Source organism: Malus sylvestris, chromosome 14 (genome assembly GCF_916048215.2).
Source record: "Malus sylvestris chromosome 14, drMalSylv7.2, whole genome shotgun sequence".
In the NCBI taxonomy this organism is placed as follows: Eukaryota; Viridiplantae; Streptophyta; class Magnoliopsida; order Rosales; family Rosaceae; genus Malus; species Malus sylvestris.
Window position 1 is genome coordinate 5406088 of NC_062273.1, and position 71829 is coordinate 5477916.

Here is a 71829-nt window from a genome sequence, read left to right on the forward strand (position 1 = left end):
GGAATCTCGACACCTGATTAATTCGAATATTGGTCTTGATCCTTTGGTTTCTCAACAACAAATGTTCTGGAAACATCTATGAAAGCTCAAATTACCACCAAAGATTCTTCATTTCATTTGGAGGCTCGGTAATGAAATAATCCCTACTAGAGAAAGGTTGTAGTTTCGACGAGTGACCAACAATGCTGGGTGTTGGTGTTGTCAAAGGGAATTGAAACTACCATTCATGCCGTGAGGGATTGTCCGCTTAGCAAACATGTTCTTTCTTCTCTAGGTTTCCCGATGTCGGTGACGGAGATTAGCTATGATTCAACTTTGCAATGGCTTATGTTTGCATTTGAAAATCTTTCTGGACTAGTATTAGAACTATTTTTCATCTGTTCATGGACACTTCGAAATGCTTTGAAACTTTTTCTACTTTGAAAATGTAAATTCTGATGCAGAAAGTTTAAAAAATTTAGTGAGGAACTATACGACAGAGGTGATGAACGTTGCACATAGGAGAACTTCCTCATTTGAACATCAAATCAATTCCTAGGTCCCCCCGTCGGTGGGGTTTTTCAAGTTAAATGTTGATGGCGGTGTGGATACGACAGATGGATGTCATGGAATTGGAGAGATTGTTCGTGGGTCTAATGATGATTTCGTAGGTGTGATGTTTATACCAGCTCCTTCTCTGATTGCAGTTCTTGTTTTAGAGCTTCATGCCATTAAGAAAGGATTGAAATTGGCAATGGAGTTGGGATGTGTTCGGTTGATAGTGGAATCAGATTCATTGAGGTATGTCCAATTGATTAACCAATATTAGGAGTGCTTGGCTGCTTATGGTGTTTATGTCGATAACATTCGAGCTTTTTGAGTGTCAACCAGGTGGTTATGAACCATGTTTCAAGGGATGCTAAAGGGACTGCACATTGTCTAGCCCAATTCAGCCTACAATGTCGTGAGTTGTCAATGTGGGTGGATACTGGTCCTTTGTGGCTTATGGACCTTGTTCATGTCGAATCTGTGATGGAAGTCTAAGTGTCATGTGCATGCGAGGCCTCTTCCTTTGTCGAGCTTTTTCCCACTAGGTTTTGTTAGTCAAGGTTCTTCAGAGGTCTTTCGAATTTGTTTTCATATGAGTTACGTTGTATGACTTGGTTATTTATGAATGAAATTCTATTTTACCCTAAAAAAAAAGTGTGTTGACTCACTAGCGAGAGAAATCTTAAGAAAAATGCTAGGGAAACCATATTTCGTAACTACATCTAAATTATTTTTCTAATAAAAAATGAGACCTACTAAATGTGGTTACAAATGTGATCTTCCTAGCATAACCCAAACCTTAATCATTTAGTTGCAATATTCTGTATTCATTTTTGTTCTAAATTTTGCAATGAGATGATAAGAGGTGGACTACTTGAGATTTAAGTGAAGATATTTTAAGCATCCAGTAGCAACAACCTTGATATAAGTGAAGAAGAAGAAGAACAACCAAGGAACGACACCAGCAAGATAAGATTTCTCCCCTTCTCATACCACTCTACCTGTCACCCATATCTTTTACTTTTATATTATGTAAAGGCTTCAAGCCAATTTTTTTATTGTATAGGTTAAGTCTATCACATATAGTAAAACACAAATGGAAGCAAACTATAGCGATTTAGTGAAAATAGAAGGTGATAACAGAGAGAAAGAGAGGAGGAGGAGGAGGAGGAGGAGGGGCACCTATTAGGTTATGGTGTTGTACGGATGTTTGGGGCTCAAGAGAGTGGTAAGGTGATATTTTTTTCATTTATATTGTTGATAGTACGATTCACTTTGATGTCTAATAACTTGATCCGTATTGAAATTTGTATGATTATTAGATAGCATGTGACTATTGAAACTATGTTGTATTGCATATGCATAAGCCACTCGTGCAATCAAGAAAACAATGGTGCATGAGTGGTGTTAAGATGAATTGTGAATATATATTCAGAAGACGGAGAAGGCTTTGGATATATAATTTGAAATTTGTATATATATTCACCAGACGTTGGAGGAAAGACTTGAATATATATTTGGGCATCGATAGAAGGGCCTATATAACAATTGAAAATTGAGAATTAAATTTTAAAATTTGTGTAAGGGATAGACAGGAGCTAATTTATATTCTATAGTATTCAAAGTCAAGTGATATAAGCATAGCATGGAACGTGTAGACTTGGATGCCCTAGGTATGTGTTAGCAGGATTAGAAGGGAGTAAAAGTGCATTCAAGCATCTAATTTGTATATTATAATCCTTGTTTTGTGCAATGAATTTGCAAAATATTATATATTATAATTCTTATTAGGCGAATGCCTACTTCGTCGGTGAACTAGCTAGTCAGCGGACTAGTATTCGTTGTACAATGTTATTCTGTTGTGTATTTCATAAACACTACTGTTGGGTAGATTAACTTTTAGATTAAATTTGCAAACCATATATGACTTGTCACTAATAATAATCCAATCATCAATAACCACGTCATATGATTTACAAAATTTGGTCTAAATAATTGCTCTCCTTAGCATTACCCTTCCATAAATCTTATATACAAGTTATAATGAACACAACCGTTTATTGTATACTACGATTTGTTACAAATAATAATTTTAATTTTTTCTAATCATGTCTAGGTTATAGATCCTTTTTCTATAGCGAAGATATGACGAACACCCTAGCTCGTCGGGTCATGACATTGCCGTAATTATATAAAAACCTATTTATGGAAAAAATGTATACATCCGTATCCTACTAGTAGACAGTTTTCTTATCAAAAACTGAATCCAGTTAGTAGTACTACTCATTCTGCTATCCATTTATGAAGCAATAAACATTACCATTTCCTACTACTATTAGTAAGTGAAAATTGGAAACCTATTCCGAACCACACTAGGAGAAAGCACATTCTATATATATGCAAGGTCACGTAGATTCTTTCACTCAAACAAATTTCAGTCAATCATTCCTTTCCTTCACTCTCGATTTGTCTTTCCTCCACTATTTCTTTAGCCATGTCTCTGCGAAACACTTCTACACTAATTTTCTTCGTGATGATGGTGCTTTCTGGTGTTTGTTTTGGTGATGTTTATAGAGTTGGCGATTCTGATGGGTGGACATCTCGAGGTCTCGTCAATTACAACAAGTGGGCTTCAACGAAAGAGTTTCATGTCGGTGATACTCTCATATTTGCTTACAATAGTCAGTTCCACAACTTGATGCAAGTTACCAAGCAAGATTTTGAATCCTGCAATACTACCGCTACGATTGCAGTTTATACCTCTGGTTCTGATACCATCACCCTTAAAAGGCCCGACCACTATTACTTCCTTTGTGGTGCTCCCGGCCATTGTCAAGCGGGACAAAAGATTGATGTCAAGGTCACCCTACCGATACCACAAAGTTCACTAGCAAGTCCAAACCCGGCGCCTCAGGGATCATTGTCCTCAGACTCTCATCCAAGCTCAACTCCAAGCAGTGCTCAGACAATTTATTTTTCGAAGCTTGGGTTGGCCGTTACCACTCTTGTGTTATGTCTTTTGAGTGTTGTATTTTAGAGAAATTTTGTAGTTCTTATATTTATTAACTTTTTATGACTAAGTTTGCTTGTGTTCTTAATGGTTTTGGTGGATAAACTTCGTAACTTTTGTTTAAAAGAATTTTTTGTTGAAGATTGAATAAATGTGTTGTTATGGATGAATTTACTCTTGTTTTCGAGTAGTTTATGAAGAAATTAAGTCACTTGATTTGAGTTATGTTTTATTAATACTGTTCGCAACTTACACAGTTTGTGAATTCCGATGATGATCATATAGAAAGAAAAATATCATACACATTTCACCTTCTTTAGTGAGCTTAAATAATTATCTCAGAGGTGTCTCATGCCAGTCTAATCCTTATCTCTCAATACCACTACTTAAAATTTTATGTTTTTATGTTACATTCATTTTGTCTCTTAACTTAATTACCTCTAATCTAAATGTTTAGATGTGAGATTTTGAGGATCTCGGTGTGACTCAAGACAACTACTTGTTTGTGTAGGGACTTTAATACGTTTTTTGCTGGACAACTACTTAACCCCAAGGTTCTAGGTTCAATTCCCCCATCCCACACGTCATTACTAAAGTTGATTTGAAACATGAGCAAGCCATCATTTAGCGGATGATATCAACTTGACAAAGGAAGATTTGCTAGGGGCGTAAAAATGCTAAAATTGAAACCTCCTTACCCGTTTTAAAAATCAATTAATGTTTAACTCCTCATTTTTATTTATTTATTTATTGTACGTCATTGAAGTGATATAGGATAAAAGAGTTTTTTTTTTTTTTTTTTTTTTTTTTTTTTTTTAAATTTGTTTCAAAGGAAATGTCATCATTTTTTACAGTAATCGTTTGTGGTGACATTTTTTGGGATATTTTACAGTTATTGTTATCAATTTTCATGTATTATTTACCAAAATAATCAAACTTTTTGTTAAGTAATTATGTTGTGAACAATCTTATCACTCAAAGATGCTTAAAATGCCACTACATTGAACTGCATTATTTTTTTCTGAATTATTTTGGATTTTGCAATGCCATACGATCTCTTCCTAGCCAACACCTTCTTTAAGAAGAGAGAAGAACATGTGACTACTTACAAGAGCGGGTCATAAAAAAAACAAATAGATTTTCTTCTAATGAAGAAGGGGGATCGTATAACTTGTAAGGATTGCAAAGTTATACCGGGAGAGAGCTTGGCTAATCAACATCGTTTGTTGGTGATGGATGTACATATCAAAAGAGAGAGAGAGAGAGAGAGAGAGAGAGAGAGAGAGAAGAACAAGACCTTGAAGTGCCCAAGGACTAGATGGTGGAATCTAAAATGAGAAAAACAAGCCATTTTTAAAGAGAAAGTAATCACCCAATTCGTTTGTGATAGAGAGGGGGAAGCTAGCCACATGTGGGATTCCATGGTTAGTTGTATCTGAAAAGTAGCAAAAGGGGTATTAGGACAGTCGAAGGGCTTTGCTCCACACCAAAAGGAATCTTGTTGGTTGAAGGAGGAGGTACAGACAAAGGTTAAGGCTAAGAAGGAATCTTAGTGTTGGAATCTAAAGGTCTTTGCCTAAGTCGGTCAAAGACAGAGTATATGGAGTGCAAGTTCAGGGCAAATAGAGGCTCAAATGAGTTAGGGGTGGGGATTGGAGATCAGGAAGTGCCAAAGAACGACCGTTTTCGCAACCTAGGATTTATCTTGCAAAAGAACGGATAGTTGGATGAAGACCGCAACCATAGAACAAAAACTGGATGGATGAAGTGGAAGAGTGCATGAGGAGTTTTGTGTGACCGTCGTATGCCACTGAAGCTCAAGGGAAAATTCTATAGAATGGCAATAAGGCCAGCAATGTTTTATAGCATGGAATGTTGGGTGGTGAAACATCAACATGTACATAAAATGGGTGTAGCGGAGATGAGAATGCTTCGTTGGATGTGTGGGCACACGAGAAAGGATAATATAAGGAATGAGGATATCCGAGGTAAAGTAAGAGTAACCGAAATTGAAGGAAAGATGAGATAAAATCGGTTACGGTGGTTTGGACATGTGAAAAGAAGGCCTACTGACGCTCCGGTTAGAAGGTTCAGGGCCGAAGGGGTAGAGGAAGACCTAGGAAGACTTTGGAAGAGACTCTAAGAAAAGACTTAGAGTACTTGGATGTAACGGATGAAGCGACACAGAACTAAGCATAATGGTGTTCTAAGATTCATATAGCCGACCCCACTTAGTGGGAAAAGGCTTTGTTGTTGTTGTTATGTGGCAATGGTTATGAGTAAATTAAACTAAGTAATGGCAATGGTTTAATCATGTCAAAGTTGCAGTAATGACGGTGTTCGTGCTTTCATTGGCTATCAGTAGACATAGATGTTGTTGTTAGTAGCAATTGTTTTCGAGTTTGCAGTTTCCATGGGTTGTTGTATGAGATTTATGAACTTTCATTAAATGAAAGAATGTTTACAATTAAGTATATATACATTCTGTCAATAGTGATTAGCACCTAATCAAGTGTAACTAATTACATTAAGACAAAATTAGTTACACAAAACAAACAGAAAAATATTACGTTAAGCTGGAATGTGTGTTAATACTCCCCCGCAAGCTGATAGAGGAAACCCGAGTGAAAGCTTGGATTGCAAAAGCTGGAACCGAGCTTTAAAGAGAGCTTTTGTGTGAATATCAGCAATTTGGTGTTGAGTAGACACATAGTTAACATGAAGAAGATAAGACATAACTAACTCTCAAATATAGTGATAATTTATTTCTACATGTTTGGTACGAGCATGAAAAATTGGATTCGAAGAGATGGAGATGGCAAAGACATTATCACACCACAAAACAGGAACTTTGCATAAGGGAAAGCCAATGTTTCTGAAAATCTTACAAACCTAGGTAATCTCTGCTACAGTATGTGCTAAGGACCGATACTAAGTTCTATGGAAGATCGAGCAACAGTGCTTTGCTTTTTAGCACTCTAACTGATAAGGTTGCCAACCAAATACACATAATATCCACTAGTTAAGCGCCTGTCATAAACACATCCAACCTAATTAACATCAGAAAATGCAGTGAGATGTAATGGACCTTTTCGAAACCATAAACCTTGATCAACAGATCCTTTGGGAAAACGGAGGATTCTTTTCACAACTTGATAATGTGTATCTCTTGGACAATGAAGGAATTGGCAAACTTGATTAACGGCAAAGGATAAGTTAGGGCGTGTCCATGTCAAATATTGGAGAGCACCCACAATGGACCTATACTCATGAGAATTAGATAACAGAAAACCAACATAATCAAATTTTTGACTGCCAAGAGGTGTGGAACATGGTTTGCAGCCTTCCATCTTGGTCTTAAGGAGTAAACTAAGTGCATATTTCCCTTGGGAAAGGAAAATGCCCTCTGAAGACATGTGAACTTCCAGTCCTAAGAAATAATGAAGAGGACCTAAGTCCTTGATTGCAAAATAGTTTGCCAAGTTTAGTAATAAAATCCTTGTAGATAAATGAATTGGGACCAGTAACCAAGATATCATCTACATACACCAAGAAAATCACTAGTGATGGAGAAAATGTGACAAACAAGGAGCAATCTGACTGTGAATTTGAGAATCCAAAAGATAATAAAGCTTGAAACAATTTGTCATACCAAGCTCTAGGAGCTTGTTTAAGGCCATATAGTGATTTTTGTAACTTGCGAACATGAAAAGGCTTAGAATAGTTAATAAAACCTGAAGGTTGCTACATGAATACCTCCTCTTTGAGAGAACCATGAAGAAAAGCATTACTTATGTCTCTAGTTGGTTTAAAAACCAGTCAAACTGAACAACCAATGTTAATAAGATCCGAATAGGCACTGGCTTTGCAACAAGGCTAAAAGTTTCCTTAAAGTCCACACCTTTTTGTTGATGAAAGCCTTTGGCTACTAAACAAGCCTTGTATCTGTCAACAGAGCCATCAGGTTTTCTCTTTATCCGAAACACCCATTTACAACCAATTAAATTCTGATTAGGAGAAGAGGGAACAAAAGTCCATGTACCAGTGGACTGTAAGGCCTGAAATTCCTCTAACATAACTTGTTTCCAGTGGTTATGCTTAGCAGCTTGTAAATATGTGGTAGGAACAAATTGAAGAGGATCAATATGATGTTTGGTTGTTGTTAAGGCCTTAGGTTTGAAAGTCCCATCTTTGGAATGAGTTATCATTAGGTGAGTATTGGTAGGAGGTGGAGGGGGAATGGGAGAAACAGAAGATTGAATGGATGGAGAATCGAGATGAGAGGTAAGAGGTGAATATATAGTACTAGCATTTTGTAATGGTGAAATTGATATAGTAGAAAGTGCAGTGGTGAGAGATGGGAAGTAGTTGGAAATGGTAAAACAAATAAGGAATCTGAAGTGAAAAAGGAAGATTGAGGGGGGGTTGAAGTTGCACCTGATGAAAAGGAAAATGACTCTCATTAAACAATACATGACTGGATATGTATATTCGAGATGTTTTCATATCTAAACATCGATAACCCTTGTGCTGCAAACTGTAGCCAAGGAAGGCACATGGTTTACTTTTACCATCAAACTTAGATAAGACATAAGGTTTTAGCCAGGGATAGCAACTACACCTAAAAACCTTTAACCTCGAATAATCTGGAGGTTTATTAAATAGAAGTTCCCATGGAGATTTATCTAAACCAGAAATAGGTAATTTGTTGACTAGATAAACTACAGTGGAGAAAGCCTCAACCCAAAATTTATGAGGAACTTTAGAGGCAACAAGCAATGTTCTAGTGGTCTCAGTTAAGTGCCTATATTTCCTTTCAACACACCCATTTTGCTCGGGTGTATGAGGGCAGCTAAATTGATGTAGAATACCATGTTGAAGAGTAAATGAATTAAACTGAGAACTTGTGAACTCTCCCCCGGAATTAGAACGTAGAATTTTTATTTGATTTCCAGTCAACTTCTCAACATAGGATTTAAAGTATACAAATATGGAGAAGACCTCAGACTTTGACTTCAAAGGAAAAAACCAATTCTATTTTGTAAACTCATCAACAAACAAGACATAGAATCGATATCCACTAACAGAAGAGATGGGAGCAGGGCCCCAAACATCACAATGGACAAGTTTGAGACTATGAATAGTACTACTAGTGCTTACAGAGAATGGCAATTTGTGATTTTTTCCAATTGCAAAATCCTGACAAAAGAACTTTACAAATTGTTTACCAGTATAAGCAAGTTTATTTCTACATAAGATCTTCCTGAAAATTGCAGAAAAGGGATGACCAAGTCTTTTATGCCAAAGTTGTAAGTTTATTTCTACATAAGATCTTCCTGAAAATTGCAGAAGAGGGATGACCAAGTCTTTTATGCCAAAGTTGTAATGATGCTGGAGTACCAACATTAGCATAGGAAGATGTAGATACTGGATCACTGATAGTAACATGGGAAGTGCCTTGTACTAGATAAAAACCAGAGCTATCTGGCCCCTGAAAATGCATATTCCCCGTAGAACGATCCTTGATTGTGGAACCATCAGAATTAAGGATTAATTTGCAGTAATTATCCTTTAAAAATTGATAGGAAGAAAGAAGATTAAACTTCATTTGAGGAACATGAAAAACATTATTCAACTTAAATGCAGCAGCTGGAGTTTTAAGAACAGAAGTACCAGTGTGGTGAATGGGCATACCTTGACCATCACAGATATAAACCTTATCTTCACCATTATAAGCCATAGGAGAATGAATGGCAGAGATATCATTCGTGATATGGGAGGTAGCGCTAGAGTCCAAAATCCAAGTGGGAGAAGAAGACTTAGCAGTGGTATGAGCACACATTGCTGCCAATTTTACCGGTGGAGTTTTTCCAGCAAATGCATGATTCATGCGATCAAAGCAATCAATAACTTCATGGTCCAGAGAGTGATAGATTTGACAGGGAACTCAACCACCAGAATGTTGGTGATAACCTCCTGAAGAACGGTTTTGATTGTAAGAGTTGCCTCGATAATTGCCAAAACCACGATAATTGTTGAAATTGCGATTGTTGCCACGATTGTTGCTGCGGTAATTTTTGAAGATAGAGTACGGTGTAGCAAAGGCTTGTGGAAAAGCATTGAATTGTGGCGTTGGAAGAAGAGGAGCCTGAGAGCGCTGAGACTGAGCAGCAAAGGCTTGAAAAGGTTCTATAACTGCTGCAACAACAGATTTCTTCTTTCGATTCATAAAAAGTTCTTTGTTGATCAACAAGCCATGAAGTTCATCAAGAGATGTGGAGGAAATTGCAGCATGATAGAGTCAATAAATGACTCGTACTTGTCAGAGACACCATTGAGTGTAACTACAATGATATCATGATCGGAAACTGGCGCGCCAGCAACCATTATAGCGTCTGAGATACTCTTAATTTGCTGAAGGTATTCAAAGATTGCAAGATCTCCTTTCTTAACCGAGCGAAGACGAGTGCGGAGCTGGTGAATGTGTGCAACTCAAACTCCACCAAACGTTGTTCAAGATTCAACCAAAGTTTTCAAGAAAATGAGACTCCAACGATGAAAGGTATGATTTCTTCAGAAATAGTCGAATTCAATCAGATGAGGATGTTTTGATCCTTCTCATACCAAGCTTCAAAAGCTGGATTCGGAACACCAGTGCTTTGGCCAGGGATATCAAGCACATATGGCGGTGGACATGCTTCAGTGCCATCAAGAATTCCAATGAGCTTGTACCAGTGAAAAATTGGAGCAAAAAGCATCTTCTAGATGAGATAATTATCTCGTTTAAGCTTTGTTGGAACCATAAAACTGATATTTTAGACTGTAATAGAAGAATTGATGAAATTGGGGGATTAGGGTTAGGGTTCATCGGAGAAAAATTGGGGGCGAGAATGTCAAGATTCATCAAAGACGAAGTTGAAGACGTCATCGGAGAAGCAGAGATCAAAGATCAAGAAGAACAGAGATCAGAAAGCAAGAATCGAAGGAAAATCGATCAAGATTCGTAGGTCGGTGAAGTTACGAATCACAGGATGTTGGTGAGGATCGCGAAGAGGCGGTTGATACCATATGACATTTATGAACTGTTATGTTTTCATTGAATTAAAGAATGTTTACAATTGAGTATATATACATCTGTCAATAATGATTAGCACCCAATCAAGTGTAACTAATTACATTAAGACAAAATTAGTTACACAAAACAAACAGAAAAATATTATACTGAGCTGGAATGTGTGTTAATATGTTGCACGTGTCTGTTTAATCCCTGAAAAAGAGTTGATTTTAGCTTTCCGGAGTTGAATAATTAAGCACTGTATCAGTTTAAGAATTGAGGATAATGCTTTCTTCTTGTTCTTGTTGTTATATGCAGGGCTTCTTGAATTGTTCATTTCTGTTTATCACTAAAAGAGAGTGGCAAAGACACCTGCTTGAGAAATGATGTCGTCTGATAGGGAAGATAGAAGGTTCAATTCAGAGTGTAAAAGAGCGGATTCTGTAAAAGAGAAGTCGATATTGGAAGTTACGGAGAAGCTCTCACTCTCAGATGCAAAAATGGAGCCACTGCATCCAAACATTGATTTCCAGATTACACATGCCGATGGAAGATTATGCTTTAGGAACAATGGCGAAGTGTTATTGATGCTTATTGGAGGAGACCTTCACTGTTTCGGTAGTATCATCAAAATATCAAAGCATGAACTAGTTTCCCTAGAACTTGTAAACAAAGAATTGAAAAATCTTGGGATTTCTCGATATCAATATTGCTCTGTCGATTCTTATGACGAGAGCCTCTTCTTACTCAACGAGACCAAGGCAGTTTCTTGCTAAGAAAAAGAGCAGGTACTTACTCTTTGCCTACGAATAGGACTTCATGTCGAATTCCAGTGCGTTCTTCATGTTTTTTCTGTTTTCCTGTTTTGTTTACGTGATTGTCTACCTGCTTTTGTTTTCTTTTGTTGCACATCATTCAAGAGCTGATGTAATTTTTGAATTTTGCATGCAAATTTTAATCAGAAATTCTGGTGTATTTTGTTGAGTAGTTCTATGACTGCCGTAAATTTTGAATGAAACTATGCGTGAATCTGGTTACAAATTTCGATTGCCGGTGGCGCTTGAAAGTTGCACCTGTTTCTGTGAAATTATCTACCAAGTGCCCGTCATTTTCTTGTTTATTTTCATAGTAAATTTCCGTGAGGTCAACGATTAGCAGTATTGCAGATTGGCAAAGTTTGGTATTTATAGGTGATTTGCGTCCGAAACCTAAATCAATGTACTAAATTTCTGTTGGTCAATAGTCAGTACGATTATCACTTTGATATCTATAGCTAGATCCATATTGAAATTTGTACGATTATTAGATAGTTTGTGACTGTTGACATAATGTTGGATTGCATAAGCATAAACACTCGCGCAGTCAAGAAAAACATGATGCATGAGTTGTGTGAAGTGTTGAGTTGTGAATATATTCAGAAGACATAGAAGGCTTTGGATATATAATCTGAAAATTTGTATATGTTCGCTAGACGTTGGAGGAAAGACTTGAATAAATTTGGGTGTTGAGAAAAGGCCTATATGACAAGTGAAAATTGAGAATTAAATTGAAATTTGTGATCAAGGGATAGATGGGTGCTAACTCATATCCTATAGTATTCGAAGTTAAGTGGTATAAGTATGGTATAAGACGTGCAAGCCAACTTGGGTGCCCTAGGTAAGTGTTAGCGAAATTAGAAGGGAGTAAGAATACATTCATGCATCTCATTTGTATAATTATAATGAATTTGTGAGATTATATATTTTAATTCTTATTAGGTGAATGCCTACTTCATCGGTGGACTCAAGCGTTTATTATATACTACGATTTGTAACAAATAAATCCATTTAATTTTTTATAATCTTGTCTTGGTTGTAGATCCATTTTCTATAGCGAAGCCCTTGACTCGTTAATAGTAATTATTTGCGAGCCGGGCTTAATTAACATTGCCGCAATTATATAAAAACCTATTTTATGAGAAAAATGTATACTTCCGTATCCTACTAGTAGATTGTTTTATTATCAAAAACTGAATCCGGTTAGTAGTACTACTCATTTTATGAAACAATGTGTATATATTATTTCCTACTACTAATACTAAGTGGAATTTGGAAACCCATTCCGAACCGGACTAGGAGAAAGCAAGTTGATCTATATATATGCAAGGTCGCGAGTCTTTCACTCAAACAAATTTCAGTCAATCACTCTCGATTTGTCCTTCCTTTTCTATTTCTTTAGCCATGGCTCTGCGAAATACTGCTGCACTAATTTTCTTCGTGATGATGGTGCTTTCTGGTGTTTGTTTAGGTGATGTTTATAGAGTTGGCGATTCTGATGGGTGGACATCTCGAGGTCTCGTTGATTACAACAAGTGGGCTTCAACAAAAGAGTTTCATGTCGGCGATACTCTTATATTCGCTTACAATAGTCAATACCACAACTTGATGCAAGTTACCAAGCAAGATTTTGAATCTTGCAATACTACCGCTGCGATCACAGTTTATACCTCTGGTTCCGATACCATCACCCTTAGAAGGCCCGACCACTATTACTTTCTTTGTGGTGCTCCAGGCCACTGTCAAGCGGGACAAAAGGTTGATATCAAGGTTACACTTCCTATACCGCAGAGTTCGCTGGCAAGTCCTAACCCGGCACCTCAGGGATCTTTGCCTTCAGATTCTCATCCAAACTCAAATCCAAGCAGTGCCCCGACTATTTATTTTTCGAAGCTTGGGTTGGCCGTTACCACTCTTGTGCTATGTCTTTTGAGTGTTGTATTTTAGAGACATTTTGTTGTTCTTTTATTTTTTATAACGAAGATTGCTTTGTTGTTTATGATTTGGGTGGATAAACATTGTAAATTTTTTTTTTTTTTAAGATTAAATAAATGTGTTGTTATGGATGAATAATTACTCTTGTTTCCGAGTAATTATATTATGAAAGGTTTGTCTTGTGCTTTCCGAAAATCGTGTCGATCCATGGCATAAGGCTTGTGAAGATTATATGACACTCCATATATGATATATGAATTTGCTCTTTAGATGGAATAGAAGTCTCAAAGTTTTAATATTTTATATGATAAGAAGAAATTAAGTAGCGTGATTTTAGTTATATTGTATAGATATTGTTCTCAACTTATACAATTTGTGAAATTCAATTATGATCATTTAGAAAGAAAAAATTTATACACATTTGACCTTGTTTTAGTGAGCTTACATAATGATTTCTAACAATCGTGTCGATCCACAGCATAAGGCTTGTCATTGTCAATATTATGTATGACAATCCATATATGAATTTGCTCTTTAGGAGGAATAGAAGTCTCAAAGTTTTAATATTTTATGTGATAAGAAGAAATTAAGTAGCGTGATTTTAATTATGTTTTATTGATATTGTTCGTAACTTTTACATAGTTCGTGTAATTCAATTATTAACGTTTAGAAAGAAAAAATTATACACATCTAAACCGTAGACTTATTAGGCACTACGATAGGAAAGGGTTGTTCAGTGTGAAAAGCGCATATCATAATGCCAGGGACTGGGTTCAATCTCGCAGGGATGCGCCATCTTCGTTCGCTGTCTCCAATCCTTTTGGGGCGTTGTGGAAAAAACTATGGGCTGCTTGTGCTCCACCTAAGGTAAAGATCGGGCTGTGGAAAATTGCCCTTGACATCATTCCTACTCATGATAACCTTAGGAGAGGCGAGTCGAGAGTCGAGACCGAACCGTACTGTGTTTTGTGCGGTTCTTACGGTGAGCAACGACAAGAAAAGCCTATAAAATCATGAGGCACACCTCGAATGTATGGGAATTGAGGTTCGCAGCCCAACTCGCCAGGCAATCTAGGATAGATGGGGATCGAGAAGGGGTGGGTGGGTAACCCATTGGAGATGCGGGCCACATGCATTTTGCGAAAGAACTCCTCTCATAAGGAGAAAGCTTATTTCTGTCAGATATTTGCAAAAAATCTAACAGAAATTCATGTAGTGACAGATAAAATAACCGACAACATTGCTTGCGTCATGAAAAGTTTTTTGATGTCGGACATCCCATTTTAGAAATTAATTAAGATGTAAATCCTAAATTTTTTATTTTTTATTTTTTGATACTTCAATGAAGTGAGGTAGGATAAAAGGAATGAGGATTCTCTTCGTATCCTTCTTGTGAGGATTTGGAAATCCTCTAATCGTATCCATTTATTATACATCATAGATCAAAAATTATTTTAAATATTTTTACTTTAAATTAAATATAAATAATATCTTATGAAAATTGGTCGTACAATATACGATGAACGGACACGATTAAGATCCTTAAAAGAGTTATCTTTCAATTGTGCCAAAGGAAACATAATCATATTTTACAGTAATCGTTTCTGGTGACTTTTTCTGAGGATAAAGTAGCGGCGGAAGTTGAACCCCAAAAAGAGTTCAAAATTAGGGTTTAAAGAGATAGGAGTCGAACTATCAGGACTAGAGCTTTGCAGTGATACCCATTGGGAGGAGGCTCTGAGTTCTGCATTCGCCATCGAGGTTCAATTTCCAAAGCAGGACTCTGGGTAAGTAAATTTTGATCTAACCATCACCCAAAAGAAACAAATTCGAATTTGAAATTCTGTCGAAATTTCCTTTTACTCCCTTTCGTTTTCCCTTTATGCTTTCAAATTTCCTCTTCTGGGTCGTCGTTTCTATGATTTGTGCATAGAAGAAATCAGTTATTTTGGGTTTGTTTGTTTGTTTGTTTGGTTTACCAATTTAGTTCTGTGTTTGGTTACTTGGAAAATGGAGGGAAAATCGAGAGAAAGATGATGACTTTTGGAACTTTGGGTTGGGTTTTATAATCTTGTCTTCTTTCAGGTTCTGAAATGTGAAACAAACGAACATTTGTTGTTGGGTATATTTGTTTGAAGAAAGTTAATTATTGTTGCAAGAGAATTCCGATTCGATAAGAGATAATCTCCGTCGGATACCGGTATAGGGGTTTGAGGCTGTGTGGAAATTGATAACAGTGGTAATGCTACTGTAGGATCACCTTTTTCGAGTCTGCGGTTTTCGTGTGGTGTTGTACCTTTCTGTTTAATTGAAAGAGAGTTGATGTTATCTTTTTGAAGTTGAATAATAAGCATTGTAGATGTCAGTTTAAGGACTGTGAGTAATGCTTTCTTCTTGTTCTTATATGCAGGGGTTTTGATCGAAGAGATAAGTGTAAGGGTGGCAATAACAAGTTGAACTGAGCTACTTTCGAAATATTAACAGAAACCATTTTGGTCCATCTCTGTTTATCAATAATTAAGCTTCTGAAGTTGTTTGTTTTACACCAGAAACATCCAAATAGGAAATTCGGTAGTTCTTTGCAATGAATTCTGTTTTCTCATCTCACTCTCTTTTCGTTTCCTTGCCTAGATGCCAGTTCCTACCTTGTATTCAAACACAACCTCAACATATGGTCATAAACCGTGTTTATCGCCGGAATCATTGTGTCCCACCTCCATCTCTTTCATTTCCTTTTATTTCACATCAGTCTTTGCATACTCGCCAAACACCTTTTGGTGCCACGGCTCCATCAAATGAAGGCGTAGTGTCTGTAATCAACTTTGACGATTTTGCTGAGAAAGACTGGTCCTTTCTTGATTCAGGTGATTTCAGTTCCAACCAAGATTATAACCTTAAGATTGATCGCATTATATCCGCAGGAGAGATTGAAGAAGCTTCGAGGGTTATGGTTTCAATTGGTTCTGAAGGATTTGTGGATCGGTTGGTTGAATCATCACCCTGCAGTCTCCTGCTGGTTGTCCATGATTCACTTTTTGTTTTAGCTGGCATTAAAGAAAAATATGACAAGGTTAAGTGTTGGCAAGGAGAATTGATATATGTACCTGATAAGTGGGCGCCCTTAGATGTTGTGTTCCTTTATTGCCTTCCAGCCGTGCCCTTGAAACTTGACGAAGTGTTTAAAACACTTGCAAGGTGTTTTCCACAAGGTGATTTTCATAATATCATCCATTTTTCTTTTCATTCATGCTTGATATGTACTAGTGCTTCTCAGCCTTGATGAAATGTCATTAATTGCCATAGACTCGTCCTAACATTTCATTCAGGACTCACCCAAAGTTATACATAATTGCCTGTATGAATCCATGAATTGAAAGTTTCGTGTTAAAATTAGTAAGGAGAAATTTTTTTGGAGATTGATAAATCTACCATTAGCTATTGCATTCTTTCAATATATCACTCTTGAGTCTGAGTTGTGGGTGTTCCTCGTATAGGTGCGAGACTGGTTATTAGCCATCCCCAAGGAAGAGAAGTTTTGGAGCAGCAACGACGACAGTATCCAGATGTTGTAACTTCTGACTTGCCTGAGAAGAGTACTTTAGAGGAAGCGGCAACCGAACATTCTTTCGAATTAACCGAATATGTTGATGAACCTTGTTTTTACCTTGCTGTATTAAAGTTTGTTGGGGCAAGAAACTGATGGTTGATTTAAACTTTGACAATTTCATGTGCTAGAAACAGTGGATTCAATTGAAAATTTATAGATTCACACATCGTTTTATTTTTGAAGACTGGTTCTTTTGCCCTACTCCCTGCTTATGTTTCTTTTCGGCCATTTAACTCTTGTGCCGTGCTGAGCAAGTTAGGTAGCATTCGCTTGCCTCTGTTCAAAAATTGGACTCTCGTTGAAGGTCATTGAACTTGTTTACTCCGATATTTTTTTCTTATGAGACATGGCTTACTGAACTGCGAACTTGGAATGAGCAAGGAGCAATTAACAATACTTTTCATCGTTTGAGTTGTTTGCCGGACTGGTTGCTCAAAAACTTTGGTTTCTAATCCAACCCAATGAGAAAAAATGGTATCACGTCTTATGATCGAGTGATGGTGAAGAAGTCCTTGACCAACAACCAATAGAGGAAGATTTATTCAGTCACAGATGGTAAACAAAATTTCAAGCCATCAAAATTTGATGGAAAACTCAAAAGATTTGCACTCAAGACATAACACATAAATTCCTCATCATATAAGCTCCATTATTTTCATCATCCCAGAAAATTCTTTTAATAAAATGCTTTAGGAGGTTCAAAATCCTAAAACAGGCTCTAAAATACAAGAGTAAACTTCCATACCAACAAATTCTTCATTAATTAAAGAAAAACGAAAAAGAAAACTCTTCAAACATTGTAGCACTCTCCCAACCTTTTTCTCTCTACTATAGGAAAATCAAAAACCAACGGGGCAAATCGATAAACGCAAAACTATTGAGCTAAAAATTGGAATTTTTCAAAGGAAGATTATTGAGTACCAAGTACCACAAACCTTCATCTCGATATAAGAAGATAGGGACTGCATATTCCTCAACAGCCGCCTCACACCTTCTTACCTCAGAAGAATTGAAACCTTATGCCATTACTTGCTGCAAACAGGTTGTATTCTTCAATGGTAGCCTCCTTCTTGTAACATGCCTGATCATTCTCAACATGATCCGAACATTTTAAAGGAGAATCCGTAACAGTCTGTTCTTTCGAAGGCATATATCCCGGTGGATTAGCAACAGGGCCACCATAATGGAATAAGGAAAAGCCATCATTGTTCGTATGCAATTTTCCAGAATTATCATCGTTCGCTCTTTCTCCAGTTGGTGTTGCTTGCCTTGAATGAGCTCCAGATGGATCCACACTCTCTGTACTAGCTTCATTAGGATAGTCTTGCATACACGGGGTAGATATCTGAGTTTGCTCCTCTCTGTTGATGACTGGCTGATAAATTGGAACGGAGCCAGGGGTAGTAAACAAAGGAGGTATGTGCTGCACAGGATACTGCATGCAGAAGCCTGAATTTCCATTTATACCATACCCAAGAGGACCAGCATATAAGTAATGGTTCGGAAATGTTAGCATTCCATTTGCTGGAGCAGCAGGCCATGAAACTGGACTTTGGTGATAGTAACCCATTGTTGAAGGACCTTGAAACACGGGAAACTGTACATTTTGGTTATGCATCAGAGGAAGCATGCCATGATGCTGTGAACCCACATTAACAGCAGACAAACCACTATCAAAACTCTGAGCAATTTTTGTTGATGGATTCCCAAAAATGTTACTCCCTGCTCCACTCAGTGAAGGACCAATCGGTGTCCTGCTTTCGATAGACTCTCCTTTTGCACTCTGATTATTCTCCATACCAACTTCATGGTCTCGGAAACCATTTGGAATGAATATAGAAGTTTCCCTTCCTCCTGATTGCTGGCTGGCATCTTCTGAATCTGATGTGGATGAAGATTCCTGATGTCCATGATGTGACGAGGTTGTATTGCTATCTCCCTCACTTAGGCATGACGAGCAGTTATCAGAATTAGAAGTACTGCTGACAGTGGGGTCAGAAGTTCCATTTGATGTAGAGTCAATGGAATGAAGTACAGAACCGGTAGGGCATAATCCAATCTCCTCATAAGTGGCTTTTGTTGAGTTGCAAGAATCCTGTGCTCCTGCATGAAATCCACTCTGACAGTTGACATCCATTCCTGTGCTGGATTTTCTTGATTCCTTCAAGTTATTATCCTCATCAATCTCACCTGCATCTACCCCATCTTCACCTGCACATATATCACCAGGTGACTTCACGATTTTATCTTCATGCTTGAAAGCAAATGACCTCAAGGTAACATCGGAGTCTGAGTTACTTCTAGGATACATGGGCTCCCAAATTTTCTTGGGATGAACCAAATCTCTACTAGGATTGTCCCCATAATTGACTTTGCTTTTGGGTCTTACACAACTATCACGCAAGTCTCCTACTTGGTTATACCTGTTACCACGATAGAATTGCTTGGACATATCTAATGCAGATTCTGACTTACTTGCAGTTTTAGTATCCCATCCCAATCTGGCAGCAGAAACATGGGGTTCTACCTTTGCTCTATATTCAGTGTTTTTGTTACAGCTGCAAGAATTGAAGTCGTATCTGTCACTCATCCTGTTACTTGGGGAGAGAAACTTCTCAGTAAACTTAGGACCACTATGTCGACCACTGGACTTCGGGCCATTCACTCTTAATTGCCTATTTGATCCATTGATGACCCTTGATGGAGTCTCAAAATTGTCAGCATTACATCTCGACTCAGATCTACTAACCACAGAAGCACTGTCTGAAACAGTGGCATATCTGTGTCGGTCAGACCACTTCAAAGATGCATCTAGTTGAGCTTCTCTCCTATATTTTAATCTCCGTCGTGAAAACTTTGATTGCTCAACTGTAAAAGAACCAGTATCACCTCTTCCATTGGTGATTTCACCATCAGGACTTTCATAACAGTGGTCTTCACTTTTTAAAATGATAAAATCTTTTTGGAACTGTTCATCACGTGTCTCAGGAGATCCAGGCCTAGATAAAATCTGATCATCAGCTTCAATAACTGAATCCTTGCAGCTAATGGAACTATTAGGCTCCTCATCAGCATGTAGTGATGATTCTTCCTTGGAGACAACATCAAGAGCAGGAGTTTCATTTACTTCAGAACATTCCATATCTTTGTCTTTTTCTTTCCCTTTCAACCTCTCCTTTCTTCGCAATTTTTTCTCTCTTTCTTTTGTTCTTCTCCTCTCTTTGCGCTCTTCTTCTTCACGCTTTTCTTTTTCTTCCTCTTCTAGAAGCTTCATCTGTAGAGAAAAGGTGCAAAGTCATCAGAAGTGTTTCTCCTAAAACGTAAAATGGCTCCTCATTTTTCTACCTAGTATGTTATCTTTGAATATATAACAAGATTTTTACGGCCCGAAATATAACAAGATTTAAGACCTGCTTTTCAAGAGTAATTATATCTTTGCAGGCAACATGAACTCGCTCTTCCAGCAGTTTTAGTGCAAGACAAACAAAGATGCTATGTGCATTTTGACGAGCTGTTCCTTCTCTAAATGCTTTTTCCACCTGAAAGATTGACATTCACAATCAGACAGAGAATACTTATATTACAGTCACACACAACATGCATACTAAGAAATCTGCCAGCAATGCGCACACACACACATAGTGAGTAGTTTTACAGCATCATGCCAACATAACTCCGAACTCCAAAAATCTAAGCATCTCTGCTATGAAGACATTGTGTGCAACGTGCAGCCACACTCATTTTCTTTTGCCTTTTTTCCTCTTGTTGGCCAAGACTACAACCTAACATTGAATCTTTAACCCTCTCCCTACCGTAGTTTCTCCAAGGAAAACACAACTTTTAAATACCATTTCCTCAATAGTTAAATAAAAAGGTTTAAATAGTAACAATACCGAACTATTGTGATTGCATTCCCTAGGCACCATTGACAACACCACTATTTGACATCATTCCTAGCATAGAAAATATAATTTCTCTCTCTTACTTTCCACATTGCACCCAGATGTCTTATAGACCGAATTGTATACTACCTAACTGAGGTTTAAGAATACAATATGGTATATGAAGGATCTTAATTTATGTTAACACAGGTAAACAAACAAAGGAGCTGAGTTTATATAATGAACAACGATAAACTTAACACACAACAACATCAGCAGACTGAACATGCCTGTTCCTTGAAAATAACAGTTGCAGCATCTAGTAGAAATTCTCGAGCAAGTTCAGGACTCTTCGCATGTTTTTGCGGACGGGAGCATTCTCCATCCAGTTCATTTCCATCTTTGTCCATAGAATCATCATCCTGAAAAACACATTAAATAACAACACTTCTTTAGGTCTAACCCCGTAAGATATAATATAAATCTCAACTGCCTCTGGAGAACTGAGAACATAAATAATAACACTAAGCCTTTAGGGATCTTAACTACCTCTTCTTCCTCTGCCTCTTCAGCATGCTCAAAAAATCTTCTAATACTTTCTCCTCTTGTGATTGTTACATAGCCATCTCCGACAATAAGCCTACAGTGAACACATTCTTGACCCTTCAATGCATGAGCTTTTACAGAAAGCTCGGTGCAACGGCCATCTAGTTTCCAAGCCCTCAGGGTAATGTAGCATGCACTTAAACCACCGAGATCTAGACCATTGACCTTCACACTTCCATTCATGCCAACATTTTCAAATTCCAGAATATCTGATTTTCCCTCGCCTGTTCCAACTGCCCACTCAAAATGATGGTATGTACCAACAGTGTCGGCAAAAGTATGGCGCCAATCAGCTTGTACTGAGGCATCAGATACCTGTAATGACAGCAAAAAAGAGATTAAAACGCCAGTCGCATCATCCGTACTTATAAAAAATGGTTCAACTATCAAAAAAAAAATTCTCACTAGTCTGCTCTTGAAAAACTTGAGAACACAAAAATCACAACAAAAACCAGAGAAAAGAACAAAATTAAAGAAACATATGAGGCCACACCTCATACTGAAATGCGGTGTCTGCAACACAAAACCAATTAGTGCAGCGAGGTTCCCTCCTCAAGCGCTTCAGCTCCTTTAGCTCCTTGAACTCACGAATCACATTCCTTCTGCAATCTCTGCAAAATCTCTTGCTATCAAACCTGTGACAGGAACATCAAAATCTTAAGACAACCCAGAATAAAAGTAAATGATGAGGACTTTTAGGATATCCAAACTTAAGGAAGTAATTGCTGCAAACATAACTCTAGACTAGGCAATTTTAGAGGACAAAATAACGTATAACTTCATGCTACATACAAAACGGCCAGATGTTGCAACATGAAAAGCCACTGGTAGATTAATCATTCACGCTATTACTTTTTATTCACCTGCATATGTTTTGGTGAGGATTTTCAAATACCGTCATAATAGTTACTATGCGCATGAACCCAAATTCAAATGTAATTCAAAGAAAAGAGTATGTTTCAGGCCTATGTAAAGCCTTCAAGGATGCGTCGGCTAATAATGGGCAGCTATTGTACCAAGTGAACCTACTTTTCTCTTCCCTATTAGCTTCACCAGGCTGAATATCCTCAATATCATTACTAATCTTGCAGTTCTAATAACCAAAACTTCCTCCACAAACCATAACTAAACATACAGCGCTTCTCTCAACCAGAAAGAAGAAATACATCACTTCCACTATTTTATATTGAATCTCTTGAGAAAGGGATACATGAATAGCTAAACACCTGTACATGAGCCTCTCAATAAAATCCTCTTCCTTCATCCTAAGAAGAGACTGTCGAGTTTCTTCTCCAAGTGCTGACCAGAAATCAACCAATGTATCGCAAGAAAGCCTAGCAGTGTGCAATGCACAAGTTTCTCTTGTTCCATGTCCTCTGCCATAACTTGCCATTCCTTGGCTTATCCAACCCCGACCTCCCCCGCCACATGCATCAGGATAAAGCAACTCACGTTCTCGTTCTCTTGCACGTGCACTGTCAAACACCTAATTCAAGCAAAAAACAAAAAAAATCAGCTACTAGAATGAAATTGGCTTGTACACCAAAGTCATGAAATAATAAAATTATAACTTACATTTTGAAGTCCCTTGAGAGAATTACAATACAAATAGCAATCAATCAGCGTCAATGACCCCTCACGCGTTATGGTTAGACCACCCCAAGGATGGACAGATGGATCTGGTATTTCGTCATGGCACCCATTACTAATACTTGATCCACCATCGTTTTGATTTTTGGGGGCCCTTGACCTGTTGCAGGATAGTTGCTCGCATGTTCCCTCCTGCTTCAAAGACTTGCCATACATGACAATCTGAAAAAAACCTTCAAGCAGTAACCCATTGCATCTAGAGCAGTACATGTTCTTCCGAGCTTGTTCAAAAAGGGTTTGCTTGTCAATCCTGAGAAGCTTCTGTCGAGCTTGTGGTGATAGATCACTCCAAAACTACATCAAAGGTATATAGAACTTCGTAAGAGACTTGTCAGACATCAATGAGTAAAAAAAAATGGAATAATTATAGGTTATTATACAATCCATAAATTCCCAAATGTTAGTATTACTACAAGGAACTTCTTATTCAATCCCAACTGCAAATACCATCAAACAAACCACAGTTTTAGGATCAGTAACTGGGAAATGATATCATTTATCAAGAAGCAATGAATGCAACTTTTCTACCTGTAACGTGCTTGCGTCGATGAAAGAGTCTACATGTGTATATCTGTGAATACGTTCTAAGTCCAAGCCTGTAAGCATTACTAACTTACTATAAACTAAGCAATAAAGGTGCACTAAACTTGGTATAACCAGACAGCTTCATTCAGATATCGCGCCTGGATAATACAAAAACATAAAATTTCTTTCTTTGTACTTACTTTTCTTCCGTTACCACGCATGTGAAGAGCCATTTGGAAACAAAAACATAATGAGAAACATTCTCCTATAACGGTACACATTACACAATTATTAACTCAAGTACATAATTACAAGATTATATTCTCACTAAGGACATATATACATACACACAAACAAGTAAAGTGGATCTGATTAACAAAACACCGATATTCCGACGAAAACTAGCTCTGCAATGAACAATCAAACAAGTACAAATAGTACAAGATCCAATTCAAACGCAAAACACCCATTTAATTCGTTGATCAAACACAATATGAAAAGTAATCCAAATTAATCTCAACCCAAATTTAAAGAAAAAATCGAATAAATTTAAAAAAAATAGAGTACCCTCTGGAGCTGATTGTAGCTAACATCGCCACGATGCTTGGACCAAAATCCGTTGGGCGAAGATAGTGAGTAAATGGGCGACGACCCATTACTGAATTGGTCATTTCTCTGAGCTAAACCGGGCATATTTGGTTCAAGCACTCATAGAATTCTCATTCACCGGCTCTTCCCATCCCCAGGCACGCGTTCGCCGTCCGATTCGGATCCAATCCGATCAAAAATCAAGCATTTAATGAATAAAACAAACGATAATTTATCTGGGGATTATAGATCGAGAAGTTGACGGTTCTCGGATCGAAATGAATTGCGTCGGAGGTGAATCGGATTGGGATGGTGGGTTGAATTGAATTGGATTGGATTGGATTGCAGGGGTGAGAAGTGAGAAGGGATTCAGAGAGAAAGGGGGATGCAATGGGGGTTTTGGTTGAGGACGATGAGATTTGGTGCTGCGTATATATTTGGAGAGCGAGGAGAGGGACAAGGGAAGGCTTCAAGGCTTTGGTAATGGTAAGCTCTACGAGAGGCGGTTAAAACGAAATGAGCCAGAGTGAGTGAGAGAGAGAGAGAGAAATACTGTTTTACGTTACAAATTAACAGGATTAAAATTCCAAGGTAAAATAATTTCATAATTTGATACTTTCTTTTCAATCATCTGTCCACATACATTTATATATGTTGTAGGTATAATTTACTGAACAATTATTGAGGCTTTAAAGAGAGAGGTGCGGCAATAGGTAGAGAGAATGATAGAGATGTGTAATTGTGAGGTGTGTTCTATTTCATCCCATTGTGCCTTTATTTATAGTAGTAGGGAAGGTTAATTCCTTACCCTTTAGGATTACAACATTTAATAGGTAATCTACTCTTAATAGGAATATAAGAGATATTCCAAGATACACTATAATTTACACAATCACATTCATAATCTAATAGGACTGCAACACTCTCCCTTGGCGTATCAGGTCTTCAGTGATGAAGTAAGTATAGTTGATGAAGTTGTCAGCACAATGAGCAAATGCAAGTCTCAAATCAACGGAAGAATGCATAAAAAGGTAAAACTCACAAAACCTTGCTATGGTAAAACCCAAGGTGGGAGCAAAACTCATAGTCTAAGGAGAAAAGTGAGAAGTTGCATTAAGTTAAAACTATACGTCTTTTGGACACAAGTAGAAGAGCTCACAAAGGTATGATCAGCTCAAGATAGGTGCTTCGTTAAAACCTAGTTAGGTAGCAAAAACCCAGTGGAAAAAATGCTCCTAATCGTAGGTAAAAAGAGTACATTAAGATCAAGTGAGTATATTTCTGGATACTCCCCTGAATTTGACATAACTTCCAAATGAGAACTACAAGCATTGCATATGAATAGTTAGGCATACCAATTCCTCGGACAAGCTTCTGGAAGGTTGACTTCGGCAGTGATATCGTATAGAGGTCGGCAAGGTTGTCTGGGATCGGCTTGCATAACTTTAATCTCCTGATGCTTTGCTGATGTAGATGTAAACGCAATATGTCTTAGTGTTGACTTCATTGATGTATCATAGTTTGGTCGGGTTGATACATGCGGCATAATCTCCATGGATCGTCGTTCAGACTCAACGATGGATGAAAACATAGCAAGTACTTCGAATATGCTCAACAAGAACTCCTAACCATGTCTCACTTGTGACATAGTGAAGTAAGGTGAGTCTTGGAACGATTCAAAGATTTCGCAACTAAGGTCATATCATGGACCTCTAAGATATTGTGATATCCATAACAGTAAAGATATAACCATTTTGGGATTTTTCCTTGTGCGGGTTTGATAAGTAACCTGCATCAGCATAACAAACGAGGCAAGCATAATTTCGAGGATCAGGGGGGTTGGATTCGCTGAGATGTGTTAGGATTTATCCTCGTAGTAGCTTTAGGGTACGTCTTAAATATCAATTCAGTGGTTGCATATAGGCGCGGTGCTGCATTTTTACCAAGATCAACAACGAATGTGATGTCTTGTCTAAATACAATGAGCTAAGTACAACGAAGCGTAAAGTTGAACTTTAGATATGGAATTTTAGATTCCATAACCTCTTCAAGGGTCTCATTTGTATATAACATATAGACGATCATGGGCATACTCAAAGGTGACTCATTCAGGGTGTAGTTCGACTGGTAGACAAAATACTGTCAGAAAAATACTTCAACTTCAGGTCAAGGTATAAACGAGTTTTCCCAAGATCTTTCATCTCAAATTCCATCTTCAGGTGCGAGGCAGTTTTCTTAAGCTTTTCTGAAGTTTTAGTGAGATTCATGTCAACGACATAAACTGTAGCTCTAGCAATTTGGAATAAAACTTCATAGTTTAACACGCAAAGGCGTAGTTCATATCCCTAACTAATCAAATAATCACTTAGACAGGTATACCACATTCGTCGGATTGTAAGTGAACACCTCAAGCAAGTTAAAAGGGTGTTCCATGGTTTTAGAACTATTTGAACCAGTCTATGTAATTCTTCGAGAATTTACATGTAAATCTCCGTATCTATATCCCCATGGAGAAAACACTAACCACATTTCATAATGCTGTTATCAATCACATGACATTTTGAGATAAACATTACGTTGTAAGACGTTCATCATATTGCACTATTTTATTTATCTCATAACGCTTCATTTCTCACTTGGAACACAACAGAGTTACCTTGGGCAGTGTAGGAACAACAGATCCAATACACAATTTGGTAAGGAATTTGACCTGAATTGTAATTTCAATTGTCCAATCAGTTCTACATTGTCACTTAATCAACGGAACACGGTTTGATATCGTTGCTTTTCATTTATGTCAGTAGCTACCATATAAGTGAAAACATCATCGATGGTAATCTCATTTCAATTCCATTCAGCTCACCCCAAACTAGTATACTGGACCAAGAACTTCAAGTCTTGGGAGTAATCCGGATTAATCTCATGAGATGGAAATGATTTGAGACAGCGATCAAGTTTAGATTCATTGTTGTGCTGTCTCTTCCTCTTCTAGGGAAGTGAATCCTACGAACCGAATAATATGTCGTGCTTCAGGCCAAGACAGATTGATTGGCTATCTGCCAGTGTACCGAACCGTCCAACATGGGCGTCCAAATCGTCCAACAAGGGCGGCACACCCTTTAAAGATGTTGACTCGACGTCCGTTAAGTACATCTATCCTTGCAGGCATGTTTGCAACTGATATATGATCTCACCATTTTAGCTAGATCAGATGAATGCGTCTGGAGCAACATTCTAAAAACTAGAATTCATCGCACTTGCTTATCAAACTTATGCGGTATGGGGATTAAAATGAGACATAGTAGGCAACGTCCACGCAAATTCGTGTCGTTCTCCAAGAACGTTGACGCTCTTATCTCCCCTTAACGGCAGGAAGATTGTCTCATTAAAGTGACAACCCGCAAATGAACGGTAAAGAGATCGCATGCAAGGGCTCAAAGAGAGCTAGTGTGAAGGAGAATCATGATCGACAAAAGATACACATTCTTCTTTGAGGACCCATGGTGGTACGTTGCGACGGCGCAACTTGACACATGGAATGCACACTTAAATGCGTAAATACGAAAATCGTCAGGTTCGTACCCAGTAACCAACTGTAACGTCATATAGGTTGGGTGGCAATGGGCCTCAAGGCAGACCAATATAACTGCGTACAAGGATTGCATAGCCCTAGGCAGAAATTAAAAACTTGGTACGTTTACCAAAATTCGGGCGATCATTTAAATTGCGCTTTATGATTACTAGGCGAGGCTCTTTGGGGTGAACATGGGAATTCAATGTTCAATTATAAACCCAAAATACATGCAATACTTTATCGAAAATCATCAATATAAACTCTCCGACATTATCCAGTTTCCCAGACCTTAAGGGATAAGTAGGGTGGTGAACCCGTAATCGGCCAGGAGGTTTAGCAGCAATGTTTATGGACAAACATGTGATCAGTTTGTCGATTCATCAACCAAAACCATAAGTATTTTATATGGTCCGCATTTTGGTTGGATTGGTCCACATATATTCCCTTGAATCCACTGTGAAAAGATAGTCGTGTCGTATCTTTGCAAGGAATGATATAGAAAATCAATTTCCCTAATGAGCATGCTTGGCAAAGTGTGCTTGTAAGCACAAGATCCTTACTTCAGGTAAGGAGATGTGTTGTAGCATCATTGTTCGACCTAAGTGTTCCAAAAGGTCATGCCAAAGCAAGTAAACTGCTCAATCACCAGGGTCCAGGTCGGCCACATGTGGCGTGTTCCCAGTTGGGAAACAATCCATTGGCCTCAAATCAAAGCTTTAGGCTCATTTTTGGAGGTGGTGCAAAGATATTTCACTCTATTTTCTTCAGTGATTTCATTTATGATCATTGTCATCTCGAATATCCTTAAAAACTCAACGTCATGGATAATTTAAGGTCCCTTAAATGGTAATTCAGTACCATTCATACAACGAGGAGCGTGCCAATACTAGATAGACCTGCAGTCGTTGTTAGAGATGTGATTTAGGTGTAAAGTTAGTGTGCGTAGTACGCATTCATCCAGACAACTAACTTTCCCACATTCCTACCTAATCACGTGTTTAATTGAATCGGTCACATGTATTAAGAAACATTATTCAATTAACTCATATTCGAAGACAATATCAATACGATTATCTATAAGTAAAACATACACCAAACGTGAATCCAAGAACATGGAAAAATGTTCACAAAGTAAATGGTTTACTAAGGGGATTCGGCCAACAAGGCTATCCATGTTAAAATTCTGCTATTCCAACAGTGTTTGGTCGAGCAAAATTAGTCTCACATATTGACTACTATAATGGTACTCCTTAACAACATTGGTAGGGGCACGAACAGGTGCATAACCAATGATTTATTCTATTGAGACGGAAGTAAATTCTGCAAGGTTAAGGTTCGAGAATATTTTCTCTTATTCTTGAAGTTTTAGGTCTTAGGTACTAAGGATCATGCTTTGGGCATGATGCCACACCTTGGCAGGCCCTGATTCTACCATATGTTGTAAAAACAAACTCGAAATTGGATTGTGAAAGAATATGTCATTAGGTGTATCCCTGCTAAAGCAGTGCATCACCGTTCGGTAGGCTTTGAGGAACTGGGTCGAGCAATTCGGTAGACTTCAGCCAAACTGGATCCATACCTTTTTCTCACGTTTGTGGTAGTAATCAGATCCGAGAATTTGGTAAACTTCCGTTTTCTACATTGTTGCTTCAGGGACGAGTTAGAAACATGGAAAGACAAGAAAAGTTTTCTCTAGTAAAAAATTCAATAGGATTTATAAACTTCAGAATTATACTCATTCATGGACATAATCATGGTGTGCTTCAGGCAATGTCCTTCATGATTAGACGGTCCGTAAAAGCGAGCCAAAGAGCCATGGAATCCTCAATTAGGAGGTATTTCCATTTGTAATGCTTTGAGCATAAGTCTTAGAATGAAGGTAATGGCGGAGGCTTATTCAGCTCTTCCATGCCATTGTTGGCTGCAATGGTTTCTTAGCTTGTTGATAGTCAAGTGGAGATTCACGTCTTGTACCCCACATAAAGTGATTTCTAATAGAAAACGCCCAAATCAGGAAAATCAAACTTATGACGGTTCGACAATCCATTGAATTGGAAGGAACAAGATTGTGATTGGTGCTATGAGAATGAATCATCCATAAACATCAAAGTTAGAACATTCGAGTTCTAAGACATGGTTTTCATGAAAAAGTCGGGTTTTCATGAGCGTATTCTTTTATGAAAACTTCGGATTTCAAAGGCATTAAATTGGAAACTACATGTTCAATTTGGTTTATGAACGTTTAGTTCATAAAAGAGAGGTTCCCACAAGAACACATAATGCAATATACAATTAAGTGTGGTGGATTTGGGTTGCTTCAGGAACTCAAGTTTGAGTGCTTCGGGACTACAAAAGTATGTCAACGGTTCAAAGAAAAGAAATAAAATATTAAATCGTTAATGTCCAAAAGTGATCTTCAGGTCAATAATTTTGGATTCATTATCAGATTAATGGACTGCAGGTCACTTTTAATTAATTCAAAAGATCGAGACCATTCGGGATCGATCATAGAAGCAAAAATAAAATTTGTGTAAGGCCAATAATTATTTAATATTAGATGTAGGCTATACAAATAAATTAGGCCTATATTAGGCTCGGGTAGGCTGCAATTGGGTAGCCCCATAACAAGTAAAGCAAGTCTGCATGCTTGCTGTGATGTCACATGCCACGGGAATAAGGCTGCAAAACAGCCTACCATAAATGCAGGTCAGCGGATCAGGGAAAAAAAAAGGGTTAGATCCTAGAGGCCTAGGCTTGCTGGCTTTGGGCTAACTCATGAAAAAAGCCAAACTTGTGCTGGCTTCTGGTTGACGCTAAAGTAGGCCCAGTCAACACCAGGCTTCGAGCTTTGGGCCGAGATGAATGATTGTTGCAAGCAGGCCAAAAGTTGTAGGCCTTCAATAAGAAACCCAAGCGCATGCCTGGTGCTCACGCACATGCAGCAAGCATAAAGGTTGCTGCCTCACGGGTCCAGTGCCCAAGCCTTAAGATGCAGGCTCGGTTTAGGTTGGCGTGGCTACAAGTCGCGACTCAACTGAAATTTTTTTCCAAAATTTAATTTTTTTTTCTTTTCAAAATTCCTAGGGTTTAAAAAACCCTATTTTCTTCTAATTTCTTTCAATTCTTTGACTCACAAATTCCACATAGCAAAAATTGCATAATGCATGAAACAAATATATATATATATATATATATATATATATATATATAAGTGCTGAAGTAGGGTAACATATGGAGCCGGAAATATCCGATATATGTATTTGGAAATTCAAAGAATTTGATTAATATCAATGTAAAATTTTTAGGATTAATAACAAGAGCATATATAAACAAGACTAAATTTAAAATAGATTTAGTATTCATGATAAAGTAATGAATTAAAATTAATGATGCTGATATTCGAATGAAAATATATTTATTGAAAATCAAATAAGACTTACAGAAGTTTCGTCTATTGACGATTTAGAAAATTAAAGGCTGATCTTTGGAGCTCGTAGGCATCCTTGATATCATTACTTAAAATTAAATATAATTATAAATTTTTGCTGAGAAGCTGTAGACTCTGTTCGATTTGAATACGCAGAGTTTTCTCTTCCGAAGAAGCCCCCTTCAAATGAAGCTGGAGATTTCCTTTTGTAGGTGAATGGGGAATCTGGAATGATTGAAGGATGGAAGCGAGAATTCCGCTCTGCATGTGCTATTGCTGTAAAGAGGCCGAAAGCAGAAGATGCTGTCGGAGACTGTGACTTTCACGAGGGTGAATACTGTGGATGAAATGATGGATGAATAGTAAAAGTGATTTTACTATTCATGAATAGTGCCTTGTCTGCTACTGCTGCTTTCACATGCGGCTGGTTCTGTCGTCATATGCAGCTACTGCTCAAAATTACAAAATACTCTACTGAGTCTAAATACAATGTATCCTACTGAGACTACATTCATACGAATTTTAAAAATTCCTATACATGTTATTACAAGTTTAAAATTCGTATGGGTCTTGAGAATCCGGCGGAAAGATATTTCCTTGTGTGGCTACTGCGCACTGTGATGAAGCATCCGAAGAGTTGTCGGAGTCCGAACTATCTTCATTTTCTTCTTGTAGTTCCTTCATGAGAATTTTGGCTAGAGCCTTGAGCTTTGATGATTTCTTTTTCTTCGAACTGCTCGAAGATTTGGATGACTTGGTATTGCTCTTGAGAGAGGAAGAAGGACTAATGTCTGATAATGAATCAATTTCTTCCTTGGTTGGTTCTGGTAAAGCTGTTGCTGGAGGAGCTGCTACTGCAGGTACTGGACCAGAACCCATGGGGAAGTCCTTGAGCACGACTTCAATGATCTTCTAGTAGTTGAACTTATCCCACCATTTGATCATTCTCTGTCGGAATACTTGGTTGGATTCAATTTCGTAATTCCAGCGGAGAATCCAGGGGACCTTGTACTTTGTCATGAACAGGGCGAATAAAGGGATTCCTTCATCAAAACGCGTTCTATCGAACTTCTTCTGGAAAGTGCCTGATAAGACTTGCTTGAATTCATCTGGCATGAGGTCAGAGATAAGACCATGTTCTGACCACCATCTGGGAAACCATGCAGGAAAATTCAATCTGAAACTTCTGTCAAAGGTTATGAACCATGAATGACTAAAGTCTTCGGATTGGTGCAAGAAAATGTTAGTCCAAGCTTGAATGTAGTCAAAATAGGTATAATGGTTTGAGTGACTGGGAAAGCTACTGCTTTTAAAGGGTTTGGGCTGAAAAAGAGGTACTTGCCAATCTGATTCTAATAAGAATTTATTGATGGTAAGGGAATGATACAGGATTCTGTTTTGATTGCCAGGGGTTTTATCAAAGATAGGTTTAATGGTGACTGAAGAGGTTTCATTGAGTATGGTGGTATAATATTTGAGAGTTTTGTGAAATTCACTTGGCTGAAAATGGGAGTTGGTTGGAAACATCTTTTTGGCTATGACCTCAGGTGTTTTCAGATGTTTATAGTTGAAGGGGATACTGAAGAGATACTCTTTGGAGGGTTTAATAATATAAGGAGATGTTTTAGTATAACTTACTGAGGGAGATGGCGATTGCCTGTAGGTGGAAGAGAAAGGGTCATACTGGTTTACTAACGCAGTTTGGTAATTTGGTCGGATACTTCCTAGAGTTGATCCTAATGGAGTAAATCTGTTGGTAATGGCTAAGGCCGAGGAACCAGGAATAGGTTCCTGTTTTGGTGGTGGTAATGAGGCAGGAAGCCTCCTTTGTTGGCTACTGCCTTGTGGAGAAGCTGTATTTTTAGACATTCTTCCCCTGCAAAAATTCACTGGTTAGGAAATCGGGAATGCAGTTATGGCTGCCTTTAATGTATTCGATGTCAAAATCAAAGATTGATAATATGGCTTGCCATCGTGCAAAAATCTGTTTTGATGCAATGTTTTGAACATCTTTTTGTAAAACATGTTTTGCAGATTTGCAATCAACTCTAATGAGAAATTTTTGATTTAATAAATCATCTTGAAATTTACTAATGCATAAAACTATAGATAATATTTCTTTTTTAATAGTACTATAATTAGTTTGAGCAGGATTCCATACACCTGAATGGAAACGAACAATTTGTTCAGGTGATCCGGAGGAAGTTTGCTGTTTGAGGATACCTCCATAACCAACGTCAGAGGCGTTAGTTTCAACAATCTTAAAAGAGTTGGGAGTTGGAATGCCAAGACAGGGCAAAGTCTTAACATGATTTTTGATCTGTTTGACAATAGAAGTATGAATGGTAGTCCAAGCAGGAGGAGTCTCCTTAAGACGATCAAACAAAGGTTTACATTGCTGACGCAAATGTGGATAAAATTCAGAAACATAATTCAAAGAACCTAAGAATCTTTGAAGCTGGGTTTTTTCAGTAATCTGATCTGGAAATTTATCTGCAAATTGGATGACACGGTCAATTGGTTGGATGGTAGACCTATGGATATTATAACCTAAGAATCTAACCTTAAGTTGAAATAATTTAATCTTAGGGGCTGACACAACCAATCCATTTGATCTAATGATCCTAGCAAACAAATGTAAATGTTTCCAGTGTTCATCTATAGATTTGGAGTAAATAAGAACATCATCAATGTAAACAATCGTAAAATGACTATACTGATTAAAAATCTCATTCATAATATTCTGGAATTCAGATGGTGCATTTTTTAAACCAAAAGGCATAACATTCCATTCATAATGGCCGAAAGGCGTTACAAAAGCAGTTTTATATTTGTCAGATTCATGAATTTGGATTTGCCAAAAACCTGATTTCATATCAAACTTTGAGAAAATAGTTGCTTTACTAAGCCTTTTTATTAAATCTCTTTTGTTGGGAATTGGATATCTAATCCATTCCAAAACTTCATTTAAAGGTTTGTAGTTAATAACTAATCGGGGAGAACCCCTTTCAAGTTCTGCACTTTTCTGAACATAAAATGCAGGACACGACCAAGGTGACTTGCTATTACGGATAATTCCTTTATTAAGAAGGTCCTGTATTTCTGCTTTACAGAAATCCATTACTTCTTGACTCATTTGAATAGGTCTGGCCTTAGTAGGAATTTTTGACTCATTAAATTCCTTGATATAAGGTAATTTAACGATATGTTCTTTGCGGTGCCAAAAGGCGTTGAGAATATCAGAACATACTTCTTTAATAAGTTGTTCTTCAAATTTAAGGATTTTTTGAGATACAATCTCTTGTTTGAGTTGTTCTTCAGTTCTTTTGTGATGAATATCATCTTTCAAGAATTGAAGATGTTTAGTCTTATTAGAGATTATGTTTAAGGATCGCGAAGTGCTATCCTTTTGGAGATGCCTAAGTTTTTTGAGGTCTGTTTCCAGGCAGAACTCAAAAGTGACTTTCTGTCCTAAGACCTTTGAGGTAATCCTATTATGATGTGTCTTAAAAGGATTGAGGAGTGCTATAAAGGGTAGTCCTAGTATGACAGGGTCAGATAAGTTCTTAATTAGGACGAAGGGTGTTTTGAAACAAACTTCATTTTGGCAGACATGCGCCTTAGGAAGTTCATACTTGATTTCCATTGGAGATTCATTAGCAGCACTAAGGATTTCCTTTGATTTGTGGAAATACCTAGTGGGAATTAGGCCTTCTTGAATACAATTCAAGTCTGCGCCTGAATCTATTAATGCGATTGTTTCGAAACGAAAGTCTTCAATTACTATTGTTACTTTAGAATACCATTTTTGGATTTTAATTTTGTGAAGAAGATTCAGAACTAAGTGTTCTGAATGTGTATCAGATTCTGATTCATGGTGACTACTGGAAGAAGAGGAACTGAATAGTTCTTCTTTTGGAGGAGTATTGGCTCTAGTGAGTTGTGTACGAATGTCGTAGTTATCAGATTTTAATAATTTAATTTCCTCTTTAATTTTATTAATTTCTTTTTGGAGGTCACTGACCGTAATTTCTTTCTTAGTCTTACTAAACTTTGCTAGTGTAGAACTAAGAGAGATTTGGGGTTTTTGAATTTGAGGTTGGCTAGTGCCTTCTTCTTGGGAGACTAAGGTTTTAAGCTTTTTGAGGTAGAACCTTTTGAGTTCAGTGTCCTCAACATTGCTTATTAGCTCTAAGAGTAATTCTTCTTGTTTTTCTTGTTTAGTTAGTACTGATATATTTTTACAACAAGCATCGAGACATCCGATCTTGATGTTTGAAGTAGAGTGCTTACTAGAAGCAGATTGATATGAGGATGATGAGGTAGATCCTAGATCATCTTCAGACGAATGACTACTGTCGGTATTTTGGAGTTCTAGGGCTTGGATAAGTTGAAGCTTTTCTTCCTCAGAAATCTTCAACTGACTTATGGTCTTCTTCACTTTACACTTATTGGCATAATGCCCTTCCTTGCCACATTTGTAGCATTTTCCTTTATGACTATTGTCTTTAGAGTGGAATTTTCCAGAGGATTTTCTCTTTCCTTTCCATCTCTTCTGCTTGGGATTTTCATAAAATGGGTTTGGTTTGGCATACTTGCCTTTATGATATTTGGAGTAGTTGGTCCGTGGTTTGGAGAGTTTAGATCTATTGAAGGTAACTGATTTCTTTTTAAGATTGGAAGGAGCTATAGGTGGCAGACCATATTGCTCACAAAAGGTTCCTAATTCGTATTTGGCTATTGCCTTATCAGATTGTGCTTGTCTAGATATTTTCATATCTATGCACATTTTTAGGCCTTCTTTTTGGATAGTACTTATGATATGTCCATAAGTAAGATCATTATATGGTATAATACCATCTTCGTTGATTAAGGTATTCCTTATTTTGTGTGCAAAAAGGTTTGGTAATCCGTTTATAAATTTTTCTTTCCAAAATGGTTGGTTACTATCATCTCTAAGCATTACTCGTGACATAAATATATCTTTATACCATCTAAAATCACTTAGGGTTGGACACCTTAAGTTACTTAGTTGGTCATGGATTCTAGATGTGATGTTGGAAGGGATTCCTATGAAATGTTGTATAATTGTATAAAGTAAGGTATTGACTGCATCTGGGACACCACGTCCTAGATGTTCATCGAAGATAGGTATTCCTTCTTCATCTTGTTTTACAGCATTCCTTATTAGATTTCTGGAGTCTTCAGTGAGATGTTTTTCCCACCAGGAATGAAGCATTCCCGTGAATCCAGAGACAAGGATATCAACAATTTGGGTTTGACTAAGGTCATGATTGGTGATATAGCTATTTGCTACCATGGAGATGTGCTGGAGTTTGTTTAATAATTCTTGTTCCGATAAACCATCTATATTCCATTCATAGAGTTTATCAGATGAGACAGTGAATTGGGATTGGAAATTCCTTTCTTCAAATTGAAGATCAGGAGGTGTTGGTCTGGGATACCAGTTTTTGGTTAAGGATGTAGGATTAGTTCTTTTGTTGTTAAGACGTTTTAATTCAAGACTCTGAAAGGCTCGTTCCATTTGATGGATGGAATTAATACTTTCATCATCTGAATCCGGAATTGAGGAAGGTGTTTCAGAATCATGTGGATTATTAATCACACGAACTGATTTTTCCTTTTCTAGCTTATTGAGCATTTGTTCTATCTTAATGGATGTTGAGGTTTTTAAAGAGGGTGACTCTCTAAAACTAGTTAAGGGTATTTCTTTACTAAGAGGTTTAACTGACAAATTATCAATTTTTATTTCAATTTTGTCCAACTGTTTTCCTATGACATGTAGGCTTTGGTTGGTGAAATTGTTTTGTTCAATGACAGGTTTGACACCTGCATCTTCCTTCGGAAGTTTGAACGGTGAAGCTGGGACTTGCGTATTCGCAGTACTAATAAGAATAGTTTCTTGTGGAGGGTGACTAGAGGAGACAATTGTCTTGTCTTCTTTAACCCAATTTTCTTTGGTTATCACCTTCACTTGTTGGTCAGACTCATAATGTTTTTCCACGAAGTCGAAGAAAAAGATTTCAAGTCTGTTGGTCTGCATGAAATCTTTCCATGCCTTATGAATTTCTAATTTCTCTTCAGTAGTATATTTACTTCTGAAGATGTTTCGTCGAGGGACATTTTCTAAGGCTTCGATGTCTCTACAGAGTTTCTTACGATCATACCTAAAAGGTTGTTGTCTGGTTAAAACCAATAGTTGGTGGTGTACTGGTTCTGCATCAAAATCAGAAGCAGTTGGGGATGTTTGTTCTTCCTTAGTAGGATTGGATGGGGTGTGATAGGTAGGCTGGACAACTTGAGCGTTTGTCTCAAGTGATTGAAGTTTAAAATTTAAAAGGTCATTTATTAATTCTTGTTGGGTGACTGATGAGCCTGTATCTACTGATTTTAATTTCCTATTAGCCAGGGAATTGATTAATTCTTGGTCTCGACCTTGCCTATCGTTTGACATAGATCCAGAGAAAGAATTCCTATTGGAAGTAAAGGATTTAAGTGATCGATTAGAATCACAGGATTTCCTAGCAGGACGATCAAAATTAATTTTAACCGTACCGTCAAAGTATTGTTCTACATTGTCTAAATTAACTAGACTATTTTGGATGGCTACTGGCCGACTCTCGTTTATCAGACACCAATCTGAAGGGAGATTGATTTCTGACCACCTAATGGTTCGAGGTATTTTAATATTGGCATTCTCTTAATTGGTCTGGATCAGGAGAGTATGATCCTTAGGACTTTTGGTTAAAGCCTGAAAGTTCATATTTGTGCCAGTGACTTTATAATAAATCCTGTAAATTAAGGCCAAATGCTGTGTTCCTTCAAGGACTTTGTATATATATTGTATATGTTTATATATTTGTCAATATATATATATATATATATATATATATATATATATATATATATATATATATATATCGGAAGGAAAATATAAACATAGGGGGTTCATGCATCATGGGGAATGTTTTCATACTTCATGGTCATTTCAAATATCTTACTTTATTTTAAATGTACCTGACTGGTAGAAAACAACAAAAGCCTTTGAATTTGTAGAAGATCCTTCTCGGAAAGCCTGAATTGCATCTCCAATGTGTTGTATCACGTTTAACATAGAAAAATTAAATTAAATCAATAGCATGTAGATCGATTCAATAAAATAATGAATTAATCATAAGAAGAATGATTAAAACGTAATACTCCCCTGATTAAAGAATAAATTTTCTTGTTAGCGCAGCGTCAAGAGCGTGCTGATAACGTGTTATAGGCATAATTTACTGAGCAATTATAGAGGCCTTAGAGAGAGGGGTGTGGCAATAGGCAGAAAGAATGAGATAGATGTGTAATTGTGAGGTGTGTTCTATTCCACCATGTTAATGCACAAAATCAGTGAGGACTTTGGTACAACAAAAAATGTTAAGTTTGTGACCTTCGCTAGATTGCTCTGGTCACTAGTGTGGATAAATATGTAAATGGATAGAGACAATGAAGCAAACACAAGATGTACGTGGTTCACCAAGATTGGCCACGTCCACAGAGTAAAGGAACTCTCATTAATTGTGAAGGGTTTACACAAGCACATAGGTTCAAGCTCTCCTTTTGTGAGTACTAGTGAATGATTTAGTACAAATGACATTAGGAAATATTGTGAGAGAATGATCTCTATTTATAGAAGAAAGTTTCTAGTTTCATTCTGACATTGACACGTGTCGTGTTGTGATTGGCTTCTGATGTTGACACATGTCACGCTATGATTGGCTTCTGATGTCGACACGTGTCGCGTTGTGATTGGCCTCCTAGTTTGAGGGAAACTCTTATGCGTCCTTGATAGTATAACGTTGACCGATGCTTAGTAGTTTCGAGATTGGTCAAGTATGGTACAAACAGTGCTCCCATGAGTTCCCAAGTAAGGGAAACTCCTCGGTTGGGGACTTGCAAGATCCAATCCATTGAGTAATCATGAAACTTCTAAGTAATGAAGTGTGGTATCATTTTCACTTGTCTTATCTGTCTTATATGTAGATGTGGCATCTTCTCTGGAAGTACTTTTCCTCTATCCAGGGGTGGTATCTTTAACAGATAGAGATGCACAAGGTAATGTATCAATTTGACTTGAAGCTTACTTGTAGTTTCAGGCTTGGTCAAGTGCGATACAAACCATGTAGTAGGAGTCCCCTAAGTCGCCGAGCTAGGAGATTTGCCGAAAGAGGTGACAAACAAGGTAAGCAATCAGAGTTCCAAGTAATCAGTCCCAGATCAGAAGTTTGATTTTGAGTTCCAGCTGATTGTTCTCATTCTCCCTGTCTTGCAGGTAGCAAGAAGGATAAGAAGAAGAAAAATGAGAAGAGATGATATGAGATACTTTTGCTTTTGAATAAGTAACTTTCCACAGGCTTATTCTTGAACTGGGCTGGAGAGTTTTCTGGTTTCCTCCAGAGTATGAGGCCGACTCAAGAATTTGAGGGTCAAAACAAGTCCATTAAATCTAGAGTACATTCAACCCTGATGATATGAGGTATTTTTGCTGTTGACAAAGTAGTGGATGTATCGGCACGTGTTCTGTTACGCTTGTTTCCACATGCTTCCTTGTATCCTTCTCACTTACCCTATATGTTCCTCAAACAGATGTGGTATCTTCTCTAGAAGCATAAGATGTTGAAGATAAGTACTCGAGAGCAATGTCAGGTAAGTAATCAGGCAAAGGGTTCCAGGCAGTCAGTTCCTGACTAGAAGCTTGATTCCAAGTGCTGACTGATTTCTCTCTTTCTCCTTGTCTTGCAGGTAAGAACAAGGCCAAATGAAAAGATAGGGAAAAAGCATGAGATATGAGATACTCTTGATTTTAACCCTGATGATATGAGATACTCTTGCTCTGGTGTGGCTTGTTTGTAGAGGTATTATCGGGGGGAAAAGAAGCTGAGTATTTCGAGAGACTCTGCTAAGAGTGCCCTCTTAGATATGAAGAAAAGTTGAGCATTTTTTTTATTTGCAGGTTTGCCTGGCTATGAAGGATGGATGTCGACATATATAAGAGTCTCCCTAACAACAAGTAGTAGTGCTATTCCTTTACCCTTCTTGGTCATAGCAATGTAGTGGGAGCTGCAAGCTTCACGTGTTTGAACTTTGTCAAAGCACTTTGAAAAAATGGTATGTGGTATCTGGAAAGCTGATGTTGCGTGTGAAGATTGTAGACAAGCTTTATCTAAGGAAATCTGGCTCTTGAAGTTCGGAAAGCGGTGCCTCTTCGGTTTTCGAACAAGCAATCATGTCGGGGATCTGGCTCTTGAGATTCAGAGAATGGTGCATCTTTGATTTTTGAGAAAGCAATCATGTTGGGAGTCTGACTCTTGAGATTCGGATAGCAGTCTCTCTTCGATTTTTTAGAAAGTAATCCTGTTAAGAGTCTGGCTCTCGAAATTCTGAGGGCGGTGCCTCTTCGATTTTTGAGCACATAATCATGTTGGGAGTCTGACTTTCGAGATTCGGAGAGCAGTGCATCTTCGATTTTTAAGCTAGCAATCTTGTTATGAGTGTTTTCTCGAATGTGAGTAAAGGTTAGGCATTTTTTACCAATCTGCCTTGCCACGGAGCACGGAGGTTGACACACATTATGACTTTCTCGTTATCAAGCAGTGGTGCTGTTCCCTTACCCTTGTGGGTAATAGTAGGGTAGCTGGACCTTCAAAATTTATGTGTCTAAACTTTGTCAGAGATCTTTGACAAAGTTAACTGCGGTACCCGAGGAGCTAATGTTACATGTGGAAAGTGGTGCCTCTTCGATTTTTGAACCAACGGTCCTGTTGCCCTTTCGTTTATAAGGGCACCAATTGTGTGCAAGAAGTACATTCAGAGAGTTATTGCTTGTAGGAATTTTCCCCTTATTTCAAAGATTTATTGCACCTCATTTCTCCTTCATCATTTCTAAGAATGTCTAGCCTATCCGACCATCGTTTTGACTTAAACTTTGATGAAGAGGCAACCATGCCTTCTCAAGACAACATATGGCGCCCATCCTTCTTATCCCCTACTGGTCCTCTTACCGTTGGGGACTCTGTGATGAAGAATGATATGACTGCTGCGGTGGTGGCCAGAAACCTTCTCACTCCCAAAGATAACAGACTACTTTCCAAACGGTATGATGAGTTGGATGTTAAGAATTCTCTAGCTCTCAATGTTCAGTGTGCAGGTTCTGTGTCTAATATGGCCCAACACCTATTTACTCAAACCCGCCAAGTTGAATCATTGGCTGCTGAAGTGATAAGTCTCAAATGGGAGATCAGAGGGCTCAAGCATGAGAATAAACAGTTCACAGGTTTGCATATGACTATGCTACAAACATAAAGAGGAAGCTCGACCAGCTGCAGGAATCTGATGGTCAGATTTTACTTGATCATCAGAGGTTTGTGGGTTTGTTCCAAAGGCATTTATTGCCTTCATCTTCTGAGGCTGTACCGCGTAATGAAGCTCCAAATGATCAACATTCGGTGTCTCCTTCTTCTGGGGTTCTGCCTAGTATTGAGACTCCGAATAATCACCCTTTGGTGCCTCCTCTTTCTAAGGCTTTGTCGACTGCTGAAACTTCCCCTGAGCAACCTTTGTGAAGGCTCCCTCTTGTTTATTTATTTTGATTCATGTATATGTACATATTTGTAATTTATCAGAGATATCAATAAATAAACTTTGCTTCATTTCAACGTATTGTGTTAAATACACCAAGGTCTTTCTTCACCAAGTTCTTTGAATTTTTCCTTTTGTTGAAGCTTGTATGTTGAAGCTTTGTGAGTGAAGCATGTAGGTTAAGGTAGTGCTCCCTTAATTTCCCGAGTGAGGAAAACTTCTCAGTTGGAGACTTGAAAAAATCTAAGTCACTGAGTGCTTGTGAGACTTCCGAGTATCAAGGTGCAGTAGCATATGGTAGGAGTCCCCCAAGTCTCCGGTCGAGGGAGTTGACGAAGGAGGTGTCTTGCTAATAGCCAAGTTTCCAAAGTAACAAAATTTCACTATTTTCCTTTCTAACAGGTAGCCCAAAACTCCTCATTCATATATATTTGTTATAAAAGTTGTTAGGCCTAAAGAAGAAGAGGCCTAAGCAATTTTTTTTTTTTGAATTTTCGAATTTCTGAATTTTCGGAAGCTTTTGTTTTTTTTTTTTTTTTGTGGGTGAAGCTTTTGTGGTAGGGGAAACTTTTGTGGGGGAAGCTTTTGTGGGTGAAGCTTTTGTGGTGGGGGTAGCTTTTGTGGTGGGTGAAGCTTTTGTGGGTGAAACTTTTGTGATGGGTGAAGCTTTTGTTGGTGAAGCTTTTGTTGGTGAAGCTTTTATGGGTGAAGCTTTTGTACGTGAAGCTATTGTGGGTGAAGCTTTTGTAGGTGAAGCTTTTGTGGTGGGTGAAAGCTTTTGTGGGTGAAGTTTTTGTGGGTGAAGCTTTTATAGGTGAAGCTATTGTGGGTGAAGTTTTTGTGGGTGAAGCTTTTGTAGGTGAAGCTTTGGAGTTGAAGCTTTGTAGGTGAAGCTTTGGAGTTGAAGCTTTTATTGGGTACCATGAATTGATTTTGCTTCACACTATCTTGATCAAGATAGTGTGAAGTTTTTGAGAATTTGTAGTTGTCCTCCATTGATAAAGCTTTTGTTGGTAAAGCTTTTGTGGTGAAGCTTTGTTGGGTACCATGAATTCATTTTGCTTCACACTCTCTTGATCAAGATAGTGTGAAGCTTTTGAGAATTTGTAGTTGTCCTCCATTAATGAAGCTTTTGTTGTTGAAGCTTTTATGGTGAAACTTTGTTGAATTTCCCAATGTCCTTTCTTTTTTTTTTTGGGAAAATTAGAAATTTGAAAATGTGGGAGATACAACATATACAAATTTTGCTTCCACACTGTTGAGCAAGAGATTGTGATGCAAGCCACACCTTGTAGTAGTCGAAGGTTTGGATGAACCATATAAATTGAATTTGCTTCGAACAGTCCTGATCAAGAGTGTGTGAAGCTTTCTACGAGTTGTAATTGCCCTTCATTGATGAAGCTTTTGTTGGCACCATAAATTGGTTTTGCTTCACACTTTCTTGATCAAGAGTGTGTGAAGCTTTTGAGAATTGTGGTTCAACTCCTTTGATGAGGCTTTTATTGGCACCATAAATTGGTTTTGCTTCACACTATCTTGATCAAGAGTGTGTGAAGCTTTTGAGAATTGCGGTTGTCCTCTATTGATGAAGCTCTTGGTGGCACCATAATTGGTTTTGCTTCACACTATCTTGATCAAGAGTGTGTGAAGCTTTTGAGAATTGTGGTTGCCCTCCTTTGATGAAGCTCTTGTTGGCACCATAAATTGGTTTTGCTTCACACTGTCTTGATCAAGAGTATGTGAAGCTTTTAAGAATTGTGGTTGCCCTCCATTGATGAAGCTCTTGTTGGCACCATAAATTGGTTTTGCTTCACACTGTCTTGATCAAGAGTGTGTGAAGTTTTTGAGAATTGTGGTTACCTTCCATTGATGAAGCTCTTGTTGGCACCATAAATTGGTTTTACTTCACACTGTCTTGATCAATAATGTGTGAAGCTTTTGAGAATTGTGGTTGAACTCCATTGATGAAGCTCTTGTTGGCACCATAAATTGGTTTTACTTCACACTGTCTTGATCAAGAGTGTGTGAAGCTTTTGAGAATTGTGGTTGAACTCCTTTGATGAAGCTCTTGTTGGCACCATAAATTGATTTTGCTTCACACTATCTTGATCAATAATGTGTGAAGCTTTCTACGAGTTGTAGTGTTTGCATTGTTATAGAGGGGAAATGTCTGAAGCAGATGCAAGATGGCTGAATAGCTTGATCTTCGTATGCCATGCACTGAAGATGTTGTTGGCTTGCAATAAAACTTTGTTGGTGACTATAACTCTTATTGGGCATAAGTGCTCCCCTAGTTGAGTTGTCAAGCTTGAGGGTTTTTGATTATTTGTGAATGCTACGAGTTCACATGTACAAGTTGTACCATTCGTCTTCTGGTAGGTAGAATGAATGGTGAGTTACTTTCATCACTTGGTTGGTGGTACGAATGTGAGTTCCTTTATCACCTTTCATCACATTTCATCACCTGGTTGGTGGCACGAGGATGAGTTCCTTCTTCACCTGGTTGGTGGCATGAAGATAAGTTCATTCTTCAACTAGTTGGTAGCATGAATGGCAAGTTGCCAAATGATATTAGAGTACGGGTTGTACATTTGATCACATGATTGGTGGCATGAAAGAGAGTACGGGTTGTACATTTCATCACCTGATTTGTGGCATGAATGACAAGTTGCCAAATGATATTAGAGTACGGGTTGTACATTTCATCACCTGGTTGGTGGCATGAATGAGAGTACGGGTTGTACATTTCATCACCTGGTTGGTGGCATGAAGATGAGTTTCTTCTTCACCTGGTTGGTGGCATGAGTGGCAAGTTGCCAAATGATATTACCGTACGAGTTGTACATTTCATCACCTGGTTGGTGGCATGAAGGAGAGTACGGGTTGTACATTTCATCACCTGGTTGGTGGCATAAAGATGAATGTCTTCTTTACATTTCATCACCTGGTTGGTGAGAATAAAGGCAATGTGTCTAGGCATATTGTAGCAAGTGTCAAATGACACAAAGTTTGTTGAACCCATTCAAAGCACAGTTGGCTTATGTATGAATGTGTTAGAATGTATGATTGAACGAATATATTGTGAAACTGTTCGTTTATTTGTATAGTCTTGTTGACATATACTTAGATTTTGTTTCATGTTGGAAGCATTCATGTTGAAGCTTTGAACCCAAGTGTTTCATTGCTAGGAATGTAAAAGGATTAGGACCGAGTTGTCTAAATCACCTCTTTATTGAATTCATGTCCAATAGTCTTCGTTACATAGGATGTCGAACGACTGAAGTTTAACACTTGTACAATGTGAGTTTACTTGTAATAGTACTTCAAGTGATCAGCGTTCCATAGATGGCCAAGGGTCTTGCCATCAGAGCTTCTAAGCTTGTAGGAGCCAGGGCAACTGATGCCAACAACTTCAAACGATCCATCCTAGTTTGGACTAAGTGTTCCTTCACTCAGGACTCTGTCGCAGAGTAATCTTTTCTTCAATACCCAGTCCCCCACTTTGAAAGAACGAGGTTTGACCCTTGAGTCATAGTAGTTGGAGATGCGTTGCTTGTAGGCGACATTCCTCAAGTAAGCCTGGTTTCTATGTTCCTCGACTAGATCTAAGTTTAGGGTAAGTTGTTTGTCATTTTCGCTTTACACGTAGTTCTGGATTCGGAACGTTGCTTGCTCAAGCTCAACTGGGACAACTGCCTCTGTACCAAAAGCAAGTGAGAATGGGGTTTCTCTTGTTGATGTCCGATATGAAGTGCGGTATGACCAAAGAACTTGGGGTACAAATTCTGGCCAACAACCTTTAGCCTTGTCCAAGCTGGTTTTCAAAGTTCGCTTGATTATTTTGTTGATGGCTTCAACTTGTCCATTAGACTGGGGATGAGCTGGGGAGGCAAAACATAAGTTGATGTTGAACTTAGAGTTGGTCATTAATGATCAAGTAACGGGTAGCCTTGTATTGAATCTGCTTAGCTTGGACTTTGTCATTTGGAAGGGTGTCATGAGTAAGGAATCTATAAATCGGGGCAATCCAACTATCCCCCAGTTGTAAGTTGCACACTTTCGCATCCATGGTGCTCGGTGCTGCCAACAATTCGACCTGAATTTTTCTCCCAATCTTGTCTTCGATAGCTAAGGCGAGGCGAGCCAAAGTATTTGCATGATTGTTTGCCGCACGAGGAATTTGGGTGATCTGGTAGTTGTAATGCTTGAGCAACAATTGCGTTTGTGCCAGATATGCTGCCATGGAGCTATCCTTAGCATCAAAGTTGTTGGTAACCTGGTTAACCATCAATTGGGAGTCACTGAAGATATCAATTCGTTTAACCCCAAGGTGTATGGCCAAACGTAAGCCTGCTATGATGGCTTTATATTCGGCCTCATTGTTCGACGCCTTGAATTTGAAACGAAAAGCATACTCCATTGCCACTTTGTCATGGGTCGTAAGGACTAGTCCTGCTCCACAACCCTGTTGGTTGGACAAGCCATCAACATATAGACTCCATACTGGGGCTGTTGGTTATATTTTCTAAGCTTCTGATGGTAATGAAACCACTTATTTAGGCATAGAAACAATTTCAATAGGATATGTGAAGTCGGCGATGAAGTCTGCCACTGCTTGGCCCTTCTCAGCTGGCTTTGGTTGGTAGGAGATGTCAAACTCACCTAATGTTATCGCCCATTTGATCATTCATCCAGAAGTGTTAGGACTTTGGAGTATCTGTCGAAGATGATGATTGGTAGCATAATGATTGAGTGTGCTTGGAAGTAAGGCGAAGTTTTCGAGCAGACATGACCAATGCTAGAGCTAATTTCTCAATGTTGGAGTATCGTGTCTTCGCATCTTGTAAGGCCTTGCTAGCATAGTAGACATGTCGTTCGACATTACCATCATTTCAAATGAGAACGGAACTTACTGCTGAAGCCGATACTGACAGATAAATAATGAGAGTGTCACCAACCTCAGGTTTGGAAAGCAAAGGGGCTTTACTCATGTAGTCTTTGAGGTTCTTAAATGCCTCAGCACATTCATCAGTCCATGTAATATACTTCTTACTTCCCTTAAGTACTTTGAAGAAAGGAGCACATATGTCTGTAGCCTTAGAGATGAACCTAGTTAAGGCTGCCACCTTGCCAGTAAGGCTCTGGATGTCTTTTGAAGTTACCGGTGCCTTCATGTCGAGGATTGCTTTGATCTTCTCGGGATTAGCCTCAATGCTTCATTGGCTTATCATGAAGCCTAAGAATTTGCCAGAGCCAACGCCGAAGGCACATTTGTTGGGGTTCAACCTCATTTGATACCTCTTCAGAATGGTGAAAGTTTCAGATAGGTTGGTGATGTGTTGGTCAGCATGTTTGCTCTTGACTAGCATATTATCAACGTAAACTTCCATCCTCTTCCCAATCTGTTTTGCGAACATTGAATAAATCAGTCTCTGATAAGTCGCTCCTGCATTCTTTAGGTTGAAAGGCATGACTTTATAGCAATATAGTCCCCTATCAGTAGTAAAGGCTGTGTGTTCTTGGTCCGAAGGGTTCATGAGGATTTGGTTGTATCCTGAGTAAGCATCCATGAAGCTCAGGAGTTCACATTCTACCGTAGAGTCTATAAGTCTGTCTATGAGATGAAGAGGAAATCTATCCTTCGGGCATCCTTTATTTAGATCGGTGTAATCGACACACATTCTCCACAAGACCTTTTGGAGCAGGAGACTTTCCTTGATCGGATTCTTCTTAACAAGGACAACATTTGCTACCCACGTTGGATAATTGACTTCGCGAACGAAGTATATGCCTTTGAGTTTTTCAACTTCTACCTTCATTGCCTCGTACCATTCAACGTCATAAGATCTTCGCTTCTGTCTCACTGGCTTGGTCTTGGGGTCAATACTTAAGCGATGACAGATGATATCGGGAGAGATGCCTGGCATGTCCTCATATGACCAGGCGAAGACCTCAGTGTTCTCTTGCAAAAGAAAGATCAATGCCAACTGAATTGATGGTGACAAGGTGGTGCCAATCTTCACCATACGATCTAGATAATCTTTTGAGATAAAGACCTTCTCTAACTCTTCAGCGGGTTGTGCTTACTGGGTGAAAGAGTCATCTCGAGGATCGTTGGGTTGACTGTTGCCACCATGAAGATCCAAGTTGGCTTCGTCTGGGCTGGTCTTTATGACTTGGTCATGTATAAAAAGGGTTTCCTTGGGCACAGGCAAATGTTGTTGCTTGACCGAAGTGTTGTAACATGATCGTGCACTAAGTTGATCTCCTCTGATGTAACCATTGCCATAAGGGGTTGGAAATTTCATCAACAACATATGTGTGGATACCATGGCCTTGAGATCATTGATACCTGTGCGTCCGAAGATGACATTGTATGTCGTTAGGCAATCAACCACCAGGAAGTTAGTGGTAATGGTAGCTGTGTAAGGGCATGTACCAATGGTGAAAGGTAAGTGTATGCTCCCCAAAGGTTGCACGATATCACCAGAGAAGCTTATCATAGGGGAAATTGAGCGATCGAGCAAGTGTTCAGCTACATTAAGTGCCCTGAAAGCTTCAGTAAACATGATATTGACCAAAGCCCCCGTGTCTACTAGAATTCGTCGTACTTCAAAGTTGGCTATGTGAGCTTCCACGATCAGTGGGTCGTTGTGAGGGTAGATTATACCTATTTCTTCCTCAGGGTAGAAACATATTGGATCCCAGTTAGGCTTTTGATACTTACCTCCCATGATGTCTTCTACGTGAAACACTTGGTGACCAGACCTTAAAGCTCGTTCACTATTTTTCATGGCCCTGTTGGAAGATTTAGTTATGGGTGTGCCACCATTTATGGAATATATCAAATTCACCTAGCGTTGGTTACGGTTACCCCTTGGAGGGTGAAGGAGGAATTGATCAATTTTTCCTTCACGTGCCAATGCTTCAATATGATCACGGAGGGTGATACATTTCTCGCCATCATATCCGTTATGCTCATGGTAGTAGTAAAACATGCCCGTGTTCTTCGTGGGCTTGTAATCCGAGTGCCTTAGCTTTAACTTCTGTATCAAGTGTGCTATGCTAAGGTAAATGGCCACGCATGTGGTGTTCAAAGGTGTGTATGCCTCATACCTCGAGGTAGGGGTTATCCTGACACGTGCTTGACCCACTGTGTTGACTGCCTGGGGTCGAGATTATCATGGCGATACCCTTGGTTATCGGGGTAGTGTCCCTTACTCTTTTTACTAAAATGAGACTGATGAGGATGGAAATCTTTCCTTTTACCATGAGATTGATATGTCTATTGACTTGACAAAGTATTAAGTAAGGCAGGGGGAGGCACCGCAGCCGTTTGGAAGGTCGAGGTCTTCTCATTTGGTTGGATCTGGCTTCCATTCCCTACTTTCTGATAAGGGGTAGCTGTAGGGGGTTTCCCTTGATATGTCATTGCCTCAGCGAAGGCATGGTTGTAAGCATATGCCATCACCTCAGAGTAAGTCTTCCAAGTGTTGGCATTGATCATATACTTGAAGAAACAGTCACGTAGGCCTGCCGTAAAGGCTTTGAGGGCAGTCTTGTCATCTGCCTCGGCACAACCGGAATACTCATGGCTGAAGCGGCCAGCATACATACGTAATGACTCTTCTGGCTTCTGGTGAATAGTGTACAAGTCATCTGCAGAGTGCAAGCGATCGGTCTGGATGGTGGCTGCAGGCCACGGGGTGCAAGAAATCCCCCAGCCGCATCTAGGTTTTCTTTTGGGCCGAAAGAGGGTGCACGGGACAAGGCCCAGCAGGAGCTGACCTTGTGGGTGATGCACATGAGGACAAAAATTTAGCCCTATGGGCTGGCATGTGGGTTTGAGTGAAGGCCCAGCCTAAAAAAGGCTGGTGTCATAGCTGCAGGCCAATGCAGCAGTATGGGCATGAGACTTCAGGCCCTGCCGAGGTGAGTGCCAGGCCGAGGCCTGGTGGCTGCTTCCACAGTGATAATGCGGTGGTATGCCACACCATGTCCAATCCCCCCTTCTTCTTTTTTCAAAATCCTTTAGGGTTTAGGAAAAACCCTAAATATGCTTCTAATTTATTTTATATAAATTGACTCACAAATTCCACATAACAATTTAATTGTGCGATACATGAAACAAATATATATATTGCCAAATATATTAACATATACAATATATATATATATATATATATATATAAATCGAAAGAAAAATATAAACATAGAGGGGTTCATGCATCATGGGGAATGTTTTCATGCTTCGTGGACATTTCAAATATCTTCTTTTATTTTAAGCGTACCTGATAAGCAGAAAACGAATAAGCTTTTGAATTTGGTGGATGATAGCCTCCTCCAACGATGCGTCAATTCCTTAACTTCTGGCAAGAGCGTGCTAATAACGTATTGTTGGCCTATTTGATTGAACGATCTAGGGTTTAGAGAGAGAAAGAGGGGGCGGACCACTATAGAGAGAAGAGAGATTGATTTAATTGTGAGGTGTGTTTGATTCACCCCATTGTTCCTTTATTTATAGTATTAGGAAGGATAAAACATTTCCCTTTATGATTACAACATTTAATAGGTAATCTAGTCCTAATAGGAATATAAGATATTTTTCCAGATTCCCTAGGATTTACACAATTACATTCCTATTCTAAATATGACTGCAACAGTAATCAATTGTTGTTTGATTTTCTTTGTCATCTTTTATATAAGAAAATACGAATATTTGGGCCTGGGTTCTATAAACCCCACTTCTCTCTCGCTGACTCACAGCCCAGCCGATCAAAATAATAATTTTTGTTTTTACTTAAAGCTCCATATTTTTATGGTCGTTCTCTAAACTTTCACACAAAGCATCTGAAGCTACCCACTATCATTATATTCGTCTTTCATATATTGCCTTTTTACAGTTATTATAAACCTAAAGTTTCGGAAAAGTTTCTTAACACACACCACTCATGTTGAGATCCAAAATTCTCCATGATTAATCAGTTTAAACCAAACCATGTCTTAGAACCCGAATGTTTTAACTTTGGTGCTCATGGAGATTTTATTTCCCACAGCACCAATCACAATATTGTTTCCTCCATTCAGCGAATTGTCAAACTGCATTTCACTGACTTGGACGTTTTGATTAAAAACTATTTTATGTGAACACCAAATGTGACACTCTGCTTGATTACGAAAAGCTGCGAAACCATTAATTGTAGCCAACTATGGTGTGGAAGAGCTCAATAAGCCTCCGCATAATATTCATTCGAAGACTTTTGTTTAAAGCATTACACATTGAAGTACCTCACTAATAAGGATTTCCTGGCCCTTTGACTCACTTTTACGAACCGTTCCAATCATGCAAAGATGATATCTTGCTTGAAGCAAGACATTATTAAAATCTTTATGTCCATGAATAGGTAAAATTTTAAAGTTTATATCCGATCGAATTTTAACTGGAGAAGATTTTTTCTCGTCCTTCCATGTCTAACTTGCTCTTGCAGCAACATTGTAGAAAGCAAAAGTTTCCAAATTCTCGGATCTGTTTACTACCACAAATGTGAGAGAAAGGTACCCAATGATTCCGCTAGGATGCACCAAATGGTAAAGATTCAATTTCTCCTAGAGTCTACCGAATGGTTCTACCCTGCTTTGGCAAGGATGCACCAAAAACATACTCTGCTTTCGAGCTTGTTTCCCAACATATGGTAGAATCAGGCCTGTTAAGGGATGCAATCACAATCAAAAGCGTGATCCTTAGCACCTAAGACCTAAAACTTCAAGAATAAGGGACAATCTTCCCAAAACCCTGCAGAATTTACTTCCACTCTGACGGAATATATCATTGGTTATACACTTGTCCGTGCTACTACCAATATTGTTGAGGAGTCTCATTCCCGTAGTCAATCCATGAGACTAATTTTGCTCCACCTAACACATTTTGAAGAGCAAAATTTTGACATGGAAGGCCACATTGGCCAAACTCCCTAGTAGATTTGGTTTACTTGTTAACAATATCATATGTTCTTGGATTTACGTTTGGTGTTTGGATAACATTATTATTCTCGAATACGAGTTAATTGATGAAAGTTAATATATGTGACGATTTCAATTAAGTGATGCTTAGGTATCTTTTGTGGGGAAGTTAGCTATGTGGTTCTATATGCTAACTTCATACCTAATCATCCACTGACATCCCTTTTAGACTTATCCAACCTGATTGTGGGGCATGGCACTGCCTTATGTTGTCAATGATACAAATGTTACCTAGTGTTCTAAAAAACAGCATAGGCAATGGAGTTAACCCTAAACATTTCATACAAATTCTCTTGAAGAAATGTTGGTGTACACGTTTATATAAGTAAATAGTATTTTAGAAGAAGGATAATCAAGTGGTCATTAAATATGAGATATATCCCAAAAAGTAGTCAACAATATGAAACACACATCAATTAAAGAGGTTTTTTTTTTTTTTTTTTTTTTTTTGACAAGAAACGATAGCGTAGTATTTCATTAATCAACACAAACAATTACAAGGGTGTCATTGGGTACATAACTCCAGTGACAAATAAATTGATCTAGTGTGAATTTGCACAGACATACAAATAAGAGTAAACTTCTAGTAGACAACCACAAGCACAAACACACAATCACCAAGTGCACAAGTGCTACCAGTACAGATTTGTCATAATAAATTATAATCACAACAGAGAAATACAGGCAACCACAATGGTCATCACTAAATAGCGAGGCCACATAAAGTCATCGCGTTAGAGTGAGACCACACCAAGCCATAGTTGACAGACGAGACTACATCACGTATCGCACAAAGGTGAAGACCAATCTAGCCAAAACATCAACGCCACCTTGGTCCACATAAGGCGAGTGGAACACAACTAGACTACACCGAGAAGGGATATGTTGGTCAACTCATCACAGTACAGGATAAGGCACTTAGACCCAGGCCATCTACAAATACACCGAACAATGGGGTACCAACATCCACACATCGAAAACCATAAGAGCAAGCGTAACAGACAGCGAAGCCGTCAGGTCCAAGACACACAAGCCAAGTCACATCGAGATGTACAAGTCGAGCCACCAGATCACGCTGAGCCGCACAAACGAGCCACAAAAGTCGAGCCGCCAAATCTTTGTGCACAAGTTAGTGCATCCACCCAAACCAGGCAAGGAAGGTGACACCACCATGGAATCAAGTTGACGAAGGTGGATCCAACCCACCTGCAACATAAATCCAAACCCCACACCAAGAAAACGAACGCCAAATCAAAGAAAATCTTGAAAGGGCATGGCCCGAGCCAGGGTATAAGGCATAAATCCATGGAAATCTGCACCCAAAATGATGGGAGAGAAGCACGGGAGGTGAGAGGAGGTAGGTAATGGCCGGGAAGGAGTGCTCGGCGTGAGGTGGGGAGGGGAAGTCGCGTATGGCTAGGGGGAGAAGGCTGGGATGGGGAAGAGGGGGAAGAGGAAGGGAGGAAGGGCTAGGAGAAGGAAGGGAGAGGCTGCCAATGGCCCCCAGCCATAGCCAGAGGCTGGCGACGATGGAGGTAGACACCTAGGGTTTGATTGGGAGAGAGGTTATAAATATGTGATTGGTAAGCCTTTCTGACTCGGCATAACCCGGTCGTCTTATGCGACTGGCGCTTACCAAAGGCTGCTTTCGGTTGTTTTCATAAGGGCTGTTCACTACAAGCTATCAATTATTAAATATGAGATTCATCTCGGAATAGTAATCAACAATATGAAATACATATCAATTAAGAGAGATTATAAAGATGTGATTAGTAAATGTGGTATAGCTTCAGAAGTTTGTGTGGAAATATAAAATCAGTCCAGGAGTCCTTGCTACACAAATCACGGCGAGGACGACTCCCGATGAGTCCAAAGATTCACTCGACGCGGACCACACACCACATCAATCGCACACGAAGCCCATTATAATGGACCTGGCGTAGCAGCTCAATGGCAAGTGGCTAAAGCCAGGCACCCGTTGTCATGGCTCAATTGCCTTCCATAACCTCTGTTATCTTCTCCATTTTAGAGGAGTGCCTCCTACATAGACTCAGCGCCTGCTACATGTCCTCTGCAACTACCTTGCATATCACATCTAGTTTTCTACTATAGCTAGCCTCACTTTGCTCTCAACAGGGTAAGTTTATTTTAACGTCAAACTTATGCCACAAACTCAAATCCTTGTACTCAAGTGTTGATTGCACGCAACAAACACAACTGACTTGGGCTGAGGAGGCCCTCCCATAAACATTGCTTTTTGGTTGCAGATTTTCCGAACCAAATCACACATCCCATTCAAGCAGATCGCCTTGTGGCAGATATTTCCATCCACAGTTTGTATATGTGTAGACGGTCTATTTGTTTGATCTGAATCGTAGTTTCTAAACCTTTTCAATTCAAGTGACAAGAGAGTTAAAAAGGGAAAAAGAAAATACAAAAAAGTTGATCAAACTAGGGAATCACCATTCCATCTGCCAAATGCAAATATCTTACACCGGGCACTGAATCAGATAAATGACAATCGATTCAGTGGAGCATAATGCAGGAATAGGATTACAAAAAAGAAAGATACGTTACAAATCACACGTACACCAGACAAGTTGCTGATTCTGCATGCATGCATGTGGTACTTGGTAGAGTATATGTCTAAGCATTTGTCTCTGGGCCTGCAGGTTTTGCGTTTAGCAGTGGCTGTAGAGCCTTCACAACGATCGTCATGTTTGGCCTGAAGTCAGCTTCATATTGAACACAAAGTGCTGCTACTGCTGCCAACTGAGACATTGCATGAAAACCAAAATTTAGAAATTAACTAATCAAGACGAATAGCCTAATTTAGCTATAGTGTGATATAATATGATTAGTTTTTCACGGGTCCACGCCCATTGATGGCTAACAATCACCCATGCGCGTGTGAGCGTCTTAGCTTTCTTCTAGAGAAACTAGTTGATATTCACTCTTAGTTTGTCAATCGGGAAATTCATCCCTTCCAGTCCTCCATTTTTTCTTAATGTCTAATCCCTTACGATCCAGTAAGTCATTAGCTGATATCTTTAATATACTTTGAATTTTATGAATTACCCACTCCAATTCTAGGCGCACCAAATGAGGCCTATAACTATTTTGAGATTATGAGGTTTGGTCATTTTTGTTTCATGGGATTCCTAGATTGAGTTGGGAGCCTAGGAGATGTTAAGAATCAATGTCAGCCCAAAATTCCAACACAAGCTGTCATACAAAGCCCAAATGATAAAGCCCAAGTCCTATCTCTAGCAATTTGTTGAAGTTCATAGAAACTTCTCAACATGTGTGGAATAGATGATATTTTGTGGCAAGTTTGCTGCAAAGCACTTTGTGTGGGAATTAATTAGTTTAAATAAATGTGTGGTTATGTGTGGTGTATATCTCATATAGCTTGCTATAAATACCTAAGTACTCTAGCTTTGTAAATCATCGAGAAGTGAAGAAGAAAATAAGACTACAAGTCTTATAGTGTGTTGTATTGTGTGTGTTGAGTGTTTGTGAGAGTTGAGAGCTTTCTTTGTAATATTTTCAGTTTAATAAAGTCTTTTGTTGTGTCTCAAATTTTCGAATGAATTTCTTCTTTGACATATAAAATTTTGAGTTGTTTATTCTAAATTTTTCTCAACAGGAGATAAGGAAATATGTTTGATTCTCAGAAAGAACGATGGTGAGGGAATGTAGCATTGTCATATTGAAAATTTTATTAATGGCTATTTTGCATCCGTGTTTTGGTAAAAAAAAGTGGGTTATTTTAAAAGCAACTCTCAGCTGCTTCCACTTTTCTGCTTTGAATGAGGTTGAGTTACCAAACACAAATTGGAGCCTTTTTTTCACTCTGCTTATAAAAAAGCTAAACAATCCGAAACCGGTACTTACTATACCTTAAATTTTATAAGTTATCTATTCCAATTCTAAGCACGAAATGAGTCCTATAACTATTTTGAGATTGTGAGATTTGGTCATTTTTGTTTCATGGGATTCCCAGAGTGTTCATAGTAATTTAGTTTGTTAAGAGAAAGGATTCCAAAGCAAACCTTAGCAATTGCCTTTGGTGGGTAGTCATTGTTTAGCTTGGGATCAACACACTGCTTCACTTTATCCTCACTCAGTCTTGGAGTTGCCTGTATGTTTAAATTGTATGTATTCAGATTAGAGGTTTTCAGAAAAGCACTGCTAAAAGCAAGTTAGAGAGTCTGAGAAATATGTGTACCCAAGTAACAAGACTTTGTTGCCCCTTTGGCATTGTATGGTCTACGGGCTTTCTTCCTGTCAAAAGCTCTAGTAAAACAACTCCAAAACTGTAAACATCACTTTTCTGAGTAATTTGCCCTGTCATCGCATACCTGAATAAAAAACAAAAATAAAAGCAACGATTTTATAAATGGATAATGCTTGCGATAATGCTTGCATTCCCAGTTCATTCTCCCCTTACAAATAACATTATTTTACCGTTAAAATTTTTTAATTGAAACCGTTAATTCTCTTAATCTTCATTTGAAGATCATCTCTACAAAATGTCATTCTAATCTGGGATTATTTAGTCATTCAAATGTATCAAACAAATTAACGATTCATTATCTACATTGTTGATTTATTTTGATACATTTTATATGACTAAACAATGTCCGATGCGAATGATATTTTGTAGAGATGATCTTCAAATAGATATTAAGAAACTGAGCAGTTCCAAATATAAAATTTTAACAGTGAATAACGTATCTGTAAGTGGAGGAATGAGTTCATCCCGAATGGCAAATACAAGTATTATCCTTTTTATAAATAAAGAAGGAAATTACAATGTGAACACAGGGAGAAAACATTATGCATGATGGCAGAAAATAATGGTAAAGTTAGTGTAGAGAAGATTATATTATATACTAAAAATGTTTTCTTGCCAATTGTTAGATTCACAATCTGACAACGTCAGTTTAGGAAGAGAATATAATACCATATATACTAAACCTTAACATGCAGCACGTGCATCACTTTATAACCATTATAGGGGACGCAATACATCAAACTCAAGCTAATGAACAACTTCTAAGCTAGTAGTTAATATTCTTTTAGATTAGTAAAATCAAATCAAACATTCAGGAAACAAGAACCGAGGCTTACTCAGGAGCATGATAGCCAAACGTTCCCAACACTCTAGTCGAATGCAGTCGCGCGGCCGTGTCCGATGACTGATTTGACAAATTGAAGTCCGCAATTTTGGCAACATGGTCATCAAAGAGCAGGACATTGCTGGATCTCACGTCACGGTGAACAATTGAAGGTTGAACCTTTTCATGGAGATACTCGAGACCTTTGGCTGCACCATAGGCAATTTTAATTCTCTGATTCCAACTAAGAACTGGACCTGGTTCAGCCCCTTGTACTCCTTTTCTTCCTGAAGCAGAATTAACAAGTAAATGAATTGATCTTGAACGAAAAAAATTGTAGAAACAAACACAAAAGCAGATGATGTAAATAAGTATACCATGCAATATGTCATGTAAAGATCCCATGGTTGCAAACTCATATATCAAAATTCGGTTATTTGCCTCCAAGCAATACCCCATCAACTCCACAAAATGCTCATGCTTGAGTCTTGACACTGTTGATAACTGTACAAGATTGATCCTGCATTTTAAGTAAAAAGTGCAACATTGTCTTTGTCGAAAAACAGGTGGTCCCAAATCTTACTTGTACTGAAAAGTCAGAGTCCGGCTCTTGAGATGTACCCGTGTCCATTTTCTTTATAGCAGCAGCCTTACCATTACTCAGTTTTGCATGGAAAACCCGGCCATAAGAACCTTCTCCTATCAAAGCCTTCGGACCAAAGTTACCCGTTAACCTATTTAGTTCATCCAAAGACATAGATGGTATTTCAATCGGTAAGGCCTTCTGTGGAGCTCCGCTTTTAACCGTATTGGAACCCCTTGGCTCTCCTCTGTCATTGCCTGTAACACAATGCAATGGTTTGTAATGCTTCAAGAGGTGAATACTGATTTGTGAGACTATTCTAAAAATCTCCGCCTAGGCGCTAGGCGGTTGGCCACTGCCCTAATTAATGCCTAGGTGTTTGAAAATTAAAAAATGGTGTCTAGACCTGCTAAGACGCCCAACTAGACCGCCTAGGCACCCGTCTAGCCCGTCCAAAACCGCCTAGGCATCGACTAGGTTACAACTCACTTAAACATAAAATAGATAGGTTTCATTTTGCATTTTTTTAAAATAAATTGTAAAGACTTGTTGAATACTTAAATGAGCACACATTATATGATTGTTCCCCATGTTTTCATTATGTCCAATACTTCATAATATATATGTCATTCTATTTTGTAGTTTATGATAAAATTATATATATTTTAAGTATAAACAAACACTTATTTACACGAAATATATAGATTTACTTAAATCCACCTAGTCCGCCTAGGTGCCCACCTAGGACCCGCTTAGCCGCCTATGCGCCCCTAGGACCCACCTAGCCGGCCACTCAACTAGCACCTAGTGTCTTTTAGAACCTTTGTGACACAAGTATGCATATGCATGAAGGTCAAAAAATATGTTTGACATATGGATAATTAAATTGACTTTGTTAGCTTGATACAATGTGTTTGGACCCAAAATTACACCATCGGCCCGTGGTATCAAGGCCATTAAGTGGGTATGGTTCTAGACTGTTAAGATAATTTGGTTGGCATTACTATTGATTTTAATCGTAGTAATTATCTTGAAAATATCCTTAAAGTTTGCAGAGATACGCGTAGGATTTTATTGCAAATAATTAAGGGTTTTATCGGGTTGTGGAGAAATTAAAGGAGATTGCACAGCTGGCTGCTTGCCAACCCCTTACAATTAATACGGCAGTAAAGCGAGTCATGGAAGGCTTGCCGTGCAACTTGATATCTAGTTAGTTGCACAGTTCCATATTTGAATGGATTTGCATGCAGAACCGCATGGAATAATGGAATAAAGGAAAATCATGGTCTTGGATAATGATGACACAAGGAACCTAAGTAGGCTAGGCCGTTTTCTATGGTGTTTTGATGATCAGACAAAGCATGGCTACTGATGGATTTTTTATGAAGAGAAGCCTAGGTGGGCTAGAAATGTGATGTGATAAGCCTACAAGGACTTTTATTAGGTTTGAAAAGTCTTGGAACAAATCCCACGGCTTAATTTGAAGGATATGCCTTGGTTTCTTATGCGGATCAATTCCAATTCCACGAATTAGAGTTGCAGTGGAACTCTACAAAATTATCTGGCCATGCCAAGCAAAAGATACGTCCCTATAAATACAAAGGCAATGTGCAACGGAAAAGGCCCCCACCAACTCAACACACAAACTGCCATGCATAAATTCTCGCTCTACGCCAAACCTCTCAACAACCTTGAAATTTTTCATTTTCTTTTTCACCGACACATCTTCAGTTTGGATAAACAACACTATGAAGGCAACCGACAAACATCTTCAGTTTGGATAAACAGCACTGCCGCCGTAGAATCAGCCGACCGTAAAGCACCTTCAGTTTGGATAAACAGCACTGCGTCGAGGCTGACTGGTTATCTATCCAAGTCTCAGTCGAGAGGGATTTTTGAATCCTTATTAGGAGAGGTCATCTCATTAGCCTTCTCGGCGAAGTAGGTGTTACGAATTACTAGGCTCGGCACATTGAACGCCAAGTTGTTTATGATTGGTTATTCACAAGTAGGGTTTAGAGTTCGGCATTCTGACAGCCGAACCACTTTCACAATCAAAACGTACATTTGTTTTGAGTACTTGTGCCCATATAGTTTGGTGTCGATTCGGCGTGCTTATACTTACACGAATATAATCACTGTGACTTAATCCAACACCGACGATGTCACATCTCGGGCTCAACTCCACCGTAGCACGATATTATCAACTTTGGGCCCTGACCACACCTTCACGGTTTTGTTTCTGGGAACTCACATGAGAACTTCCTAGTAGGTCACCCATCCTGTGATTGTTCTCGCACGAACTCGCTTAACTTCGAAGTTCCGATGGAACTCGAAGCCAGTGAGCTCCCAAAAGCCCTCATGATATAGGAGATGAGAATACACATATAAGGCATAGAGGATCCACTCCCCTAGGCGATGTAGGATGTAACAATCCACCCCCTTAGGGGCCCGAAATTTTGTCACATCCTGGCCCGAGCCCCCACCACATCCCAGGCTCGACTCCACCGTAGCACGATATTGTCCGCTTTGGGCCCCGACCACGCCCTCACGGTTTTGTTTCTGGGAACTCACATGAGAACTTCCTAGTGGGTCACCCATCTTAGGATTGCTCTGGCGCAAACTCGCATAACTTTGGAGTTCCGATGGAACCCGAAGCCAGTGAGCTCCCAAAAGGCCTCGTGCTAGGTAGAGATGAGAATATACATATAAGGCATACAGGATCCACTCCCCTAGGTGATGTGGGATGTTACAATCCACCCCCTTGGGGGCCCAACGTCCTCGTCGGCACACTTCCGGCCAAGGATTGGCTCTGATACCAAATTGTCACATCTTGGGCTCGACTCCACCGTAGCACGATATTGTACGCTTTGGGCCCCGACCACACCCTCACAGTTTTGTTTCTGGGAACTCACACGAGAACTTCCCAGTGGGTCACCCATCCTGGGATTGCTCTCGCACGAACTCGCTTAACTTCGGAGTTCCGATGGAACTCGAAGCTAGTGAGCTCCCAAAAAGCCTTGTGCTATAGGAGATGAGAATACACATATAAGACATAGAGGATCCACTCCCCTGGGTGATGTGGGATGTAACAGACGAGTTGTGAACTTCGCAGAGCTAGCAACCTTGTCTTCAGGCTCTAGAACCCGAAGGCCGAGACGTGTTCCTTCCTCGGCCGCAATCGCGAGATCAAGAAGTCAGCAGCATTTAACACCACATCAACACATTTTACTCCTCGGCCAAGCTCGGCCGATGAGTTGGCACGCCCCGTACACAATCAAAGGGCGTAGTTAGTTCATTAGTTACTCGGCATGTGCACCACGTAGGCTTGGTAATTTTTAGGATCAACACAATGTCAACCGATTATCTAATCAACAACTTAATATTCGACAAGGTCATGTAGTCATTGTCTAACATGGTATCAAAGCTCTTGTTTCAATAGGTTCTCAATATAAAACCTCCCACCTGATTCTCAATGTGTTCTCAATAGCTTGATACATTGTCGACTGATCATCTAATTAACAGTTTAGCCTTTGACAAGGTCATGTAATCATTGTCTGACATGGTATCATAGCTCTCGTTTCAATGGGGTTCTCAATAAGAAACCTCCAAACTCATTCCACACAATATTTACTCCAGTTATATTAGATTTTGCCTGCCCTCATTCACCACTTGGACTAACCCAAAGCCACTTATTTGGTAATCCGTAAGATGAAATTTTCCTACATCGTGTGCCGTCATTTGAATGGTTATCCATTCCTATCGAATCCTAAAGGCCTCACGAGGCCTTACTTCTACCGGCTAGCAATTGTCTAATGGACTTAAGCTAAGAAGTTGGACAACCAAACTCATGCTAATACAGCCGCTCATACTGAAATGCCTCAATAACTGCAGTAAGGAGATGCATTTTTGCTAAAGAAATGGTTTTTGACTTGACCTAGCAAACAAGTGAAGAGAACATTGTTTAATTATAACTTGTAATTTGAATGAAATTGTCCTCTAATAATTACCAGCAACACAATGGTCCTCATAAATCACAAATAGCAAATTATTAGAAATTAAGAAAGATTAAAAAATACCTCCTCCTCCTCCTCCTCCATATGTATTCCCACCTCTGGGCGGGGCGGTGTATTGATTAGCAGGTGGGCCGAAGTTTTCCTCCTCCGCACCCCCGCAGCAGCTCATTTTTCAAGTTGTGGTGGCACAGCAAGATTAACAAACCATGTATCACCACAATTGCTAATATTCTACACAATTAATTTTATTCACCAACAAAAATATTTCGGAATAAAATTATTCCTGCAATTCCAAAAAAAAAAAAAAAAAAAAAAAAAAAAACCCACATCAATTTATAATCAACAACAAACAAAAATGAAAAATCCGCCTTCAAATTGCATCCTATATGTTTCATTTTTGTCCGAAATTCATAAATAAATAAAAGCACAAATCAAACAGGAGCAAGCAATTAAGATCTATCTGGTTTCTGGGTAAGCGAAGTAGAAAAATGAAAACCAAACATAAGGATGCATACCCTCTTGTTAAAATTAAATAATAAATATATAAATCAACCGCTTAGAACAAATCAAAAAAGCAAAGTGGTCGATTTTTATGGAAAAAAGAACGGAAATATGATACAAGTTGAAGAAATGCAGGTCGAAGAATGATGAAACGAAAACTGACCGCAGAATTTAAAGAATGGTGAGGAACCAGAGGAGGGACAGAGAAGAAACGGAGGAAGAAAACAGCAATGTTTGATAAATGTTTGTGCAGATTTGTGTGTGATGGATGAGCTCTCTGTTTTGGGACGACCGGACGAGAGAGAGGGCACGTCGTGCTTCTATATTTCGCGGGAACCTCGGGCCTAAAACAAACCCTATTTCCTCATATCATGCATCATGCATGCATGATGTTTATGGTAATCCAACGGCCAAAACTTCACCAGACAAATTGATTAATATTATCTATTTCTTCTCGTTTCTGTTATTGTTATGTTTTTTTTTAAATGAGGAGAGAGAGGGCGAGAAAGAGAGAACGTGGAAATGATGATGAGTTTTTGTTTTTGTTTTTGTTTTTATTTTTAAAATTAGAGATTTGTTATGGTCACATGTAGGTGATGCATTTTTAAAAATGCAAAATTTAGTTTGTGCAAATGTACTTTATCGTTCATTATTTTATTTTGTGATAGAAGGCAAAAATAAAAAAATTTCACCTTCTTTTAGTTGATAAAGAGAGCTTAAATTTTTGAAATATACATAAAGCATAATCTGATTAGCAAATCTTTTTTGGACCAGAAAAAAGATTAACAATTCTTTTTGGGGTACAATGAGGATTTTCTGAAGAAAATGAGGGACGAAACCGGAACGGCACTGTTAGTGAACAATACTTTTTTACCGGGTTTTAGTATAGAGATAATATGTTTACTTAATAGGAATGTGAAAATAAACGAATTAGAGTATTAGAGAAAGTAAGGAAAGGGAATCAGAACACTTGGTTTCTTAGTTGATTTGATTCCTAATTTTTAGGTATTTGATTACAAATTTAAGGGTAAATCATACTTTTCCGATTTCAGATATATGCGAAAGTTAGGATATGAAGTGATATTCATACGCATATTTCAGCAACTTTAAGAAACTCAAGAATTATATTCAATCCTCATTCTTGGTAAGTAAACATATACATGCGAAGACACGTTATTCTTTCAAACTTTTGTTAGAGGCATTGGTGTTTACCACTCCGAATTGCCTTATTATAGACTTGGCTGGCATGTGTGTGACACTCTTTTTTCTAACCCAAAATTTTGTCCTGCGTAATTTTTTTCGGAAAGATTTTTTACTCAAGCACACGTCACTAATGTAAAATGTCTTTAACCTTTTTTTTTTATTATTAAGGCATAGAGATAGGACTGGTGTTGTATGTATGTCTTTTATGGATTTTGTTCATGATAGGTTTTCAATAGCTTTCTGGGCTATGCTACATAATTTCTTATGATGTTTAAATAAATCAAATTGTATGGAAAACAGAGAGAAACGTAGAGCCACAAAACCGAAAATCCAAAATACAATTCCAACTCGACTGGCTAAACATGGCTACCTCCACATATGCATCTAGCCTTCTTTGTTAAGTCTTGGCAAGTAATTAGAGACGAGAACATAACTTCCATAACAGTGAATCGTTCTTGTAACTTGTAAGTTTTTCTTTTGGGTACTAGATTTCCAATATTTTTTTATATTTAGAGGTTTGATGAGCAGTTTGTGAAGTACTTGAAGATAAGGCTGATGAGTTAGCTATATAGTGATTGATTTTCAAAGCAAAAGCAGCTTGGTGATGTCAGTGTTAGATTGTTGTATTTTTTTTTTAAAAGTGTTTTTGATGTGCTTTATGACACACCCCAATTCGAAAAATCCACCTGGACATTTTCATCAATTCACACTTTTAAAATTAATAAAGCAGTAAAATTAAGGACGGGTTGTTACACTTTAAGAATAATTACTTGTAAAATAAAGCAGTTGACGTTTGATAAACTATATTTTTAAAAGTGTTGTGAGTATGAAAAGCAGTATAAAAGCGTTTGATAAATTTTAATGTTAAAGTGATATAACTGTGTGTAATAACAAAAATGGACATGGTAGTGGGGGTGTGGCAACGACACCAGTGGTAGGGGGGTGGTGGCAACAATGGTGGTGATAGTGGTGGCAGCGATAGTGGTAGGGGTGGTGGTGGGGATAGTGGTGGTGGTAGTGGCAGCGGTGGTGGTGGTGGTGGTGATGGCGGCAATATTTGGGGTATGATGGTGCTACCAATTATAGGGGTATGGTGGTTAGGGTACAAAATAACAATAGTGGTAAGGACAGTGGCGGTGGTTGCGGTAGTGCCGCTGGTAGTGGCAGCAATGGAGGTGGTTGCATTTGTGGTTGTGGTGGTAGAGGTGGAGGTTATGGTTGTGGTCGTGGTAACAATGGTGGTGGTAATGACAGTGGTGGTGTTGGTAAGTGGTGGCCGTCACTTTATTCTCGAAGGGATAGAATGTGTATATAAGAATAAATAATGTCATTTTAAAACCTAATGAAGGTGTTATAGGAATTGAAAATATTCATTAAAAACTCAACTCCACTTTTTATGAAAAACTTACAAAAATTGTTGTCTGGATATCATTGCTTTTAATAAAATAGGCATGATATTTTATTTTTCTCAAACATTTTTTATAGCTTAACTTCAAAGTAAAACTGGTTGTGGTGAAAGAAAAAGAAAAGGGTACCAAATGGACCTAAGAAAGTAAAAGAAAATCCAAAAAAGAGCGAGAAAATACTAAAATGCAAAAGAATTTTCAGAGACCAATATGTAGCTTATAGCTCTGGTACAGTCGAGAAATCTGAAGTGTTGTACATAAAATCTCAGTAAGTGAATCAAATAATTATAGTTGTGAGTATTCTTTATCGTGGCATCTGATGCCAATTATACAAAGTTATGTGTAAATTTCCTCCCACATTGCACTGTATTAGTTACACGGGTGATGGTGTACTTTTGAAATCTATACAAAGTTAACTTTGCTTTGCTACTACTCTGCCAAGCACACTTGCCCAGTGACTTTGATTTTGCTAAAAGTAAAAGAACACTTATTTTCATCACTTGGTTTGGTATTGTTGTGCTTAAAAAAAATAAAAAATAAAAAATAAAAAAACTGTTTCTGGTGTGTTATGAGAATAAGCTCATTTTTGCTACTTCACGTTTTCAGTTTTTTTTTCACCCAAAATTGTGAAAATAAATTGTTTTTAAGTGTTTACCAAACAATTTTTTTAGCTTAGCTTTTTTTGGTACCCACTTTTTATAAAAGCACCTCAATACCAAGCCAGTACTAAGTAGGGGTGGGCAAACGGGTACAGGAACCACGGGTCGGGACGGGTAATCAAGGTTCAGGGAGGGTACGGGCCGGTTCCTGTTTTTTAATAGGGGAAACGGGGCGGGGCGGGCTGGGGCAATGACATGGGCGGGGCAGGCCGGTTCCAGATGTATAGAAAAAACGGGGCCCCGGACCGGCCTATTTGTAATTGAAATGGACGGCCCATATTGAAAATAAACATACCTTCCAATCATGACTGTTGGTTTTTACCCTAGTATCTCTGAATCTGATCGAGTCTCTCTCGACCCTCAACCTCTCTATCTCTAGTGACCTCGTCCCCTCCCCTGAGCCCCTCCCTTCCACGATTCCACCACCCACACTCCGTCACTTCCCGTCAGTCATCTCCTTGCCCACCCCCGACATCACCACCGTCGTGAGTCTGGGCCCTGACGACCACCACTGCTGATCTTCTTCTCGATTGTTCTCCTCAACGACATCTCACCCCAAATGTAGAGAACCCAGGCACATGTACCACCCATCTTCTCGATTCACTTCTCTCATTCCCAACGAAATCACCGCCGTCGAGACTCGCGATCACCAACACTCCACCGTCGCCAATTCAGGTGAATTCTTTAACCACTTTTTTTTTTATATAGGTTCTTTAACCTCTGACGTTTGTAACTTTGTAGTTTGAACTTTGATCTATTGGGATGTATGTAATCTGTGCTCAATCTATTGGGATGTTCATGTTTGTTCTTGCTGATTTGGTGGATTTTCTGATTTTTTTTAGCTTGTTTATTAGGTGTTTTCAGAGTTAATACTTAATTGAGCTGAATTTTCGTACCTGCAGAAGAAGCATAATTTGTACTAAATTTTTACTCTAAAGGTTCATATTAAGGTTAACAGTGTTTTCATAAATTTTTATTGTCATAATTACGTTCATACAAACTCATGTATTGCTGATGAATTTGCGGGAACTGTGTTCTACTTTAATGGTAGTATGGTACCAATTATATATATACAGGTGGTTCTCACTTGGGATCAGTTGTTGTGTAATGGTTGATTTAATTATCATTGGATTTTGTTAGTGTCGTATTATAGATGGACCAGTCTTTGTGTGTGTGTGTGTGATTAAGTGATTTGTTTCCTTTTTCATTATTGGTGGTTTGTGTGTTCCATCGTTTCTGTCCTGGTTCTGGTATGGATTGCAGGAGTAATGACATTATTTGTGCTTTTTTGAGGTATAGCAACTTGGGAAGGCTCTTCTTTTTTTTAATTAATAGCTTATGCATTTTTTGTGCCTCAATTTTTGTTTTTGCCAACATAGAGCGCTGTTTTCTATGGCTCTTGGTGATCAATAGGGTTAGGCTTGGTATCTATTTTAGTACAGTTGGGATTTAAATAATTAAAGATCTAGTTCATCATAAGAAGATAAAGATAAGAAGTAAATAATGAATGTTAAAAAAGTCCCAGTGGCTTGTTTCTGTTCTAGCTGTGTTGGTTTGTTTTTATTTCATTGAATCTGAAATGTAGGGTTTTCTGTATGGTGTTGTAGTTCGCTATCTCACAGTTTTGGGATTGGAAAGGTTGGCGCCAGATTCTTAAGGATAATATGATGTTGGACGTTAAAAATGTCATGTTTATATTCTATTTTTGTTTACAGATTCAATGAGGTTTGTTGTTGGAACTGGGACGTTGGATGTGGTTTTGGATGTTAGTTAGGAATTTATTGCAGATGTCTTGGACTTTCGGATATTTTGTATGTTGATTTGATTTTTAGATGTTGGACGATGTAATATTGTTATTTTGGATGTGTTGTTGTTAATCTATGAATTTGGATGGAATCATTTTGGATGTATTGTTGTTAATCTATGAACTTGAATGGAATCATTTTGGATGTATTGTTTTTTGCAATCTGTGCAAATATGTGCAGTTTGCAATCTGTGCAATGTTTTTTTCAAACCAAAAAAAAAAAAAAAAGGGACCCGTGGACCCGGCCCGAACTGGCCCATTTCAACCGGGCCGGGTAAGGTCCGGTTCCTATATTAGAAAATGTAATCCCCGGTCCGGCCCGGCCCGTTTCCTTTGAACCTAGGTCCGGTCCGGTTCCTTCAAAATTGGGCCCGGCCCGGCCCGTGCCCACCCCTAGTACTAAGTCTTGAGTTATAAACCCTTATTGAAATTCTTCTGTGATAGCAGCAATTATTCATGGTTTATCACCTCCAGATACTATCCATGCTTTCACAATATTTGAGACACCAATTTTATAGTATCAATTGGTGTGACGGTGTTTTATTTGTTTCCTTCTTATTTGAGCTCAATCGGGACTTTTTCTACTCGGAACAAATAAAAAATGTCATATCAGTCAATAATACAAAATTGGCATGAAAAGTTGGAGACTATCAAAATTATTGTTTCACAAATGTGGTAGCTTGGGCATTCCTCTCTTTCAGAAAACGGTTGCTATCATGTCATGTTTCTGCCACATTTTTTGGCATGAATTGACTGAGTTAGGCTGTAGTCCAACCCAAAAGCAAGCAGCTGCCGCTCTATAAGGAATATCATACTCAATAAGTTCCATTCTCTTAGCCACCAGGTGGTCAAAGATTCATCCCCGCTCGCCTTTGAATTTGATGTCAAAGGTGAGATTAACACACTAATAGCACATCCATTTATTCTCCACCTTTGATATCAAATCCAAGGGTGAACGACCATGCATTATTAGGTCATCCAGTGACCATGAGAACATTTATGCCCAATTTATTTGCCAACAATGCCAGTTTTGCAGAAGTTTGATTCAGACCAAGCCAAGCAAAAGAAGAAATCTCTTGAATGGATTCATTACTTCAGGCCATACAGTGTTAATGGCCACATTACATCAGAAACACAGGCACAAAATACATGGCAATAGGTGTATTTAGATACATATAAAGCCAGGGACTTTGTGTCAGTCTTGAGAGCAAAGGATACAGAATCAAACCCCTTAAATAACCCAAATATCCATTTTCCGACGCTAAGCTGCAGCTCTGATCTTACAGCGGTCAGCGGATAATCAAGTTTTCAAAATACCCTCAAGCTCAGTCACTTCCAACTCCAAGTTCAAACGAAGAAAACCAAGCGAAACACATTGACGCTTCTACGTGGAGCTACCCTAGCTAGTCTCAGTTTTTAACTGTACACCTAAACACCAATCATCTACCCAGACCTTCATTCTTCTTTCCATATACGGCCAGTAATCCTCAACTTTAGTTCTTGCCTATCCCCGCCTGAGAAATAGAGAGCCAGGTTCCTCTGAATAATGAGTCCATCCTGGCTGTCCCGAACTTTTCCATGACTGTCACGAATACTCCTAGGGATCCCCTGCCATATTAGCTTACGGCCATTTGCACCAACTTCCAAACTATAGCTGAACTTCTTAGCTTCAATATCATCACCCATGAATCGTAAAAAAGCCATGTAGACCGGAGCCATTCCTAATTGGAAGGCCTCAAAGTGCAAACAGAACTGTCTTCCGAAACAATTGAAGACCTGAAAGAGAAAAAATAATTCATGGTGCCGGTAATACAAAAGTTAAATTTTCAAGCAGAATCAGTATGAACATTGTATGCACACCAAAAAAAAATATTAAAAAAGGTATGGGGTTTAACTACATAAATTTATAATTCTTGTAACACGTTTAAAATATTAAAATAAAAAACTTACAGTAAGCATCCAAGTTGCATTTTCAACTTCATTTGGGTTTGCTTTAACATATCTATGGTTGAAGGTGCACCCATCATGCATGTCAACCTTGTGATCCTCCTTAAGATGCCCAACGAGAGTGGGGATATCACCTGTAACAGAGCACTCAGATCCAGCATAAGGGCAGTTGTATAGACGAAATCGACAGTGTTGCTCATGTTTGAGCTTGCTGTAGTACGGAAAAATATCATGACAGCCTAAACTCTGGTATCGGCATGGAAGTTCCAACGATTCAGCAACTTTCTCCAAAGCCAAACACCTTATATCTCCAAGCTCATAGCGACAAGTGGGGCAACAATTGTGCACCCTTATCTTGCAGTCTGAACATAGCGTGTGGCCATTAGGACACTGCAAAAGAAGAATTTAGAAACAGTAAGAATTAGTAAAAAGAACATGTGATTCCAGATGACAGGACACTACCCCCAGTGTTCAATTACAGGAAGAGAGTAAAGTTAAAGACGAGAAAGTGAGAGATTGGTCACTTCAAGGGGTTCAAGGAAATCTGAACCCCAACAGTAAGCAAGCAAATAATGTTCTGCTTGAATAAAAGCACATAGCCATTGCAATTTAGCCTTCAGCAAACCAAAAATTAAGAGTAATAAAATTAATTGGTTGACTGTACTATATATACAATACCCTGTGGATAGTATGAATAATAATACACATAATTACCTAAATTAAGCTAGCAATAACAACTAACACAAAGGGGTCATAACATCTACAGAGGCATAACATTCTTATTTTTGGCAGTTAAAACGAGGAAGGAGACAGCATGGCAGTTCCATACACTTTGACATATTGAAGTAAACTCAGACCAAATTAATGCAGGGCAGCTCAGAATTACAGTGGGAACTAAAATAAGATAATATATGAAGATCATGAGTCAGTCCCAGAAAATCAAAAGGAGATAAAGAAATGAAAACAGCAATGGAAGTTTGCAAATTGGGCTAAAACGATATTCTACTACAATCACAAAACGTCTCCCTCAACACTAATGAGAATCACTTTATGTTGGAGCAACCAAACTTTATATTCCCTCCTTTAACCATCCACTCCACTGCCAGAAACCAGCAGTCAAAAGCTTCATTGACAATGAGCTGATTCAACACCTATTACCGAACATCATCCAATTATCTCCATCATGTGTACACTGATAATATTTAACTTGTAACATCATTAAAGAGTAGTTAGAACAGGTCATGATTGCATTGCTTCACTGAATGTTGAACTTCTGCTATTGCAAGTATGAGGGCAAGAGTAATAAATTTTCAAAGATTATAGTGATATATAGTAGGATCAATTCAGATTCAGAAAAGAAGATTCAGGTGAAACACAATATGTCCTAAATGCACATGTACCTGATGAATAGGAGGGTACATCAAATTCGTGCAGACAGGGCACTCAAGTAACTCATGCACACCATTTGTTGAATACAGACCATGCTTTCCACCCAAACCAGGGGTAGTCTTACTTAGCATACTATTGCTACCTGCCTCCGACTTAGCGATTGCCATGTCATAATCCACAGACTCAAAACCCCCTTGCAAAGTGCCCCAGGAGCACGAACGATGCAAATCTAAAGAACCCCCTTACAAAATTCCACCAGGAGCCACAAGTGATTCAAATTTCACAAAAATTCTGGCTCATAAGACACAGAGTAATCTACTTTCCCTCTATTCCATCCTCAGTTCTCCGTGGACATGCTTATCTCTGTCAAAACAAGATGAATAAAGAGTTTTATAAGTACTTCACATACTATGAATGAAATACTTTCTAAAGAGTGTATTATTTGGCTCTAGTCCAAAGTCCAGAGAAATGACAAATAACAAGGTTATCAAGAATGTTTCATGCAACCTCCAGTTGCTTTGTGATATCAAAAGAACTCGGAAAAGCTTCTTGATTGGCAGCAGGAGATTCCCAATCTCTTACAGTCGACGACCTATAAATATCTCCACTTTTCCATAGTAGCTTCGAAAATGCTCTTCAAGCACTTATAATATCAGTAAATCGATTAAAAAAGGTCGTACCCAGTGCACAAGGCTCCCGCTTTACGCAGGGTCTGGGAGAGGTGAATGTCGGCTAGCCTTACCCCCATTTATGGAGAGGCTGCTCCCAAGTCTCGAACCCGAGACCTACCGCTCATGGGCGAAGGCACTTGCCATCGCACCAAGTGCAACCTCTAATATCAGTAAATCGATTACTGGGATAAAATTGGATTTTGTTTTACCAATGAGTATTTCAGCATACCACCAAGGCACAGTAAAAACCCTCTTGAAACTATTGGTAAATCATGAATCCGACAATTATAAGATCAATTGCTTTTTATAAAACTTTAGTATGCATATCAATGTTCAAGTTTTATTACCGCATAGATGTTATGTAGCAATGGCAGAGTTCATCTTAAATGGAAGCAAGGAAATTATGGAGATTGAAGAAGCAATCATGCATCCTGCAAAAATTTTATACTAAAATATGTAAAGTTTTCAACTTCAAAAGAGAGATGAGACATGGAACATATGGATTTTCCTTTTCCGACTTTTCAACCGTCACATAGGCAAATTCAGATTTATAAACACATCCGGCAAGATAAGGACAATCCCAGATCAATTCAGAACTGTGCTTTGACTAAAACCCACATTCCTCATTTGCACTAAAAATACTAAGTTCAAAAATTTACACAAGAGGAC

General features: G+C 38.5%; 5 protein-coding genes and 1 pseudogene across 7 annotated transcripts in view; 3 read left to right on the forward strand and 3 right to left on the reverse strand.

Moving 5' to 3' along the window:
• The first annotated feature begins 2925 nt into the window (after positions 1-2925).
• LOC126598748 (blue copper protein-like) lies at positions 2926-3568 on the forward strand (annotated as a pseudogene).
• An 8980-nt stretch (positions 3569-12548) lies between these two features.
• On the forward strand, positions 12549-13473 carry LOC126598749 (blue copper protein-like). The gene has a single exon (XM_050265106.1). It carries the CDS (start codon positions 12731-12733, stop codon positions 13352-13354), a length of 624 nt encoding a protein of 207 aa, XP_050121063.1. The 5' UTR covers positions 12549-12730; the 3' UTR covers positions 13355-13473.
• Positions 13474-14914: 1441 nt separating this feature from the next.
• LOC126599459 (uncharacterized) lies at positions 14915-17131 on the forward strand. Its single transcript, XM_050265842.1, has 3 exons — positions 14915-15129; positions 15753-16551; positions 16837-17131. Exons 2-3 carry the CDS (start codon positions 15927-15929, stop codon positions 17040-17042), a joined length of 831 nt encoding a protein of 276 aa, XP_050121799.1. The 5' UTR covers positions 14915-15129; positions 15753-15926; the 3' UTR covers positions 17043-17131.
• A 435-nt stretch (positions 17132-17566) lies between these two features.
• Positions 17567-24697, reverse strand: LOC126599458 (uncharacterized). Its single transcript, XM_050265841.1, has 8 exons — positions 24179-24697; positions 23012-23380; positions 22663-22922; positions 21930-22071; positions 21380-21751; positions 21121-21252; positions 20360-20488; positions 17567-20223 (listed from the first exon to the last, which is right to left on the reverse strand). The coding sequence occupies exons 1-8, from the start codon at positions 24302-24304 to the stop codon at positions 17950-17952; spliced, it is 3804 nt and encodes a 1267-aa protein (XP_050121798.1). The 5' UTR covers positions 24305-24697; the 3' UTR covers positions 17567-17949.
• Positions 24698-54300: 29603 nt separating this feature from the next.
• Positions 54301-62372, reverse strand: LOC126598494 (probable protein kinase At2g41970). The gene is made up of 8 exons (XM_050264857.1): positions 62245-62372; positions 61644-61863; positions 57565-57821; positions 57359-57485; positions 56995-57268; positions 56090-56222; positions 55914-56000; positions 54301-54630 (listed from the first exon to the last, which is right to left on the reverse strand). The coding sequence occupies exons 2-8, from the start codon at positions 61747-61749 to the stop codon at positions 54505-54507; spliced, it is 1110 nt and encodes a 369-aa protein (XP_050120814.1). The 5' UTR covers positions 61750-61863; positions 62245-62372; the 3' UTR covers positions 54301-54504.
• Positions 62373-68217: 5845 nt separating this feature from the next.
• Positions 68218-71829, reverse strand: part of LOC126598497 (E3 ubiquitin-protein ligase SINAT2-like) — a 4312-nt gene continuing 700 nt past the window's right edge. Inside the window, exons 2-5 of one of the 3 annotated variants that reach the window (XM_050264865.1) lie at positions 71508-71591; positions 70501-70852; positions 69104-69490; positions 68218-68929 (exon numbers count right to left, since the gene is read on the reverse strand). In XM_050264865.1, coding sequence (XP_050120822.1) covers positions 68609-68929; positions 69104-69490; positions 70501-70656 — 864 coding nt within the window. In that variant the 5' untranslated portion in view covers positions 70657-70852; positions 71508-71591 and the 3' untranslated portion in view covers positions 68218-68608. Of the gene's footprint in view, positions 68930-69103; positions 69491-70500; positions 70853-70996; positions 71130-71507; positions 71592-71829 lie in introns of those variants that run through there. The other 2 variants (XM_050264864.1, XM_050264863.1) reach the window with 2 other exon arrangements.

Bases quoted from the DNA above. Each gene is read 5' to 3' on its own strand.
- LOC126598749 (XM_050265106.1), top strand. From the start codon at position 12,731: ATGCAAGGTCGCGAGTCTTTCACTCAAACAAATTTCAGTCAATCACTC.
- LOC126599459 (XM_050265842.1), top strand. From the start codon at position 15,927: ATGAATTCTGTTTTCTCATCTCACTCTCTTTTCGTTTCCTTGCCTAGA. The intron at 16,552-16,836 runs GTGATTTTCATA...TTCCTCGTATAG, and splicing joins TGCAAGGTGTTTTCCACAAG to GTGCGAGACTGGTTATTAGC.
- LOC126599458 (XM_050265841.1), bottom strand. From the start codon at position 24,304: ATGCCCGGTTTAGCTCAGAGAAATGACCAATTCAGTAATGGGTCGTCG. The intron at 22,072-22,662 runs GTGTTTAGCTAT...TTCCTGTCACAG, and splicing joins ATTGAGAGGCTCATGTACAG to GTTTGATAGCAAGAGATTTT. The intron at 21,752-21,929 runs GTGTGGCCTCAT...CTGTCATTACAG, and splicing joins ACACCGCATTTCAGTATGAG to GTATCTGATGCCTCAGTACA.
- LOC126598494 (XM_050264857.1), bottom strand. From the start codon at position 61,749: ATGAGCTGCTGCGGGGGTGCGGAGGAGGAAAACTTCGGCCCACCTGCT. The intron at 57,269-57,358 runs GTATACTTATTT...ATTCTGCTTCAG, and splicing joins TTTACATGACATATTGCATG to GAAGAAAAGGAGTACAAGGG. The intron at 56,223-56,994 runs GTAAGCCTCGGT...TTTTTTATTCAG, and splicing joins TTTGGCTATCATGCTCCTGA to GTATGCGATGACAGGGCAAA.